The 72089-nt window shown below is 45.3% G+C and overlaps 1 protein-coding gene across 11 annotated transcripts; it reads right to left on the minus strand.

Annotated features, from left to right (window-relative positions):
* Positions 1 to 12301: 12301 nt before the first annotated feature.
* On the minus strand, positions 12302 to 56645 carry LOC140738061 (uncharacterized). Of its 11 annotated transcripts, none has more exons than XR_012101299.1 (5): positions 54944 to 55457; positions 52181 to 52331; positions 22015 to 22204; positions 16990 to 19237; positions 12302 to 14385 (listed from the first exon to the last, which is right to left on the minus strand). XR_012101299.1 is itself a non-coding variant. In XM_073065081.1 (4 exons), exon 4 carries the CDS (start codon positions 43212 to 43214, stop codon positions 42258 to 42260), a length of 957 nt encoding a protein of 318 aa, XP_072921182.1. In that variant the 5' UTR covers positions 43215 to 43578; positions 52181 to 52331; positions 54944 to 55099; positions 56594 to 56636; the 3' UTR covers positions 40230 to 42257. The 11 variants fall into 11 exon arrangements, 8 of the variants coding, with proteins under 8 accessions (XP_072921182.1, XP_072921184.1, XP_072921188.1 ...); XR_012101297.1 differs by having other exon boundaries at positions 16779 to 19237; XR_012101298.1 differs by having other exon boundaries at positions 16779 to 19237; positions 22015 to 22209.
* Between the last annotated feature and the right edge of the window lie 15444 nt (positions 56646 to 72089).

The following is a 72089-nucleotide window of genomic DNA, read 5'->3' on the forward strand; positions in this document are numbered from 1 at the left end:
CGTGCCTTGAATTCGTTAGGTATACCTCTCGGCTGTGCTATACTATCAATCCGGATTGTCGGGTCGGGTTCATATTTTCTCTTCTGCCGTAGCAGAGTCCGCTGCTCAGGGATGTCAGCGTTCGACTGTACTTCAGGGGATAGTATAGCTTCCTGAAGCAGCATGACACGCGTGCATGTTCCCGCCCAATCGAGGGGGAGCGTAGATCTCAGACCTCTCTCCTGTCCACACAGCCACCAGGTGTCTGCTAATGGGATAGTCTGAGTGTCCAATGCACCCTCAGGAGGAGGGGTGCCCGTTATGTGTTTTTTTACCTGGGGTTACATCCCACGTCTGAGTGCAGTTGCCTTGGAAGTGGCCAACCGGGCGAGTGCCCACCCGCATGATGCATTCATAGCTCAGATGGTCCTGCATTATAAGTTGTTCCTTCGTAGGTGTTTGGCTCCTTTTATTTATAGCCCAGGATCTGCTATAATTACAGTGATAGGCAAGCTTGTTTTGGTCAAACTGCGAGGACGCCTGATATAACATACACCAATATGGCACGCTGGTGCATTATTCTGACAGTTTCGATAACAGGGATCCGTGTTAACACAAATTCTCATGTAACAACCCTATAGCCCTGACTGGACCAGGACATCGTAGCTCGCATCGCTCCCGGTACTCCCTTCGCCACCGCGCACAAGTGGAAGAATTATAAGGCATGGGAACTACAGCTGCGCAGGGGTTGCCCTTGAGCACAGGTAGCAATTCTGTCTTTTCATCGTGCTTGCTGTATACATTGCCCATTGGTACCATGTGTTCTCTTGTCGTGGCAAAACAGTGTGTGTGTTACTTCCCTTACTGCGTGCTCCCGAGTTTTCCTGGGTTTCATCATTCCCATGCCATATCTGCCACGTTGATGGTTTCCAAATCTGCGCTAAAGTAGGCGGGTGTGTCATCCTGCGGGGCAGAGCTGGTTGCACCCAAACCGTCCCCACTATCTGAAGAAGTACTACTATCCACAACCTCATTCTCAGAGTCATCAGAATTACCAAATACTTCCCTTACCACCTGGTCAAACTCCTGTACTGCAGTGTCGGCTTCCTGTTCCTCCCAGCTGGCCTCTGCAATCTGCTCCTCCTCACCACTTACCTCAGGTTCTGCCTCCGACTGTACCTGCGGAAATGCCCTAGTGCAGTGGTTGAGATTATACCAAGTGGAGCGTCCTTCCACTTGAACCGCAGTGGGTGATGACTTGATTACAGTGAAAGGCCCTTCCCTTCTTGGCTCGTTCCACTTCCTTCGAAACGCTCGCACGTCGACCTGATCTCCCGGTCGGATTGGTCCTTCCCCTTGGACGGTCTCCGGCTCTTTCTGTTTTTCCTGTGTATAGATAGACTTATGTATCATAGTTAGTTGCCGCATGTATTGTCTTAGCTCAAGTTCCAATTGCTCTAAACTGGGTCCCTTATGTGGTCCTCTCCATTGGGGCACTGGCTTGGGTCTCCCAGTTAGCATTTCATGTGGTGTCAAGCATGTTACTCGATTAGTCTGCATACGGTAACTCGTTAATGCTAACGGTAATGCATCAACCCAATTAAGTCTAGTCTCTGCACAAATTTTATTCAGTTTGGCTTTCAGGGTGCCATTAATTCTTTCCACCATGCCCTGTGACTGTGGGTGGTACACACATCCAAATCTTTGCTTTATTCTTAGTACCTGTAATACCAACTTGACCACCTTTTGGATGAAGGCCGAACCGTTGTCCGAGCTAATCTCCATAAGTATTCCAAATCTTGGGATCACTTCGTTTGTCAGGAACTTTACCACTTTTCCTGCTCCTTGATCCTTCGAGGGGACCGCTTCTACCCACCTGCTGAACCTGTCAATTACCACCAGAATGTATCTTTTCCCTCTTACCGTCTTTATCATGTCTACGTAGTCAATCACCAGATGTCGAAATGGTCCTTCAGGCACTGGTATGTGACCTATTGGGGTTGTAATCCCCTTTCGAACATTGTTCTGTGCGCAAAACTCGCATTGTGCTAAAACATAGTCTACCGAAGCCTGTAAGTAAGATGACCAAAAACCATCCTTTTTTATTTTCCTTATTACTTCCCCCCTTGCATAATGGTCCACTCCATGTGCTTCTGAGATTAAGATGGTCAGCCAAGGTGCTACCCACAAACCATCCTCCGTGCTCCACAGGCCTTCTGGGTTCTGCTTGGCCCCCACGTCGCCTCCACATTGTCTGTTCTGCCAACGTTGCCCTACCTTGCATTTCAACCAGGTCCTCTATCATGGGTTCCGGCTCTAGGCTTACCTGGGGTGCAATAACAGCCGATGTACACCCAGACGCTTTTCTGGCCGCTTCGTCTGCAGCTTGATTTCCTTTTGTTATCACATCATTCCCTTTCTTATGTGCCTGGCAATTCACTATAGCCAGTGCTTGGGGTTTCATAAGCGCTTTTATTAAGTCTGAAACTTGCTGACAATGCTGTATGGTGTCTCCATTACTCTTCCTAAAACCTCTCTGTTTCCACACTGCCCCAAACAGATGACATACCCCATGGGCATATGCCGAATCAGTGTAAATGTCTACCTTCTCACCTTCCATCATCTCACATGCAGCGGTCAAAGCCTTGAGTTCTGCTAGTTGAGCGGAGTACGGTTGTGGACAAGCTTCCACTCTGATGGTCTTGAAGCTTGACTGATCCTGCTTTACTACTGAGAACCCTGCGTGATTCCCATCATAATCCCTACAGCAAGAACCATCTACAAACAAAACCTTTTTATCCGAATCCTCTAGTGGCTCTGACTGTAAATCTGCTCTCAGTTTGGCAAATGTCATTGTTTTCCCTATACAATCATGGGGTTCTCCTTCGCAGCTCAAAGGGACATAATTGGCTATGTTGTTGGTGGTACATCTTTGTATGGTTACATCTGGAAATGTCAGCAGCATCTGGTACGCTGCTGTCCTGGTTGGTGTTAGCACAAATTTCCTTCTATCCAGTAATTCTGCTACCTTGTGGTGCGTGTATAGAATCACAGGATAACCCATAGTTACAGATGATGCCTTCTCATACGCATAGTACAGTGCTGCCAATCCCTGATAACAAGGTGGATACCCCTGGGCCACCTCGTCCAGTTTTGCACTGTAGTACGCTATTGGCTGCTTCGCTTTCCCTGTACCTGTCTCTTGTGTCAGCACTGCTGCGGCATAGCCTTCCCGTCGATTAGATACATACAGATGGAAAGTCTTTTCGTAGTCGGGTAAAGCTAATACCGGGGCTGACTGCAATTCCTGTTTAATAGTGTTGAAGGCTATCTCCGCCTCCTCATTCCACTGCAGGCTAGTACTCAAATTTGTATGGCCTGCTTCCTTCATTATCTTCCTCAGTGGCGCTACAATCTCAGCATATTCTCCAATCCAGTCTGAACTATATCCTGTCTTTCCCAGAAACGTCATCATCTACCCTACTGTCTGGGGCTTTGGAGCCTTTGTTATCGCCTCAATCTGACTCGGTGCTACTGCCTTCACACCTCTAGACACCATCCTCCCTAAGTATTCCACCTGCTGCTTGCAAAATTGCAACTTTTCTTAGATACTTTATGTCCTCCATACACCAGTTTCTCTAAAAGAGTCATAGTATCCTGTTCACACTGTTCCTCACTTTCAGAGCAAATCAACAAATCATCCACATACTGTATCAGTGTACTTTTCAGCGGAATGCCATCCAAATCTGCCTTCAATACTTGGTTAAAAACATGTGGCGAATGCTTAAATCCTTGTGGCATTCTAGTGTAGGTGTACTGGTTGCCTCTGTATGTAAATGCAAACAAATACTGACACTGTTCGGCTAAGGGAATGCTGAAGAAAGCCAAACACAAATCAATCACTGAAAAGTAGCTCGCTTCTGGCGGGATATTAGTCAGCAGCGTGTGTAGATTTGGGACCACTGCTGCCAAATCCTCCACTACCTCATTCACTGCTCGTAAGTCATGCACCAGTCTCCACTTAGACTTGTCCGCTTTTGGGACAGGCAACAGCGGAGCATTGCAGGTGCTGTTTACCCTCTTAACTACTCCTGCCTCTAACAGTCCCTGTATTGTCGGCGCTATACCTTCTTCTGCTTCCGGTCTTAAGGGATATAGTGGTCTCCTAGGCGGTACTGCTCCTCCACCGGACTGGCTGTTTTTATTTTCCCCACGTCCGTGTCATGTTGCGACCACAGAATAGATGGCAACTTGTCCAACCTTTTATCTTTCTGCTGGCCCTCTACCTTCCCCAACAATGGCATGTGTGGCTGAGGAGTTACTTCGACCTCCTTCATAGTTCCGGTCACATCTCTGTTTTCCCCTATCTTAACGAAGTTGTTGTCTCCGGATATCCATACCCCAGGCATAACTTTTCTCCAAACCGTTACGGTGCTTACCTGCTTTACTAGGGGTCCTAGGTCTTTAGACTGGTATCCCTCATTTACCAGCAGGGTTATGTGGGGTACAGCTTCCGGTATCCTGTACCATTTCTCCAAAAAGGTATTCCACCTGACTTGCAGGACCGCCTCCTGCTTCCCAATTACTATAGCTTCTCCTTTCAGGTGTTGTCGGATATCTGTCCTCAGGTTCCATCTCTCCTCTACCTCCTTACTCTGAGTCTCATCGAAAATTACAGTACAATGTAACTCAAATTTGGGCGCTACACCCTCAGGTAATATGGCCTGCACGCCCTGTTTCCACTTTTCCCAGGTTTCCCAGATCTGATCTTCTATGTCCCCTATCCAAAAAACATTGGCTCTCTTAGTCTCCCTAACTACTAGCTGAGCGTCTGTTCTTTCCACGCTCAGCCCGTTTCTAGTACATTCTAATTTTAATTCCAGTTTCAATAAAGCATCTCTGCCTAACGAATTAATCGGAGTTCCTTTAGATACCAGTACTGGTAAAACAATTCCTTTATTTCCCATTCTCAAATGCACTGGAGCCGTGCACTGTGTCAATTGTGTTTTCCCCGAGAACCCTACCGTCTTAATAAACTTTCCTGACATGGGAAGGTGAAGGGCATACTGTGGCTGTACACAAGTGTACGTGGCTCCAGTATCTATCATCATTGGTGTCAGTTGCCCTTCTAACATAACCTGAACCATAGGTTCCTCCTCTGCCTCCCTCGTTATCATTGGGTAATGTTCCATCCCACTCGAGTTCTCGGGGCACCCCTAATACCTTGCATAGGGATTCACAGGTCCGCTTGGGCCCCCAGGAGCCGGCATGTGGCCAAACTGTGGCTCCTTTGCCATCGGCTCCTGCTGATACGAGACGGGCCATGGTTTAAATGGGCAGTCTCTCCTCATGTGTCCAGGCTGGCTGCATCCCCAGCATAATCTTTCTATCTCTATTTCCCCCGTCTCTTCACTAATCCTCTCTGCCCATAACTCCTCTGCCCTCCTCCTTGGGAGTTCCAGTCCTGTCTGGGCTGTTGCTTTAATCTACTCTGTCCCTGATAGGGCATCTGTGGAAATGTTCCTCCGAAGACATTCATTATTGGTATGGGGTTTTCTGGCCCTTGACTGACAGAATGACCGGTTCCTTCATCTAACGGTGCTTCATTCACTTTAATGGCTGTACTCACACTGGTGGTGGCTGGCAGCATCTTTTTGCTTTTCTCTTTTTCCTTTTTCAGTTCTTCGAGCTGCGTTTGCAATAGCTTTCGCTGCACCTCTTTTTGCTGCTGAGCCAACTTTCGTTTGTCTCTCCGATATTTCTCCACCGCGTGGACTACGTGATCGCTGAATGCTTGTGGGGTCAGCAACGACAGCCCAACCAGTTCCTCCAATTTAGATTTGACTTGCAGAGGCATTGCGTCCAGAATGCTTTGTCGGAACAGAGAGTTCAGAAAAAAGTTATTTTCCACCTCTTGCTCAGTCTCCAGTCTCCACCTTTTCAACTGGTTTTCTACATAGGCTGCTGGGTTTTCAGTGTCTCCCAGTTGTTTCCCCTTTAAGGCTTTGGGGTCCACTCTAGGTGGATAAAGCTTCCTGAGGGCCTGCCATACCCTCTGCCTCACTGGATCAAAACTGACTCCGTTAGTCTTTGGGTTGTCCACATTCTGTAAGCCAGCCATTTCCATCAGCTCCTTTAGCTTGGAAGTTCCCATCAATCTTATCAGCAGTGCCTTCAAATCTCCCATAGCCAACAATCGTCCCGTTGTTTCCTCTTCGAAGGCCCTAATCCACTTTCCTGCCCCCTCGTGCAGACTAGGCAGAGTATTTTTCAGCCCTTCCATCCCCAAGGTATATACTGTACTTGTCCCGATCCTTTTATTAGCAGTGGCAGCATTTCCTTCTCCCCGTTCCATGTAATCAAGCTTCCTTCCTCACCTGATTCTTCATCTATTGCTGGCCCTATTTCTACTGGCTGCCACTCATACCTCCCTGAGGTATACCTTCTCCCTTGCTCCTTCTCTCCTCTAGTCCCCTCTTCCATCTCCTGTATCTGCCTCTCCGTTCTCTCTCGAGCTTCTTCCAAACTCTCGTCTCCTACCTTCCTCCAACTTCCTCTCAACTCACTCTGTTCTTGCCTTCTAGATGATTCCCGTTCCCTTCTATTCGGTCCGTCTCTATAGTATAACCAATACTCCTAATAAAACCTCTTCTCTCTCAGCTGCTGTAGCCTTTCAATTTCTCTTTCCATCTCCCTTCTTTCCTGTTCCATCCTTATCTTTTCTTCCTCTATCTCGTTCCTCAGCACCTCTCTCACCCTCTCATATTTCCTTCTTTCCTCCTCAGGATCCCAGACCTCTACTTCCCCCTGCAGGCTTACTGTTCCTGATATCATGGGGCACTGCTTGGGTGTTTCCTGCTCATAATAGTGAGGGGGTCTTTCTACTTCTTTTAAATCCGGGTATGGAGCTGAAGCTGGGTTTCTGTTATGCTTTTTCTCTCCCTCACCCGACTATTTTCCTGTTCCCTTGCGTCTTTTTCGTTTATTATCAATATCCTGCCTGTCTTTCTCAATCTCTCTCCCTCCATCCTAAAAAATTTCAATACTTCCAACTCCTGCTCTCTCCTTTCCTCCCTTTTCTTGGATTTATCGTTTGGTTTATGATTTTTAATTAGTGCTTCCATCTCTTCACACAAGCTTACATTGAATGTTCCTTCTTTTGGCCATTTTGTGCGCAGGTTTTTGGTTCTTTTTTTTCCATTTCTCTGAAATTGCAGTGATCTCACCTCTACTTACCGGGAATTTCTTGCGCAGTATGTCTACTGCTGTTCCTTTTTCTTCCGCCATGTTATTTTCTTCTTTTCTTAGGTATTATTTTTTAAAAAGTCTCACAGCTCAGATACTTCCCTTATCCTATCTCTGCGTCTAACCCTACAGTCTATTCTACCAGTGTTCAAGCAATTTATCAAACTCTTCTTACCTTCTATTTCATTCTGCCTGAGCAGTCCCCAACCTAGGGCGGTATCCGCAAAACTTTCTCTTCACTGTCCCTGCCCATTCAGCCCTTCGTTTTGTGTGAAGCGGTATCCACAGGGACTTAGCAACACCATGTGGAATTTTTCTTTACTCAACTTTTTATTACCTTATTCGTACTTACCCCCACTGCAGTGTTCTCGATCAATCCTCTGAGTCTCCTGTCAACCCCCAATTCTGCCAGATTCTTTGGATCGGAGAGACCCTTCGGCAAGTTGCTACACACGTCTGAGTCCCCGAGACCCCCAAAACCGACAGGATTTAAGTCCAAATTTTCACAAAAAGCGCTTACATTTTTTCTGGGTGCACCCGTAATTCTGTTAGCTCTGTGAGGGCTCCCGAGGGACCGGGAAGCGGCCTCAACCAGCCGAATCCATTTTGCGGGTCTCTTTCCGATCCTGTTCGCCAATTTTGTCGTGGTTACTTAAAATGACCAAGAGACGCAGACGATCCTTCGAGAAGTTTAAACCTTTATTTGCAAACAAAGGCTGAGGCAATCAATGAACTTGTCACCGAAAGCTCCGGTGTACAGCATTCTTTATAGTAATTTCTTATCTTGATTACATTTCGGTTTTATCAGCATATCCAATCATTCTTTAGTTGCATATCATCTATACATTAACTAACCAATCACTCTTGACTAACTCTCGATGCGCCACCATTATTTCTTTCCAGTTCACATCTTGGGCTTCATTCTTGGCCACGGGTTGTTTCTCAGTCAGCTTCCCTTAACCTCCCTCACATTTCATTGCCTGTTCGTAGCATCCTGTCTGCCACTGTTATCTCTTCATAAGCCATTCTACTGTATAATATATGGAGTACATTTCAGCTAATTAGTGCTGCTAAGGACAAACAGATGATCTTTAACTGCCATTGTTACGTTCTCGCTCGGGTGTAACGAACCCGAATTAAACGTCGAGTTAAACCGTAGTCAATGAAAACAAGGCCGCAGTAAGATTAACCATTTACTGTTCACTCTTCACATTAACGTATGTTGAAAACTGTTGATAAAACAATACAAGATTGGTACAGTGTTTGTTTCCATCTAAATATCACATTTACATCGTGAATACTTGCAAAGGTAAAACTACAATAACTACATTACATTAAAGTGCAGCATACAGTCAGAATCTACCTGCTCCATTGACTGCTTTAAATACACTTCAACACAAACTATTCCGACTCTTTAACTAACGAAAACATAAACCTTATCGACCGTCGTTACTTTTAACAGAATCAGCGTTAACATTTTAATTCAACATATCGATTATCTCATGACTTACAGCGTTGCTTTCACTGTGTCTTTGGTGCGTAGAGAACAACCTTAACTCGCGCTGAACTGCCACATGTGAGCGCCCCCCGCCCTTGCGTTTATCCCAAACCGGTATTTTCCCACAAGACGCGGCGAAACCGGATGTGACGTCATCGCAGCCGCGATATATTACAGATAACTGAATTTACTTAAACAATCCTAACTTTAACTAAAAATGCTAACAAACGAATTACTGAGCGAAAATATTATAAACTAAATAACTGCCATAAAGGCAGTACAGCCATAGTATGCAGCTAAGAGAATACAAGGTACCTAGTAAAACAATACATAGTAAAATGTGTCTAGTAAAATAATACATAGTAATATTCAGTACATAGGAGTGATTACATAGTATAGTAAATAGCTAGTACATAGTGATTACATTTCAGGTACATATTTCTCAATAATCCCCGCTGTGCCCAGAGTTGTCCGAAATCATGGGCCACCCCAAATGCGTAGCGAGAGTCTATATAAACATTGGCCCTTTTGTCCTTGGCTAAAATACAAGCGCAAGTGAGAGCAAAAAGTTCTGCATTTTGGGCAGAGGCTGGGGGCTGGAGAGCGCCATTTTCGAGCGTGTGATCATCGTCGACAATGCTGTAACCGCACAGGCGTTCCCCGGTCTCAGAGACTGTGGAACTGCCATCTACGTAAAAGGTAAGTTTTGCCCCTGCAATAGCCATATCTGAGAGGTCGGGGCGTGGGGAAGTGAGAAAATTGTTCCGTAGCAGACAGTCATGAGGAGGCTCAGTCAACTCAACGGGGTCATCTCTAAAAACGTAGCGGGGTTGATGGCATTACAATATGCAAAGGCGAGGAGTGGGTTATTCAGCAATGCTATTTCATAGCGACTCAGTCTGGCTTGAGTAAGATGTTGGGCTTGGTGGGTAGTCAGCAAGGCTACAATAGCATGAGACGAATACATTGTAACCGGCTGCTGGAGAGTTATGTTGGAAGCAGCCGTAACTGGGGAGTAAATGGCCGGGAGCATCTGCGAGCAGGGGGTAATCCCTGCGCTATAGGGTCTAACTTTGTGGAATAATAAGCAACAGGCCTACGCCTGTCCCATGAGCCTGAGTGAGAACTGCAGTGGGGCAGCCATCTAAAAGATTCACAAAAAGCTTAAAGGGGCAGTCATAGAGTGGGCGACCAAGAGCAGGCTCCCTTGAGAGCGATTTCTTCAATTCGTCAAAGGCCTCTTTCTGTGCTCAGTCAGTTCTATGGGCCCTTTAAGCGCGCTAGACGCCACTGGAGCTCAAATGCCGCGTATATAGGGCGACATTCGGAATCCACTGCTGACAAAAGTTTACCAGACCAAGGAAAGCACGCATGGCTTAAGGCGTTGTGGGCGGTGGGAGGTGGGGGGTGGGTGGGTGGTCGCAAGAATCGGGATTACCCTTTCAGGAGTGAGCTGCCTTTCGGTTGTATTCAAAAGGGTTCCCAGAAATTTCACTTGCCGTTGGGCTCTCTGTACCTCTTGGGAAGGGAATACGTAACTCCATGAGTGCAGGGCATTCAGAAGTGTATTGGTATTGCAATGAACGCCTTCGACGGGCTCGCCAGTAGGAGGTCGTCTACGTACTGAACTACCGTAGAGCCCCCGGGAAATTGTAAATCTCTAAACTGCTGATGCAAAATCTGCGAGAAAAGGGTGGGAGAGTGCACGAACCCTTGGCGTAACCTAGTCCAAGTGTACGGCTGATCTTGAAAGGTAAATGCAAAAAGGTATTGCGACTCAGGTGCCAGGGGATCGCAAAAACGTCTGCTGCAGATCTACTGTGGTAAAAATTCGGGAGTCCGGTGGAATGCTGCTTAAAATCGTAGTGGGATTAGGGACTACCGGATGTATCGGCTGCACAATTTCATTAATCTTACTAATTAATGTACTAACCGCCACTCTGGCCTTCCTGGCTTTGGAACCGGCAAGATAGGAGTATTGCAAGGGGACTGGCAAGCGACTAGAATGCCCTGCTTACAGAAGGATTCTATGAGATGGGTGATGCCGTCAACCGCCTCCTACCAGAAAATTCAGCCTATGCCGTGGTTTCCCGGTTCCCGGCTGGTTATTACCCTTCCGCTGCCTCAACTGTCCCCTCGTGCGGGTGACCCTGGGCTTGGTGGGGGTGAGTTGGGATTACCCTGGGGCGGTGGAGCATACGGGGGTAGCGGTGCCGTGGGCTGGGGTCGCCAGGCTTCCTCCCCCTCCTCCTCAGTCTCATTATCATCAAACAGCATGGGCAGTCCAGACAGGTCAAGAGGTACCTCAGTTTTACCTTTGTCGGCTTCACCTTGTCGCCTGTCCCTAGCCCACCTATTTTTCTTTTCCCTATTCTGTTTTCCCTTATTCGCATCATAATCCTCACACAGTCCTTTTAGTGTCTCCCACGATTTCAAATTTCCTTCATTATCACATACACTAATCCATCTTCGACGTGTTTTATACTCCCAATTATTTTGCTCAGATCTATTATTTAATTCTTCGGCCGTTTTTCTCCAATTGGACATTAAAACCTTCCATTTTTGTCCGGCACTGCGTTTCCAAATTGCTTCCTCTGCCTTCAGACATTTGTCTAATTCCCAGGTCCCACCCGAAGGCTAAATTTCACCACCCAATTTCTTATTCGGGCATGCCGATAACCTTCGATAATCATTTTCTCTGTCAGGGTCATCTCTGCATATTTTAAATAATGGCATGTTATTCCCAGACTTATCCAATGTTTGCCCCATGCTTCCCAATCGAGTGGGTCAGCCGCCTCCTTTTCTCACATCCACTTCAGGGTCCTGACCTTCGCGTGGAGATTTTCCCTCTTAACAACCGGTCTAAGGCTGGATGCTGAGACAGGCAAATTATCATAAGCGTACCCCCAAAGCGTATTTACAACATCCGGATAGACTGCAGGAGAGAACCACTTCCCATGTGTTTGGCCAAACTTCAGTTCTGTCCCGTGCTAGACAATTTACCCCGCCAATTAAGGTGCTCACCAGCTTCAAATGTAATAGGTTACTGCTATTAACCCACTGCCCAATTCGTGGCGACGCACCCAAAGAAAAATGTAATAGATCACTGTTGATGATCCGCTGCCCAATTCTTCAGCACGCACAGACTTTAATTCACACAATACCTCACAACCTTAAACACTCACAATATCTCGTCGGGTCCTCTGTTACCCTGATACCTCATGAACTTTAATATTCACAATACCTCGCCGGGTCCTCTGTTACCCCGAATCTACTGACCTGTGGTACTCGGGCGATCCTCAACTCAGGTTTCGGAAGCAGTCTGTCAGAGGTTACCCGCCAGACGAATGGGTCGTCAAGGTGGACAGTTAATGAGAGAGATCAAGGTAAGTTTTACCTTGTCGGTCCATCCACCTTAGGTCACGGCCACCGAGGCGACCACTAACGCCGTCTCTCGGGAATACCTCGTCTTGGACTCCTGGCTGGCTCGCCAAATTGTCAAAGGCGGATTGACCCGATGCAATAGCGCAAAGTACCACGAATTCAATAAAACCATAAAACAAGCGATACTTCGTCAAACTTCACTTTTTATTCATAGCATCTTATGGGGGAAGTTACAGACTGATCTCCCAAAGAGACAGTCCGAACACTGCCCTGCCCCCGAACACAATTCCACACAATTTATAACATTGATCATTACAGGAAATATTATAATTATGCGAGTCAATACAGTTTTAGAATAGTTTCGATCACATGCTAAGATACAATTAGATGTAAAATCATTATTGGTCAGTTATAATTATTTCTGCCAAGACTAGCATGGATAAAACCCAAGTTCCTCATATTGGCACCTCCCCCTGACACTTCCCCCTTCTCTCGAACGTTCTCTCCCATATTTAGTTATGCCTTGAGATGCCCCTTCAATCATACTATACCCATATTTAGTTATGCTCAGCACTTTTAGAAAACAATGCCTAGTGTGTCACCTGTTGCCGGGTAGAGTTTCTTTCTGACTGTTCAATAACGTAAGGTACCTATAAGACAATTGATCATAAGCTAATCATACTCCTTTGTTCATTCTCCCATTTACCTATCCCTCTACCTGAGTTTACCTTTCCCTTCATCAGTGGAAGAAGCTGTCCCGGAGCCTGTTGGTCCCGGCTTTTATGCTGCAGTACTCTTTGCTGAATGTTCCAAGCTGGAACAGTTTGTGGTTGGAGTGAATCGGGTCCCCAATGATCCTTCGGACCCTTTTTACACTCCTTTGTAAATGTCCTGAATCATGGGAAGTTCACAACTACAGATGTGCTGAGCTGTCTGTACCACTCTCTGCAAAGTCTGTGATTGAGGAAAGCACAGATCCCATACCAGGCAGTGATGCAGGCAGTCAGGATGTTCTCAATTGTGACCCTGTAGAAAGTTCTTAGGGTTTGGGGCCCCATTTCAAACTTCTTCAACCGTCTGAAGTGAGAGAGGCACTGTTGTGCTTTTTTCATAACACAGCCAGTACGTACAGACCATGTGAGATCCTTGGTGATGTGTATGTCGATTAACATAAAGCTGTTCACCCTCTCAACCCCAGATCCAATGGTCTAAATAGGGGTTAGACTGTCTCCATTCCTCCTGTAGTCCATAATCAGCTCGTTTGTTTTTGTGACAATGAGGAAGAGTTTGTTTTCTTGACACCAAACAATTTTTTTTAAGACCTCAGGGCACGAAATTGTGATATTGTAGCCATTACTTGGACTTGTTTGCACCCAACAATCTGAGGAATTTGGAGGAACAAATTAGTACAGAGATCACAGACTACGCCAATGCTTGATATAGTAAGTAATTTTAAATTTCAATAGATTGACTGTGACTCCCATATGTAAAAGGACTAGATGGGGTAGAGTTTGTCAAATGTGTCCTTAACAAGCACGTAGAATTCCCAATGTAGAAGTGTGCAATAAGCTATTAGAAAATAATCCAGGGCTAGTGACAGAATATTAGTGTATGGGAACACTAATATTGGAATTGGAATGGGAATCTAGTGATCATAATGCCATGAGATTCCAAGTTAACATGGAAAAAGAGAGGACTGAACCATGGGTTGAGATTCTAAATTGGAGAGAAAGGTTAATTTTGAAAGGATCTGACAAGTGTGGTTTGCGACAGGCTGTTTTCTGGCAAAGGAGTACTTGATAAGTGGGAGACCTTCAGAAGCGAAATTTTGAGGGTGTCTAGTTTGTATGTTCCTGCCAAAATAAAAGTTGAAAGGTAACTAGTAGAGGGAACATTGGTTTTCAAGAGATATCAAGGCCCCGGATATTTTGTTCCTCTCAATGCCTTAGACTGCTGGGTGGTACAAAGACACATTAATGACTACAATATCATTCTTCCACACCCTGAGCTCATCTGACAGTTTTTTCGTTATCTTCCGTTGCTTTCTAAAAGCTTCCTAATAGTTTTTGCTCTTTTATTTGCCCTCTCTTTGTTTTTTTTTATGCTGGCTTAAGCTTCTCTTTTCAGCCATGGTTGTGTCTTCCTGTCTTTCCAATGCTTCCACTTCTTTGGGATGTATCGATCATTCAGCTCCTGAATTGCTCCAAGAAACTCCAGTCATTGCTGCTCCATTGTCACTCCTACCAGTTTCCCTTTCCAATCCAGTTTGGCCAGCTTCTCTGTCATAGAAACATGGAGAAGGTCAGTACAGAAACATGCCCACTCTGGATGATCAGAATGGCTATCTATACGAGGAGATAACATAGATGAGGGAGATATTATTATTATTATTATTATTATTATCTGCATATACTCAGAAGATGGACACAGAGTCTATAGAAGCAAAGCAAAGCAGCATCGACTTCATGGACCCTGTATAGATTACAGAGGTGGAGGTGTTTGCTGTCTTAAGACAAATTAGCGTGGATAAATCCCCAGGGCCTGACAAGTTGTTCCCTGGGATCCTGTGGAAGACAAGTGCAGAAATTGTCGGGGGCCTAAGCACAGATGTTTAAATCACCCTCAGTGACAGGTGAGGTACTGAATGATAGGAGGACAGCCAATGTTGTTCCGCTGTTTAAGAAAGTCTCTAAACATAAACTGGGAAATTATACATCAGTAGTGGGAAAGTTACTGGAATATGTGTGCGGGAATCGGGTATATAAGTATTTGGATAGCTGTGGACTGATCAAGGATAGGCAGCATGGCTTTGTGCATCGTAGGTCATGTCTAACCAATTTCTTGAGGAAGTTATCAGGAAAATGGATAAAGGCAAGTCAGTGGATGTTGTCTACATGTACCATAGCAAGACACCTGACAAAGTCTCAAGAAGTTTCAAGAAGGTTGGTCAAGAAGGTTCAGTCATTCAGTATTCAAGATCAATTGTAAATTGGATGAGACACTGTCTTTGGGAGAAGCCAGAGTGTGGTAGCAGATGGTTGCCTCTCCAACCGGAGGCCTGTGGCTAGTGGTGGGCCATAGGGATCAGTACTGAATCTGTAGTTGTTTGTCATCTATATCAGTAATCTGGTTGATAACATGGTTTGCTGGATCAGCAAATTTGTGGATGACACCAAGACTGGGGGTATAGTGGAAAGCGAGGAAGATTATCATGGATTGCAGTGAGATCTGGACCAGCTGGAGAAATAGAAAATGGAACTTAATGCAGACAAGTGCAAGGTATTGCACTTTGGTAGGACCCAGGTCTTACACAGTGAATGGTAGGACACTGAGGAGTGCTGTAGAAGAAAGGTCTATAATTCACTGAAAGTGGTGTCACAGGTAGATAGGGACAGAAAGATTTTGGCACATTGGCCTTCATGAACCAATGTACTGAGTACAGTAAATGGATGTTATGTTGACTTTGTACAAGACTTTGTGAGGCCTAATTTGGAGTATTGTGTGCAGTTTTGGTTACCAACCTACAGGAAGATGTAAAAGAGGTTGAAAGAGTTCAGGGAAAATTTGCAAGTATGTTGCCAGGTCTGGAGGACTTGGGTTATAAAGAAAGATTGAACAGGTCTGGGCTTTATTCCTTGGAATGTAAAAAATTGAGGGGAGATTTGATGGAAATGTAACAAAATTATGAGGGGTATGGATGAGTAAATGCAAGCTGGCTTTTTCCACTGAGATTGGGTGGCACTACAACCAGAGGACATGGGTTAAGGGTAAAAGATGAAATGTTAAGTGGAAAATGAGGGGAAACGTCTTCACAGAGATGATCATCCAGGTTTGGAATGAGCAACCAGCGCAAGTGGTGCATGCGAGCTCGATTGCAACATGTTGGAGTTTTGTATAGGTACCTGGATTGTAGGGGTACGGGAGTATAAAATTTAAATAGTTCAGCACAAACTAGATGGGCCAAAGGATCTGTTTCTGTGTTGTACTTTTCTATGACTCTCTGACAAGAAAATGAACTAATTTCATTCCTTTTAACAGCTGTGTGGACTAACCATTCATCTGGGCAGGAAATGTGTACATGGCTTTAAAACTGTGGAACTTTAAATTAACAGTATATAAAAGAAAATCCCAGCTGCACATCAACAAAGGCTATTTGCATGAGAGTGTTTCAGTTACTGTGGAGCCAGACACCCATCCAGCTCAGTGGAATCAGGGAATAATGCCAATGGAGAGAATCAGACTGAGCCAGGACACAGATTGAAGATGGCAGAAATGCCCCATTCGTATAGAGAGCATCAGAGAGTTTGATGGTCATTCCAGATACCAGCACTGTGCCCAGTTAGAAGATGATTTCTCTCTCCATCTTCAGTTGAACCTCTTAACAGTGTGATGTCAGATCACACCTTGACAACTAAAGTGATCTCATCTGAAATGTTGTCCTTCATCCATTGATGGATCTTATAAATCTTTTTTTCAGGTTAAAATGACAAGGAATTTATCTACAGGAATCTTGAACACAACACGCCAGTTTTGCTGTCTCTGTCCATGTATGTAAGAAATGGAGCAAGGGATTCATTCAACCATCCTTCCTGCTCAGAAGGTGGGGAAGGATTTACTCGATCATCTGACTGACTGGCATGCCTGTCAGTTTACACAGGGGAGAGCCATTCACCTTTTCAGACTGTGGGGATTCAAGGTCATCTCATGAAGGTACATCAGCAAGTTCACGCTGGGACAATGCCATTCACTGTTCTATGGGTGAGAGGGGATTCAGTCGGTCTTCCCACCGGTGGACACACCAGTCAGTTCACACTGGGCAGAGGCTGGTCATCTGCTGAATTTGTGGGGAAAGATTCACTAAGTCATCTGACCGAATGGCTCACCAGCGAGTCCATACCAGGGAACGGCCACTCAGACTGTGGGAAGGGATTCACTCAGTCATCCCAACTGAAGTAACATCAGCGAGTTCACACTGGGGAGATGCCATGCCATTCTTCTGCTCGGACTGTGGGAAGGGATTCAGATTCAGATTCAGTTCATTGTCATTTATAAACCACAAATACAATGCAGGTAAAAAATGAGACAACATTCTCCGGAATGATATCATGAAAAAGCACAAAACAGACCACACAAGAAAAACCACATAACGTTTGGTAATCCCCAATCCAGATTCCGGAGAGGCTGCTGCGTATTGATATCGCACTACCGTCTTAGCAAGGAACTACAAACCCATCAGACAAAACTAAAGCTACAAGACCACATAGTTACATATAGTTATAGTTAACATATAGTTTCAACAGTGCAAAGCAATACCGTAATCTGATAAAGAGCAGTGCATGGCACGGTTGCTCACTTGCTCATCTCATCTACAAAGACACCAGCGAGTTCACACTGGGGTGAAGGCATTCACCTGCTCAGATTGTGGGAAGGGATTCACTCGGTCATCTGACCTAATAGCACACCAGCGAGTTCACACCAGGGAGCGGCCATTCATCTGCTTGGACTGTGGGAAGGGATTCACTTGCTTATGTAATCTGAAGGTACACCAGAAAGTTCACACTGGGGAGAGGCCATTCACCTGTTCAGTCTGTGGGAAGGGATTCACTCAGGTATCAACCCTTCAAGGACACCAGCGAGTTCACACTGGGGAGAGGCCATTCACCTGCTCGGACTGTGGGAAGGGATTCACTTTGCCATCATACCTACGGAGACACCAGTCAGTTCACACTGGGTAGTGGCGGTTCACCTGCTCAGACTGTGGGAAGGGATTCACTCGATCATCTGACCTGCAAATGTACTTGCACACCAGTCAATTCACCCTGGGGAGAAGTCGTTCACCTGCTCAGACTCTGGGAAGGGATTTAATCAGTCATCCCGACTGAAGGTACATCAGCGAGTTTACACTGGAAAGAGACTGTTCACCTGCTCGGACTGTGGGAAGGGATTCACACAGTCAGCTAGCCTACAAGCACACCAGTCAGTTCACACTGGGGAGAGGCCATTTACCTGCTCGGACTGTGGGAAGACATTCTCTCAGCCAAATCAAGCAAATGTGCATCATTGAGTTCAGACTGGGGAGAGGCTGTTCACCTGCTCTGAATGTGGGAAGCAATTCACTCAGTCATCTAAACTTATATAACTCTCACTTCGGCTAGCAGCTTAATCTAGGGGGTGATTGCCCCCCCCCAGCCTGGCCAAACTTAAGAAATCTCATTTTGGTGGATACTGCGCAATGTTTCACCTGTTAAAAATCAATACCCCGAAATAACAGATGGTACACAATATGTGATTAAACGATTGAGCTTCATAATTTTTACTTTAACTGCAGAGTGATTAAAGAAAAAAAAAGAAAAAGGGCCCACTCTCTCCATTCATGCCTTCTCATCTCTCCCCAGCAAACGACCACAAAAATCTCTCTTCCAGACTCGCAAAATTCTCTTCCATTTCTCTCATTGGATAGCCCCGCACTCCAAAACCTCGTTGTCTCTGTTTGTAACCTAAACATTGCTGCTACAGAGAAACCATTACCTCAGCAGTGAAACATTACAGAGAGGCCATTACATTAGCAGTGAAACCTTACAGCGTGTTACACTTATGACACACTACCGGGTTCACACTGGGGAGAAAGTTTCCATAAGCTGCATGCTGGATATTTGTCCATCACTGTTGCTGAATGCAATTTCGAGACTGACTGTCAGTGCTGCACTCTGCAATTATTGCTGCTGCTCATCACACCCAGTTCTGCAGCCTGTTCACTGGGCATGGAAGGAGTTTCTGCTGCTGCATATTTACCATTTATGGGACTGGAGTTTAATCTTCTGGTTTTGAGACAAATAAATCATTGCTATCTTAAACTCTGTCTCCGGTACTTAGTGAATTTGTAACACAACTAGTATACAGTAGACTGAGTAGAGACTCAACTTTGGCCGGCTGGACCCTGCCAGTGATTCTGTTCCACAACAGTCCTTTTAAATCCTCCCCTGTTTTTCATCTTTTGCTCTCCCTGTGGTGATGGGTTCCAAACAGTCACCACTCTGTGGGTGGAGGTTTCCCTTGAATTTTCTGCAGACTGAAGAAGTAGAGCTGACTGCAGTTCTGTTTGAGATGTTCTTTATCCCTCTAATCTCTGGGCTGAGGAAGAATGACATTGGTAGTTAACCTCCTTAATCACGACTAATTTCCACATTATGAGTTATTTTCCCGGCTTCTAACAGGTTGTTAGAAAACACCACTGTCTTCTAAGGACTGAAGGCAGAATGGGAAGCTATCAGTTGGATGTTCAATGAAGCAGAGTCAGAAACCAGAGACAGGTCTGCACAGGACAGTGTTTGGGGCTCCGGATGATGGTCAGGGTAAGAACGTATGATGAAGAGAAGGGAGTCAGCAGCAGGGTGTGACAACGAATGACAGAGTAGTAACATTTGGAAGCTGATTGACAGTGAAAATAATTCGGTTGTCTGACTGATGTCACAAACAATAACTGTGGTGAGGTGCTCCACTGGTCGAGGAATGTGTGTGCTGGGAATGGTTTTATCGATCAAGGGAGTTGTTACTGCTTGTTTATGCTGTAATATTATATCCGGATGGTTATTATGGATTGTCCTATCTGAAATAATGTATTGATTATCATATAATTTGTAAGATTTTGACTCTAAAACTGGATCAGGCTTGAATTTATGGTGCCTTTATGAAGTAATAGGGGACATTCATGAGGTTTTATTTTAAAGCAAGATTTTGGTGAATGATATTTGCCACTTGATTGTACTTGCATAAGTAATCAGATTGAGTTAAACTGCTGCAGGATCCTGAAATGTGTTGGATTGTGTCTGGTTTCTCTTGGCATTTTCTGCATTTACTGCCTTGTTTGTTTGTATTTCTTTTTTTTTTCTTATGTCAACCACATTATCTTGTATTTCTGCAAGGAACCCCACTGTTTCTGGGAAGATGCTTCCCTGTCACCATCTCGTCTGCTCAGATCATTGAGAGTCTCCCATGGAGGGTCATACTCATTCCACTGGTTAATGTTTTTTTTTCCCATTGTGATGATACATATACACACATGGAGTGCTGAATCCTGTTCATTTTTGATTGAACTATATACTTAGAAGTTTTATCTGACTGTTGTGTGATTTTTTTTCATGTGTGTTATTTCTCTTCGTCATTCTGTCCAAGGCACTGTTAATCTAAGTGGGATTGAGTATAAATAGTATTTTCTAAAGTTTTCTAAATCTCTTATTTATCTTTGTAAATTTTACTGATTGAAATTGGACCAACATATTGTTATATAAAAAAGGTCAATGTCGGTATTGATGAAAGTTTTTATTGCCTTTGTTGTATTTGTTAACTATTGAGCTCTGTTTGGCAGGTTTATTTTTAAGCCTTGAACTAAATTTTGTCAAAGGGTTTTTCTACTTCGCACTACATTCTAATTTGTTTGCTTGTTGATATTCCAGATACATGGGTATCCAGAGTCCCAATGAAGGATCTTGGCCTGAAATGTTGATTCCCATCCATAGATGCTGCCTGACATGCTGAGCTCCTCCAGCACTCTGTGTGTAGTTCTCTAGATTTCTAGCATCTGCAGGTCCTCTTGTTTCCCAGATACTTATATGTTTCTTGAAAGAATAAGCCAAGAACATGCTGGTAGTGGGGTAGTGTGGCTCTGGTGCTAAAATATTAAATAAAATCATTAGAAAGAGGTGGCATAGTGTTGGAAGCTGTGGAATTTGTGGGTGGAATTAAGGAACAGCAAATGTAAAAAAAAATCCCTTATGGGAATTGTATAGAGACGTAAAAACAGTAATAAGTACAGTATGTGGTCCACAAATTACAATGGGAGTTAGAAAATGCGTGCCAAGAGGGCAATGTTACAATAGTCATGAGGGATTGTCATGCAGGTGATTAGGAAAATTAGGATGGTGTTGGTCTGAAGAGGAAAAATTCCTAGAATGCCTACAAGATGCTTTTATAGAGCAGCTCGTGATTGAGCCCACTTGGGGATCAGCTATTCTGGATTGGGTGTTGTAATGAATTAATTAGGTCACTTAAGTGCAAGGAACCCTTAGTGGTGTATAATATGATCAAATTCACCCTGACATTAGAGAAAGAGAAGCTGAAGACAGATGTGGAATAAAGAGAATCAGAGATGCATGAGAGAAAAATTAGTCAGAATTGATTTGAAAAGAACACATGCAAGGATGAACACAGAGCAGCAATTCTGGAATTTCTGGAAGCAATTCAGAAGGCACAGGACATATACATCACAAAGAGCAAGTAGTATTCTAAAGGTAAGGTGACAAAACCGTGGCTGATAAGAGAAATCAAAGACAACATAAAAACCAAAGTCAGGGCACAGAGCAAAAATTACTAGGAAGTTAAAGGATTGGGAAGCTTTTAAAAACCAATAGAATGCAACTAAGATAATTAAGAAGGAAAAGATGGAATACATAGGTGATCTAGCCAGTAACTTTAAAGAGGATACCAAATTTTTCTTCAGGTACGTAAATATGGTGTAAAAGAGAGGTGAAAGTACATATCAGACCACTGAGAAATGGCACTGGAGAGGTAGTAATGAGGTGGGGGTGCAAGGTGATGGCACATGAACTGAATAAGTATTGTATATCACTCTTATCTGTGGAAGACACTGGCAGGAATATGGAATTCCCAGATGTCAGTGGTCAGAATGTGTAAAGTTACGTTACTTGGGAGAGGGTTCTTGGGATGCAGATATGGTCTGAAGGTAAATAGGTCATCTGGACCAGATGGTGTACACCCCGGAGATCTGAAAGGGGTGGCTGATGAGATGTGAAGGCATTAGCAATGATCTTTCAAGAATTGTTAAGGAAATTATATCCTAAGAAATTTTTTCCTTCACTACTCCCCCTCTCCCAGTTTCACCCATCACTTACCACTTCTTCCACCACTTTCACCCCCACAGTTCTTCCCCTGACATCTCATTTTTTCTCGCAGTCTTGATGAAGGGTCTCGGCCTGAAACGTCGACTGTTTACTATTTTCCATATATGCTGCCTGGCCTCCTAGATTCCTCGAGCATTTTGTGTATGTGTTGCCTGGATTTCCAGCATCTACAGATTTTCTCCTGTTCTTGATAAACACAAAAATGGGGTCATATAATATAGCAAGAAAATGGGATGGGATGTTAGAGGATTGGAAAGATTTTACATAACCAACAGGAGACAACTAAAAAAGAAACACACACACAGGAGACACAAGATGAAAAATTAAGGTAAGTGAGCCAATAATATAAAGTATCAAAAGTTGTTCAGATATATAAAGAGTAAAAGAGAGGCAAGAGTTGATATTGTACCACTGGAAGATGATGCTGGTGAGTTAGTAACAGAGGAAAGAGGAAATAGTGGCCAAACGTAATAGGTATTTTGTGTCAATCTTCACTGTGTAAGACACTAGCAGTATAAGACCATAAGACATAAGAGCAGAATTAGGCCATTCAGCCCCATCGAGTCTGCTCCACCGTTCTATCATGGCTAATCCCGGTTCTCACTCAACCCCATGCACCTGCCTCCTCGGCATATCCTGACTGATCAGCAAACTATTTCCTTCTGCCTTAAATGTACCTACAGACATGGACCCCACCACCATCTGTGTCAGAGAATTCCACAGATTTACTGCTCTCTGACTAAATAACATCCTCCTTAACTACACTGAAAGGTTGCTCCTCAGTTTTGAGGCTGTGCCCTCTGTTATGGCTATCCCCACCATACGAAAAGTCCTCTCCTTATCCAACCTATCTAGACCTTTCCACATTCGGTGGTTTTCATTGAGATTTAACATCACCCACCTGCATTTATTAAACATAGGTCAGTGCAAGAGTACAGGCCCAAGGCTGGGAAATGCTCCTCATATGTTAACCCCTTTATTCCTGGAATAGTCTTCTTGAACATCCTCTGGACTCTCTCCAATGACAACACACCTTTCCTGAGATATGCGTCCAAAATATTCTAAGTGCGGCCTAAGTAGTGTCTTATAAAGTATCAGCATTATCTCCTTGTTTATATATTTTACTTCATTTTAAATAAATGCCAGCATTGCATTTGTCTTCTTTACCACAGACTCAACCTGTAAATTAACCTTCTGGGAGTCTTGCCCGAGGACTCATATTTCCTTCTGCAGTTCTGTTATTGGAACTTTCTCCCCAATCAGATAATAGTTCACTATTGTTCCTTTTACCAAAATGCATTATCGCACATTTCCCAGTATTGTATTCCACCCGCCACTTTTTTGCCCGTTCTTCAAATTTGTCTGTGTCCTGCTGCACTCGCATTTCTTCCTCAGTACTAGCAACGCCTCCACCTATCTTTGAATCATCCGCAAACCTTGCCACAAAGCCACAAATTCGATTGTCAAAATCGTTGACAAATAATGTGAGAAGTAGCGGACTGAATACTGACCCCTGAAGACCACTAGTCCTGCTAGCCAACCAGAAAAGGTCCCTTTTATTCCCACTCACTGCCTCTTGACCATCATAGACTTCTTCTATCCATGCCAGTATTTCTTCTGATTTTTATCCTGTTAAGCAGTCTCATGTGTGACACCTTATCAGATGCTTCCTGAAAGTCGAAGTAAATGATATCCACTGCCTCTTGTTTGTCCATCCTGCTTATTACTTCCTCGAAGAACTCTAACAGATTTGTCAGGCAAGATTTCCCTGTACAGAAGGTATGCTGGCTTTGACTTATTTTATAATTAGTCTCCTAGTACCCCAAAATAGACTGTTCTAATAGATTCCAAAGCTTTCCCATCCACTGAGGTTAGGTTAACTGGACTATAATTTGCTTTCTTTTGCCTTCCTCCCTTCTCAAAGAGTGGATTAAAATTTGCAATTTTCCTGTCCTCCGGGACCATACCAGAATCAAGTGATTCTTGACAGGTCATGACCAATGCATCTGTTATCTCTTCAGCAACTTCTCTCAGGACTCTGGGATGTAGTCAATTTTGTCCAGGTGACTTATCCACTTTAAGAACCTGAGTTTGCCTCAAACGTTTTCCTTAGTAATTTTTAACTAAAAAGACAATACGGGGAGAAAAAATGAGGTACGAACACAAGCTAGCCAGGAATATAAAGGAAGATAGCAAAAGCTTTTTTAGGTATGTGAAGAGAAAGAAGATAGTTAAGAACAATGTTGGGCCCTTGAAGAATGAATTGGGTGAAATTGTTATGGGAAACAGAGAAATGGCAGAAGAATTTAATGAGTACTTTAGATCTGTTTTCACTAAGGAAGACACAAGCAATCTCCCAGATGTATGGATGGGCCAAGGACATAGGGTAACAGAGGAAATGAAACAGATTGACATTCGGAAGGAAACGGTGATGAGAAGACTGATGGGATTGAAGGCTGACAAATCCCCAGGTCCAGATGGTCTGCACCCTAGGGTACTAAAGGAGGTGGCCCTGGAAATAGCGGATGCATTGGTAATCATTTTCCAATGTTCCTTAGATTCAGGATCAGTTCCTGAGGATTGGAGAATGGCTAATGTTATCCCACTTTTTAAGAAAGGAGGGAGGGAGAAAACAGAGAATTATCGACCTGTCAGCCTGACATCGGTGGTGGGAAAGATGCTAGAGTCCATTATTAAGGATGAAATAGTGGCATATCTAGATAGCATATCTAGGATTGGGCCGAGCCAGCATGGATTTACCAAGGGTAAATCATGCTTGACTAATCTGTTGGGAGTTTTTCGAGGATGTAACCAGGAAGTTAGATGGGAGAGATCCAGTGGATGTAGTGTACCTCGATTTTCAGAAGGCATTTGATAAGGTCCCACATAGAAGATTGGTGGCTAAAATCAAAGCTCAGGGAATCAGGGGGAAGGCATTGACATGGATAGAAAACTGGTTGGCAGATAGAAAGCAAAGGGTAGCGGTGAATGGGTGTTTCTCGGAATGGCAGGTGGTGACTAGTGGGGTGCCACAGGGCTCGGTATTGGGACCACAGCTGTTTACCATTTACATTAACGATTTGGATGAAGGCATAGAAGATAACATCAGATTTGCTGATGATACTAAGCTGGGTGGCAGTGTGACATGTGATGAGGATGTTAGGAGAATTCAGGGTGACTTGGATAGGCTGAGTGAATGAGCAGATACTTGGCAGATGATGTTTAATGTGAATAAGTGTGAGGTTATCCACTTTGGGAGTAAGAACAGGAAGGCAGATTATTATCTGAACGGTGTAGAGTTGGGTAAGGGAGAAATACAAAGAGATCTCAGAGTCCTTGTTCATCAGTCACTGAAGGTGAATGAGCAAGTGCAGCAGGCAGTGAAGAAGGCTAATGGAATATTGGCCTTCATTACAAAGGGAATTGAGTACAAGAGCAAGGAAATCCTCTTGCATTTGTACAGAGCCCTTGTGAGACCACACCTGGAGTATTGTGTACAGTTTTGGTCTCCAGGGTTAAGGAAGGACATCCTGGCTGCAGAGGAAGTGCAGCGTAGATTCACGAGGTTAATTCCTGGGATGTCTGGACTGTCTTACGCAGAGAGGTTAGAGAGACTGGGCTTGTACACGCTAGAATTAAGGAGATTGAGAGGGGATCTGATTGAAACATATAAGATTATTAAGGGATTGGACAAGATAGAAGCAGGAAATATGTTCCAGATGCTGGGAGAGTCCAGTACCAGAGGGCATGGTTTGAGAATAAGGGGTAGGTCATTTAGGACAGAGTTAAGGAAAAACTTCTTCTCCCAGACAGTTGTGGGGGTCTGGAATGCACTGCCTCGGAAAGCAGTGGAGGCCAATTCTCTGGATGCTTTCAAGAAGGAGCTAGATAGGTATCTTATGGATAGGGGAATCAAGGGATATGGGGACAAGGCAGGAACTGGGTATTGATAGGAATTGATCAGCCATGATCTCAAAATGGCGGTGCAGGCTCGACGGGCCGAGTGGTCTACTTCTGCACCTATTGTCTATTGTCTATTGTCAATGGCACTCACTCCTGCTCCCTGACACTCACGGATCTCTAGCACACTGTTGGTGTCTTCCACACAGAATACGGATGCAAAGTACCTATCAAGTTCATCTACCATCTCTTCCCCATTTCTACCCCATAAGCATAATTTTCCAGTGGTCTATTATCAACTCTCACTTCTCTTTCACATTTTTATAATGGTTCATATTATTGTCTAGTTTGCTCTCATATTTCAGCTTTCCACTTCATATAGCTTTTTTTTAGTTGTCTGTTTCGGATTTTAAAAGCTACCCAATTATCTAACTTCCTACACACTTTTGCTACCTTATACGCACTTTCTTTGGCTTTTATATAGTCCTTAACTTCCTTTGTCAGCCACGGTACATAGCCCCGCTGTTTGAGAACTACTTCTGCGGGACATATCTATCCTGTACATTATGAACTATTGTCAGAAACGTCAGCCATTTATGCTCTGGTGTCATGCCCACCAGAATCCTTCTCCAGTCCACCTGGGGAAATTCCTCTCTCATGCCTCTGTAATTCTCTTTATTCCATTGTGACACTACCCATGTGACCTATGCTTCTCCCTCACAAATTGCAGAAGGAATTCAATCGTATTATGGTCACTGCCTTCTAACGATTCTTTTGCATTAACGTCCCTAATAAGATCTGGGTTATTACACAACACCCAATCTAAGATAGCAGTTCCCCGAGTAGGTTCAACCATCAGCTGCTCTAAAAAGGTATTTCGTAAGCATTCAATACATTCCCTCTCTTGCCATCTGATGCAAATCTGACTTTCCCAATTCTCCTGCAGATTGGAGTCACCCACTACAATTGTGTCATTAAATTTATTAACAACACACACAAAATGCTGATGGAATACAGCAGGCCAGACAGCATCTTATGAGGCTATCAGACAGGAAATTGGAAGCTTAAATTGGAAACAGGTGTTCTCAATGAAAAGTACCGAAGAAATCTGGCAAATGTTCAGGGGACATTTGTGTAGAGTTCTGCATAGGTACATTCCAATGAGACAGGGAAGTTATGGTAGGGTACAGGAACCGTGGTGTACAAAGGCTGTAATAAATCTTGTCCAGAAGCAAAGAAAACCTTACAAAGGGTTCGGAGAGCTAGGTAAAGTTAGAGATCTAGAAGATTATAAGGCTAATAGAAGCATAAGAAGGAAATTAGGAGAGCTAGAAGGGGCCATGAGAAGGCCTTGGTGGGCAGCATTAAAGAAACCCCCAAGGCATTCTATAAATATGTGAAGAGCAAGAGGATAAGATGTGTAAGAATAGGGCCTATCAAGGGTGACTGTGGGAAAGTGTGTATGGAACTGGAGGAAATAGCAGAGGTACTTAATGAATGCTTTACTTCAGTATTCACTGTGGAAAAGGATCTTGGTGATTGTAGTGATAGCTTGCAGCAGACTGAAAAGTTTGAGCATGTAGATATTAAGAAAGGGGACGTGTTGGAGCTTTTGGAAAGCATGAAGTTGGATAGGTCACTGGGACCAGATTACATGTATCCCAGGCTACTGTGGGAGGCAAGGGAGGAGATTGCTGAGCCTCTGGCAATGATTTTTGCATCATCAATGGGGACAGGAGAAGTTTGGAAGGATTGTACGGTTGTGGATATTGTTCCTTTATTCAAGAAAGGAAGTAGAGATAACCCAGGAAATTATAGACCAGTGAGTCTTACCTCAGTGTGTCAGGAATGGGGGCAGGATTGGACCCAAATGCAGGACGCAGACACTGAAGTATTAGGGGTAGGACAGGATGGGGATGCCATGGCATGCAAGGGGTAAGGCAGGTGGGGCTTGATCCCGGAGTTCGGACGAGGCAGGAGGATCCCAGAGTTCGTGGCAGGCAGGAGGATCCTAGTGTTCAGGCAGGGCAGAAGGATCCCCATTGTTCAGGCAGGACAGGAGGATTCCTCATGATTCCAGAGTTCATGGCAAACAGGAGGATCCCAGAGTTCGTGGCAGACAGGAGGATTCCTCATGGCAGGGCCGCCACCCAGGTGGAAACATGGAGGCCTGGACAAGGCGCGGACACCTGGGCAGCTGCGGGGCACAACCCATGGGAAACGAGGGGAGGAAAGGGTAGGAGTCCTTAGGGCCCCGGGCAGGGCTGCCTCCCAGGCAGAGAAACAGAGGCCTGGGCAAGAAGCGAACACCTGGGCAGGTGCGGGGCACAACCCTTAAGGAGCAATAGGTGGAAAGGGCAGAACCCCCGCTGGGCAGTGGCAGTCCTGCCGGACCTCCCCGACGGAGGCAATGGGTAGGAAAAGGCAGAACCCCCTCTGGGCAGTGGCAGTCCGGCCAGACCTGCCCGACGGAGGCAAGGGATCAAAAGGAAGCTGGGTCCAGGGTGAGCAGCAGGACTACAGTGATACACCGGGTACATTGGTAAAGGCAACCGACAGCGCGGGCAAGGCGAATAACGTGGAACAGCGGGACCAGCGCACAGGAGAGAAGCAGGGGAACAAGACCAACTGGAATAGAGCATATACAGAACAGGCCGGCAACCAGGGCAGAACAGGATACAGAGCAGGGCGGCAACCAGGGTAGAACCAGATCCAGAGCGGGCGAAACAGGTACAGACAGGATTCAGAGCCGGCAGCCCAGGTACAGAGCTGGTTAAACCGGCTTCGGAGCAGGATGACCCCACAACTAGGCTCAGTCCCCGAGCCCCTTATAAACACCTGCCCCCTAATAGGCAACAGGTGTACCTCCTTAAGCCAAGATGATCCAATGGCTCCGTGTGACAAGAGGGATGGCTGCAAGGCCCGGAGTCCGGAGTAAGCAGACCGGAGCAAGACCCAGAAGGCGGGCTCCGGACCGGACCCCAACCCAGTGATTGGTAAATTGATGGAGAAGATCCTGAGAGGCAGGACTTACGAACATTTGGAGAGGTATAGTATGATTAGGAATAGTCAGCATGGCTTTGTTAAGGGCAGTTCATGCCTCACGAGCCTAATTGAGTTTTTTTGAAGAGGTAACAAAAGAAATTGATGAGGGTAGGGCAGTAGACGTGGTCTACATGGATTTTAGCAAGGCATTTGTCAAGGTCCATCACGAGAGATTCATCCAGAAAGTCATGAGGCATATTTAGTGGAACCTTGGCTGTTTGGGTAAAAAATTGGCTTAAAGGAAGAAAGCAGAGGTAGTTGTGGAAGGAATGTATTCTGCCTGGAGATCGGTGACTAGTGGAGTGCCACAAGGATCTGTTCTGGGACCCCTGCTATTTGTGATTTTTATAAAAGACCTGGATGTAGAGGCGGCAGGATGGGTGAGTAAGTTCGCAGATGACATGAAGATTAGAACATAGAACAAAGAATAGTACAGCACATTACAGGTCCTTCGGCCCACAATGTTGTGCTGGCCCTCAAACCCTGCCTCACATATAACCCCCACCGTAAATTCCTCCATATACCTGTCTTAAACTTCACTAGTGTATCTGCCTCCACCACTGACTCAGGCAGTGCATTCCACACACCAACCACTCTCTGAGTGAAAAACCTTTCTCTAATATCCTTCTTGAACTTCCCTCCCCTTACCTTAAAGCCATGTCCTCTTGTACTGAGCAGTGGTGCCCTGGGGAAGAGGCGCTGGCTATCCACTCTATCTATTCCTCTTAATATCTTGTACACCTCTATCATGTCTCCTCTCATCCTCCTTCTCTCCAAAGAGTAAAGCCCTAGCTCCCTTAATCTCTGATCATAATCCATACTCTCTAAATCAGGCAGCATCCTGGTAAATCTCCTCTGTACCCTTTCCAATGCTTCCACATCCTTCCTATAGTGAGGCGACCAGAACTGGACACAGTATTCCAAGTATGGCCTAACCAGAGTTTTATAGAGTTGCATCATTACGTCGAGTCTCTTAAACTCTATACCTTGAAAGCTAACACCCCATAAGCTTTCTTAACTACCCTATCTACCTGTGAGGCAACTTTCAGGGATTTGTGGACATGTACCCCCAGATCCCTCTGCTCCTCCACACTACTAAGTATCCTGCCATTTACTTTGTAATCTGCCTTGGAGTTTGTCCTTCCGAAGTGTAGCACCTCAAACATCTCCGGGTTGAACTCCATCTGCCACTTCTCAGCCCACTTTCTGCATCCTATCAATGTCTCTCTGCAATCTTCGTCAATCCTCTACGCTATCTACAACACCACTAACCTTGGTGTCATTATAGACAATAGACAATAGGTGCAGAAGTAGACCATTTGGCCCTTCGAGCCATTTGGCCATTCTGAGATCATGGCTGATCATCTACTATCAATACCCGGTTCCTGCCTTGTCCCCATATCCCTTGATTCCCCTATCCATAAGATACCTATCTAGTTTCTTCTTGAAAGCATCCAGAGAATTGGCCTCCACTGCCTTCCGAGGCAATGCATTCCAGACCCCCACAACTCTCTGGGAGAAGAAGTTTTTCCTTAACTCTGTCCTAAATGACCTACCCCTTATTCTCAAACCATGCCCTCTGGTACTGGACTCTCCCAGCATCTGGAACGTATTTCCTGCCTTTATCTTGTCCAATCCCTTAATAATCTTATATGTTGCAAACAGATCCCCTCTCAATCTCCTTAATTCCAGTGTGTGCAATCTCTCTAACCTCTCTGCATAAGACAGTCCGGACATCCAAGGAATTAACCTCGTGAATCCACGCTGCACTTCCTCTACAGCCAGGATGTCCTTCCTTAACCCTGGAAACCAAAACTGTATACAGTACTCCAGGTGTGGTCTCACCAGGACCCTGTACAAATGCAAAAGGATTTCCTTGCTCTTGTACTCAATTCCCTTTGTACTAAAGGCCAACATTCCATTAGCCTTCTTCACTGCCTGCTGCACTTGCTCATTCACCTTCAGTGACTGATGAACAAGGACTCATAGATCTCTTTGTATTTCTCCCTTACCTAACTCTACACCATTCAGATAATAATCTGCCTTCATCGGTGGTGTCATCTGCAAACTTGCCAACCCACCCTTCTACCCCCTCATCTAGGTGGTTAATAAAAATCATGAAAAGTAGAGGTCCCAGAACAGATCCTTGTGGGACACCACTAGTCACAACCCTCCAATCTGAATGTACTCCCTCCACCACGACCCTTTGCCTTCTGCAGGCAAGCCAATTCTGAATCCATCTGACCAAACTCCCCTAGATCCCATGCCTTCTGACTTTCTGAATAAGCCTACCTTGTGGAACCTTGTCAAATGCCTTGCTAAAATCCATGTAGATCACATCCACTGCACTACCCTCATCTATATGCCTGGTCAACTCCTCAAAGAACTCTATCAGGCTTGTTAGACATGATCTGCCCTTCAGAAAGCCATATTGACTGTCCCTGATCAGACCATGATTCTCTAAATGTCCATAGATCCTATCTCTAAGAATGTTTTCCAACAGCTTTCCCACCACAGATGTAAGGCTCACTGGTCTATAATTACCCAGACTACCCTACTACCTTTTTTGAACAAGGAGACAACATTCGCCTCCCTTCAATCCTCTGGTACCATTCCCGTGGACAACGAGGACATAAAGATCCTGGCAAGAGGCTCAGCAATCTCTTCCCTCGCCTTATGGAGCAGCCTGGGGAATATTCCGTCAGGCCCCAGAGACATATCCATCCTAATGTATTTTAACAACTCCAACACCTCCTCTCCCTTAATATCAACATGCTCCAGAACATCAACCTCACTCATATTGTCCTCACCATCAAGTTCCCTCTCATTGCTGAATACCGAAGAGAAGTATTCATTGAGGACCTCACTCACTTCCACAGCCTCCAGGCACGTCTTCCCACTTTTATCTCTAATTGGTCCTACCTTCGCTCCTGTCATCCTTTTGTTCTTCACATAATTGAAGAATGCCTTGGGGTTTTCCTTTACCCTACTCACCAAGGCCTTCTCATGCCCCCTTCTTGCTCTTCTCAGCCCCTTCTTAATCTCCTTTCTTGCTACCCTATATTCCTCAATAGACCCATCTGATCCTTGCTTCCTAAACCTCAAGTATGCTGCCTTCTTCCACCTGACTAGATTTTCCACCTCATCTGTCACCCATGGTTCCATCACCCTACCATTCTTATCTTCCTCACCGGGACAAATTTATCCCTAACATCCTGCAAGAGATCCTTAAACATTGACACATGTCCATAGTACATTTCCCTGTAAAAAACATCATCCCAATTCAAGATACCCAACTCCAAGATTGGAGGAGTTGTGGATGGAGCTGCAGGTTGTCGAAGGTTACAAGAGGATATAGACAGGATGCAGAGTTAGGCAGAAAAATGACAAATGGAGTTCAATCCGGATAAGTGTGAGGTGATGCATTTTGGAAGGACAAACCAGAGGGCTGAGTATAAGGTTAATGGTCGGTTACTTAAGTGTGTGGATAAACAAAGGGACTTTGGGGTTCAAATCCATACACCCTTCAAGGTCACTGCACAGGTTGACAAGGAGGTGAAGAAGGCCTATGGGATGCTAGGTTTCATTAGGGGGATTGAGTTCAGGAGTAGAGAAGTCATGTTGCAACTCTACACATCTCTGGTGAGAACACACTTAGAGTATTGTGTTCAATTCCGGTCACCTCATTATAGGAAGGATGTGGAAGCTATGGAGAGAGTGCAGAGAAGATTTACCAGGATGGTGCCTGGATTGGAAAACAAGTCTTATGAGGCAGAGTTGGGACTTTATGGGCAGAGTTGTCTAATCAGCAGAGTTGGGACTTTTCTCTTTAGAGCGTAGAAGAATGAGTGGGAACTTGATAGAGGTCTACAAGATTATGAGAGGCATAGATAGGGTGGATAGCCAGTACCTGTTTCCCAGGGCACGAATAGCAAATACCAGAGGGCATATGTACAAAGTTAAGGGAGGGAAGTTTAGGGGAGACTTTTTACACATTGGGTTGTGGGTGCCTGGAATGACTTGCCAGGGTGGGTGGTGGAGGCTAAAACATTAGGGGTATTTAAGAGCCTTTTGGACAGGCACACGGATGAAAGAAAAATAGAGGGTTACAGGGTAGTGTGGGTTTAGTACTTTTTGTAAAGGATTATATGGGTTGGCACAACATCGAGGGCCGAAGGGCCTGTACTGTGCTGTAGTGTTGTATGGTTCTATAGTTCTATAAATGCCAAACATTCAGGAGTATCTGGGGCAGAAGTGAGGATAAATGCTTTCACCAAGGAGAGAAGCTGTTTTGGAAGCTGAAAGGCCTGAAGGTAGATAAGACTCCTGGACCAGAAGGTGAATACCCCAGGGTTCAGAAAGATATAGCTGAAGAGATTGTGAAGGCATTAGAGTCATGAAACTCTACAAAACATGAAAGTGTCATTCGGCCAATCCAGTCCATGCCAAAGCATTAATCTGCCGATTTCCAACAACTTCCACCTGGACCATAGCCCTCCATGTCCCTCTCATCCATTGACCTTAGCAAACTTCTCTTAATGGTTGAAATCATCCCTGCCACTTGCTCTGGCAGCTCATTGCACACTCTCCCCACCTCTGAATGAAGATATTCCCCCTTAGTTTTCTCTTAAAGTAATGAGTAATCATCTATCAAGAATCACTAGATATTGGAACGGTTCTGGCGGACTAGAAAGTTGCAAATGTCACTGCACTCTTTAAGAAGAGAGGGAGGCAGAAGAAAGAAAATTATATGATATTTAGTCTGATCTAAATGGTCAAGAAGATGTTAGAGTGTATTAAGGGTGAGTTTTTTGGGTACTGTAATTGGGGATGCATGATGAAGTAGGCCAAAGTCAGCAGGATTCCTTTAGAGGAAATCGTGTCTGAGAAATCTCTTGGAATACTTTGAAGAAATAACAGGCAGGATAGAAAATGCAGAGGCAGTGGATGCTGTTTGCTTGGATTTTCAGATGATATTTAACAAGGTACCCCATGCAAGGCTTATTGAGAAAGTAAGGAGGTATGGGATCCAAGGGGACATTAATTTGTGGATCAAGAACTGGCTTGCCCACAGAAGGCAAAGAGTGGTTGTAGACAGGTCATAGTCTGCATGGAGGTCAGTGACCAGTGGTGTGCCTCAGGGATCTGTTCTGGGACCCCTATTCTTCATGATTTTTATAAATGACCTGGATGAGGAAATGAAGGGATGGGTTAGTAAATTTACTGGTGAAACAAAGGTTGGGGGTGTTGTGGATAGTGTGGAGGGCTGTCAGAGGTTACAGCCGGATATTGATAGGATGCAAAACTGGCCTGAGAAGTGGCAAATGGAGTTCAACACAGATAAGTGCGAAGTGGTTCATTTTGTTAGGTCAAATATGATGGCAGAATATAGCATTAATGGTAAGACTCTTGGCAGTGTGGAGAATCAGAGAGATCTTGGGGTCTGAGTCCATAGGACACTCAAACCTGCTACATAAGTTGACTCTGTGGTTAAGAAGGCATTGACCTTCCATGGGACTGAGTTTAAGAGCCGAGAGGTAATATTGCAGCTATATAGGACCCTGGTCAGACCACTCGGAGTAATTTGCTAAATTCTGGTCGCTTCACTGCAGGAAGGATGTGGAAGCCATAGAAAGGGTGCAAAGGGGATATACAAGGCTGCTGCCTGGATTGGGGAGCAAACCTTATGAGAATATGTTGAGTGAACTCGACATTTTCTCCTTGGAGTGACAGAGGATAAGAGGTGACCTGATGGAGGTGTATAAGATGATGAGAGGCATTGATCGTGTGGACAGACAGAGGCTATTTCCGAGGGCTAAAATGGCTAACACGAGAGGGCACAGTTTTAAGGTGCTTGGAAGTAGGTACAGAGAGATATCAAGGGTAAGTTTTTTTTATGCAGAGTAGTGAGTGCATGGAATCGGCTGCCAGCGGCGGTGGTTGAGGCAGAAACTATATGGTCTTTTAAGATTCTTCTGGATAGATACTCGGAACTTAGAAAAATAGAGGACTTATAGGGAAGCCTAGGTAGTTCTAGGGTAAGGACATGCTCGACACAGCTTTGTGTGCCGAAGGGCCTGTATTGTGTTGCAGGTTTTCTATGTTTCTAAGGTGCTCCACATGAGGCTGCTTAACAAGATCACAGCTCATGGAATTACAGGAAAGATACTTGTGTGGATCGAAAATTGGCTGACTGACAAGGGAGAAAGAGTCAAAATAATGTGGGCAATTCTGTTTTGCTGTCAATAACTAATGGTGTTCCGTAGGGGTCAGTATTGAGACTGCATCTTTTCATATAAAATCTCAATGATATAGACAACGGAATTGATACTTTGGTGATGAACTTTGCAGTTGATACAAAGATAGGTACGGGACAAGTAGTTTAGAGCAAAGTGGGAGTCTGCAGAAGGACTTTGATAGGTTTGGAGAACAGGCAACAAAGTACAGATGAAATACAGTGTGTGCAAGTGTACGGTCATGTACAATTGGTAGAAGGATTAAGGGCATAGGAAAAAATAAATGGGAGAAAATTCAAAAATCAGAGGTACTTGGGAGTCCTTGAGCAGGAGTCCCTAAAGGTTGCTTGCTGATTGAGTTGATTAAGGATGGCAACTGTAAAGTTAGCATATGAGAGCGAGGATGTGACACTGTAGCTTTATAACTCATTGGTCAGATCACTCTTGGTGTGGTGTGAGCAGTTTCTAAACTCTTATCTGAGAAAAAGATGTGCTCGTGTTGGAGCGGGTCCGGAGAATGATTCCAGGAATGAAAGGGTTAATGTATGAGGAGCGTTGGATGGTTGGATGGCTTTGACCCTGTACTCGCTGGTCTGGAAGAAAGAGAGGGGATCTCATTGAAACCTATTAAATATTGAAAGGCCTCGACAGAGTGGCTATGAAGAAGATGTTTCCTACACTGTGAGAGTCTGGGACCAAAGGCCACTGCCTCAATATTTATGGCATCCACTGAGAGCAGAGATGAGCAGGAATTTCTTTAGTCAGGGAGTGGTAAATCTTTGGAATTCATTGCCATGGACTGAGTAGAGGCCAAGTCATTGAGTGTATTTTAAATGGATGTTCAAAGATTATGGGGAGAAGGCTGGAGAATGGGGTTGAGAGAGATAATCAATTGGACATGAAGGAATGGCGGAGCAGACTCGATTGGCTAAGCAGCCTCTGTCTCATATCTCATGGCTCATGGTCTGAAGAAGAGGCTAGTCAGGTTGCATTAGGGCTAGGGTATTGTTAGGGTATCCGCGCCTGGATTATTGCATTCAGTTTTGGGCGCTCTGCTATAGGAAAGAGGACGTCAAGCTGCAAAGAGTGCAGAGGAGATTTACGAGAATGGTGCCGGTACTCGAGGGACTGAGTTCTGGAGAGAGGTTGGTCAGGTTGGGACTTCACACCTTGAAGTGCAGGAGATTGAGGCTGACCTTGTGCAGGTGTTCCAAACTATGAGTGTACAGAATAGGGAAAGTGCGCAGTTGAGTGAACTCGGCCTTTTCTCCTTGGGGCGACGGAGGATGAGAAGTGACCTGGTAGAGGTGTATAAGATGATTTTTTTTTAGCGTGTCGCACCAGACAAGTCAGCCATTTTTGTCTGGCGACTGGTGTCAGGATTGGTCTCCTTTTGGATTAACCGGGTCACAATATGAACATTCCTGAGTCAACCCTTGTTTTTTCATGAGGTCGAGTGGCTAGCTCGATGCTCAACCCGGCATGGATAGAAAGTGTGCTCTGGGGTAGCCCGACTTGGATTCGAACTTCGCTCCGGAGTCTGGCACTGATGCTATAGCGCCACCAACCGGCCTAAGATGATGAGACGCATTGATCGTGTGGACAGTCAGAGGCTTTTTCCCAGGGCTGAATTGGTTGCCACAAGAGGACACAGGTTTAAGGTTCTGGGGAGTAGGTACAGAGAAGATGTCAGGGGTAAGTTTTTTTACACAGAGAGTGGTGAGCGCGTGGAATGGGCTGCCAGCAACAGTGATGGAGGCGGATACAATAGGGTCTTTTAAGAGACTTTTGGATAGGTACATGGAGCTTAGAAAAATAAAGGGCAATGGGCAACCCTAGTAATTTCTAAAGTAGTGACATGCTCATCACAACTTCGTGGGACGAAAGGCCTGTATTGTGCTGCAGATTTTCTGTCATTTTTCCTTTTCCCCACTTTTGTGGAATCAACAAACAGAGGGCACCACTTTAAGGTGAGAGAGGATTGATATAATAGGCATCCCAGGAAAAAGTTATCAATCCAGTCTCCCTTCTGGTTCATTGTTTAACTAACACGATGAGTGTGCTCTTGGGTTGGACGAGCAACACCTCATATTACATCCAGGTAGTTTACAACCCAATGGCATGAACATCGATACCTTTAACTTCTACCTCCACCTTTTCTTTTCATTAACCCATATGCCCGTCTCCTCCATTCTGTCTCCCCACTTCTCTCTTCTCCACTGTGGATCATTTCCCTCTGGTTCTTCTTTTACTTCCTTTTTTTCCATGGTCCACTCTCCTATCCTATCAGATTCCTTCTATTCAGTCCTTTGCATTTTCCACCTACCACCCCACAGCGTCTCACTTCATCTCCCACCTCCTCCACCCGCTCACCTTCACACTTATCTGGCTTCACCTATCATCTACCAGCTTGGACTCTTTCCACTCCCTGCACCATCTTATTCCAGCTTCTCTCCACTTCCAGTCCTGATGAAGGGTCTCAGCAGGAAATCCATGTTTTGCTTTATCCACCTTTATAGAAGCTACCTGACCTCCTGACTTCCTCCAACATTTTGTGTATGTTACTCTGCATCTCCAGCATCTGCAGAATCTCATCGGGACAGAGGGCAGAATGCAGAGACTACATCGGGTCTCACTTATTTCGAGGAGGCCACACCTGGAAAACTGCAAACAGTATATGACCCCAACAGGCAAGATGTTGAAAAGTTGTCTCATATGGAAGGACAGTTTGCCTGACTTAGGGACAGGTCTGGCACTTCATCGACTTGCAGTTGGTTTCCAGCCTCTACACTCCTTCTTACCGCTGTAAACCTTTCCCTTTTGTGGACAACACTTCCACCTGGTGGTGATTTGCCACAATAACAGGAGTCCCTGGTTTGTGGACCCCATTGTCACCAGGTGGCGCTCTGCCACACTCATGGGTGGAGGTAGATTATGAAAATCAGGTTGATGATCGATCTCAAGAGGGAATTTGGAAAATACCAATGAGATGCCTTTTAGAATAGCTTGTAATTGTGCCCACTAGGAAAAAGTTAATTCTTAATTGGGTATTGTGCAATGAACTAAATTTGATTAGGGAGCTTATGGTAAAGAAACCATGTGGACGCAGTGATCATTACATGTTAGAATTCACCCTGCACTTTGAGAGGGGAAAAGGTACAACAAGATGCATCATTATTAGTGGAGTGAGGGGAACTACAGAGGCACGGGAGAAGAGCTCACCAAAGTTGATTGGAAGGGGACACTAGCAGGGATGATGACAGAACAGCAATGGCTGGAGTTGCTCAACTTGACACCCTCAGGGATGAAGAGAAACACATCATATTCCACCTGCATAGCTCCAATCTGAAGGCATGAATATCGATTTCTCCTTCCAGTAAAAAAAACACTGCTCATCACCTTTCCTTCTACCTTCTCCCAAGTGACACATTCTGACCACTGACATCTGGGACTTCCATACTCCTGCCAGTGTCTTCCACAGATGTGTGATTTACAATATTTATTTAGTTCATCTACCATCACCTTGCACCCCACCCCATTATAACCTCTCCAGCGAAATTTTCCAGTGGTTTGATATCCACTTCTGCCTTTTACACTATATATACCTGAAGAAAAAAATGGTATCCTTACTGGCTAGCTCACCTAAGTATTCCATCTTTTCCTTCTTAATGATTTTAGTTGCAATTTGTTCATTTTTAAAAGCTTCCCAATCCTTTAACTTCCTAGTAATTTTTGTTCTGTGCCCTCTCTTTGGTTTTTATGTTGGCTTTGGTTTCTCTTATCAGCCACAGTTTTGTCACCTTACCTTTAGAATACCACTTCCTCTCTGTGCCTTCTGAATTGTTTCCAGAAATTCCAGCCATTGCTGCTCTGTTTTCATCCCTGCCTGTTCTTTTCAAATTAATTTTGACCAATTTTTCTCTCATACCTCTCTAATTCTCTTTATTCCATTTCTGACTTCAGCTTCTCCTTCCCTAATGTCGGGGTGAACTTGATCATATTAACAGCACTTTTCCCGAAGGGTTCCTTGAACTTAAGTGACCTAATTAATTCCGGATCATTACAACACCCAATCCAAAATAGCTGATCCCCAATCCCCAAGTTGTCTCAACCAGAAGCTTGTAGGCATTCTAGGAATTCCTTCTCTTGAGAACAGCACTATCCTAATTTTTTTAATCATCTGCATGACAATCCCCAATGACTATTGTAACATTGCCTTTTGGCAGAGATTTTCTCTCTCTCTTTGTAGTTTGTGGACCACATACTTACTACTGTTTTGGGATCACTATACAATTCCCATCAGGGATTTTTTCATACATTTGCTGTTCCTTAATACTACCCACAGGTTCTACACCTTCGAAACTGAATGTCACCTATTCCTAATGATTTTATTTAATATTTTACCAACAGAGCCACACAACCCCACTACCAGCTTGTTATTTCACTAAACATATAAATATCTGGGAAACAAAAAGACCTGCAGAAGCAAGTAATTAAGAGAAATGCACACAAAGTGCTGGAGAAGCTCAGCAGGTCAGGCAGCATCTATGGATGGGAATCAACATTTCGGGCCAAGACCCTTCTTTGGGACTCTAGATAACCATGTATCTGGAAAATCAACAAACAAAAACAATAGAAGGTTGTGCAAAATTGGGAAAACCTTTGACAAAATTTAGTTCAGGGCTTAAAAAGCCCTGCCAAACAGAGCTCAATAGTTAACAAATACAACAAAGGCAATAAACACTTCCATCAATATTGACATTTTTATGAAAATATCTTGGTCTCATTTCAATCAGTAACATTTACAAAGATAAATAAGAAATGAAATGACAACTTTAGAAAAGTCTATTTACACTCAGACCCACTTAGATTAGCTCTACCTTGGACAGAAGGAGGAAGAGGAACTGAAATGACAACTTTAGAAAAGTCTATTTACACTCAGACCCACTTAGATCAACACTACCTTGGACATAAGGAGGAACAGGAATAACACACATGAAACAAAAATCACACAACAGTCAGAAAAAACTTCTAAGTATTTATTTTCATCAAAATTGAACATGATTCAGCACTCCATATGTGTATATGCAATTGTGTAAGAAATACAGACCAGAAAACTTAAATGAGAAGCTAACTCAGAAAAATGAATCATCACTATGGAATAAAACATTAACCAGTGGAATGAGTATGACCCTCTATGGGAGACATCCCAATAATCTGAGCAGACAAGATGTTGACAAGGAAACATCGAGCACCTGACTGAGAGTTGGAGACATCTTCCCAGAAACAGAAGGGTTCCTTGCTCCAGGACAAGGTGGTTAACAAAAAGAAAACAAAAAATCAAAAATACATACAATACAAACAAGGCAATCAATGCAGAAAATGCCAAGAGAAACCAGACACAATCCAACACCTTTCAGGATTTTGCAGCAGTTGATTACTTATTACTGATTACTTATGCAGCTGCAATCAATGGCAAATATCATTCACCAAAATCTTGCTTTAACATACAAACTGATGAATGACCATGTTAACTTAATTAAGGCACAATAACTTCAAGCCCAATCCAGTTACAGACAGAATCTCACAATTTCTATGTTAATTGATACATTATTAGATAGGACAATCTAAAATAACCATCTGGATATAATATTACAGGATAAGCAAGCAGGAACAACTCCCTGAATTGATAAAACCATTCCCAACGCACACATGTTCCTTGACCAGTGGAGCACCTCACTACAGGCATCAGTCAGACAACTGAATCAGCTTCCAAATGTTGCTACTCTGTCATTCGTTGTCATGCCCCACTGCTGATTCCCTTCTCCTCATCATATGCTCTTACCCCGACTATCGTCCAGAGCCCCAAACTCTTCCCTGTGCAGAGCTGCCTCTGGTTTCTGACCCTGCTCCGTTGAACATCCAACTGATGGTTTCCCATTCGGCTTTCAGTCTTTAGAGGACAGTGGTGTTTTCTAACAACCCGTTAGAAGCAGGGAAAATGAGCCATAAAGTAGAACTGATCCCCGAATAAGGAGGGTAAATCCAGATGTCATTCTTCCTCAGCCCAGAGATTTCAGAGGCGAAAAAAATCTCAGACAGAACTGCAGTCAGCTCGACTTCTTCAGTCTGCAGAGAATTCAAGGGGAACCTCTTCACCCACAGAGTGGTGACTGTTTGGAACCCATCCCACAGAGACGAACAACAGGGGAGGATTTAAAAGGACTGTCATGGAACAGCATCACTGGCAGGGTCCAGCAGGCCTGAGTTGACTCTCTATTGTACACTAGGTGTGTTATAAATTCACTAAGTACCGGAAACAGAGTTTAAAATAAAACTGATTTATTTGTCTCAAATACAGAATATTAAACTCCAGTCCCATTAAAGGTGAATGTGCAGCAGAAGAAACTCCTCCCATGCCCAGTGACCAGGGTGCAGAACTGGATGCGGTGAGCAGCAGAAATAATTGCAGAGTTCAGCACCGATAGTCACACTCGAAATTGCATTTAGCAACAGTGATGGACAAATATCCAGCATGCAGCTTATTGAAACTTTCTCCCCAGTGTGAACCCAGTAGTGTGTCACAAGGTTAGATTACTGAGTGAATCACTTCCCACATTAACAGCAGGTGAACAGCCTCTCCCCAGTGGATCCCAATAATGTACATTTGGTTGATTTGGCTGAGAGACTCTCTTCCCAAAGTCTGAGCAGGTGATCGGCCTCTAATCGGTGTGAACTCGCTGCTGTTTCAGTAGATGAGATGATCGTGTGAATGCCTTCCCACATTCACAGCAGGTGAACGGTCTCTCCCCAGTGTGAACTCGCTGGTGTGCCAGCAGATCAGATGACTGAGTGAATCCCTTCCCACAGTTTGAGCTGGTGAAATCCCTCTTTGCAGTGTGAACTGACTGATGTCTCAGTAGGTGAGATGGAAGAGTGAATCCCTTCCCAGTCTGAGCAGCTCAATGGCCGCTCCCCAGTGTGAACTCGCCGGTGTGCCAGTAGTTGAGATGACTGAGTGAAACCCTTCCCACGTTCTGAGCAGGTGAACGGTCACTCCGCAGTGTGAACTCGCTGGTGACTCTGCAGGTAGGATGATCGAGTGAATCCTTTTCCACAGTCTGAGCAGCTGAACGGCTTCTCCCCAGTGTGAACTCGCTGGTGTGCCTGTAGGCTGGATGACTGAGTGAATCCCTTTCCACAGTCTGAGCAGGTGAATGGCTTCTCCCCAGTGTGAACTCGCCGGTGTGTATGGAGGTTGGATGACTGAGAGAATCTCCTCCCACAGTCTGGGCAGGTGAAATCCCTCACTGCAGTGTGAACTGACTGATGACTCAGTAGGTGAGATGATGTGGTGAATCCCTTCCCACAGTCCAAGCAGGTGAACGACCTCACCCCAGTGTGAACTGACTGGTGTGCTTGTAGGCTAGCTAACTGTGTGAATCCCTTTCCACAGTCTGAGCAGGTGAACGGCTTCTCCCCAGTATGAACTCGCTGGTGTGTCTGTAGGTTGGATGACTGAGTGAATGTCTTCCCACAGACTGAGCAGGTGAACGGCCTCTCCCCAGTGTGAACTGACTGGTGTCTCCGTAGGTGAGATGACTGAGTGAATCCCTTCCCACAGTCTAAGCAGGTGAACGGCCACTCCCCAGTATGAACTCGCTGGTGACTCTTTAGGTGGGATGAGCGAGTGAATCCCTTTCCACAGTCTGAGCAGGTGAACGGCTTCTCCCCAGTGTGAACTCGCTGGTGTCTCTGTAGGTTGGATGACTGAGTGAATGTCTTCCCACAGACTGAGCAGGTGAAATCCCTCACTGCAGTGTGAACTGACTGGTGAATCAGTAGGTGAGATGATATGGTGAATCCCTTCCCACAATCTGAGCAGGTGAATGGCCTCTCCCCAGTGTGAACTCGCTGATGTAACTTCAGTTCAGATGAGTAAGTGAATCCCTTCCCACAGTCCGTGCAAGTGAACGGTTTCTCCCCAGTGTGAGCTTGCTGGTGAGCCATTAGGTCAGATGACCGAGTGAATCCTTCCCCACAAATTCAGCAGATGACCAGCCTCTGCCCAGTGTGAACTGACCGGTGTGTCCACAGGTGGGAAGACCGACTGAATCCCTTCTCACACAGAGAACAGATGAATGGCCTTGCCCAATGTGAACTTGCTGATGTACCTTCAGTTGAGATGACCGACTGAATCCATTCCCACTGTCTGAGCAGATGAATGGGTTCCCACCTGAGTAAAATGATGAGCGTGCCAGTCCGTTAGATGATCAAGTGAAACCCTTGCTCCACTTAAAAATCTGGACAGATTTAGCAAAACTGGTGTGTTGTGTTCGAGATTCCCGTAGACAAATTCCGTGTTATTTGTAACCTGCAAAAAGATTTACAAAATCCATCAATGGGTGTAGGACAACATTTCAGATGAGATCACTTGAGTTGCCAAGGTGTGATCTGGCATCACACTGTTACAGTGAAGTTCAACACAATTTGGAGGGAGAAATTGGGCACAGTGCTGGTAGCTGGAATGACCATCAAACTCTGATGCTCTTCCTGTCTCTATACGAATGAGGCATTCCTGCCATCTCCAATCTGTGACCTGGCTCAGTTTGACTCTCTCCATTGGTATTATTCCCTGTTCCCACTGAGCAGCATGGGTTCCTGGCCCCACTGTAACTGAAACGCTCTCGTGCGAATTGCCGGCAGTCCATTCCACCCACCCACCACTCTCTGTAAAAAACTTACCCCTGACATCCCCTCGGTATCTATTTCCAAGTACCTTAAAACTATGTCCTCTCCTGTTAGCTATTCAGCCCTGGGAAAAAACTCTTGACTATCCACACGATCAATGTCCCTCATCAACTTATACATCTAAAAAAGGCTCTAAACGTGAACAAGGAAATCATACATTTGAGGATTTGTCAGAAGTATACAAAATTATGAGGGTATAGATAGAATAAATGCAAGCAGCTTTTTCCACTGAGCTTGGGTGGGATGACAACCAGAGGTCATGGGTAAGTGGGGAAGGTGAAAATTTATTGGGAACACGTTGAAAAGCTCTTTAATGAAATGGTCATGAGAGTGTGGAATGAGATGCCAGCACAAGTGATGAATATGAGCTCAGTTTCACCATTTAAAGGAAGTTTGGATGGGAGCCTGGAGCCCTAGTTCATTTTCTCACAGCTTATTGCACACTTCTACATTGGGAATTCTACGTAATGATTAAGGGCACATTTGACAAACTCTACCCCATCTATTCCTTTTACGGTATGGGAGTCCCAGTCAATATATGGAAAGTTAAAATCAGTTACTATATCAACCTTTGTTTCTTGGCATGGTCTGCGATCTCTCTACAAATTTGTTCCTCTGAATCCCTCAGACTGTTGGGTGCAGCCAAGTCCCAATACTGGCTACAATATCATAATTCTCTGTTCTGAGCTCATCGAGCTTTCCTACGATGCTTCTTGCATTGTGATATACACAGGTCAGCACATTCATCGCACCATGCTCAACCATTTGATTGTTGACTCTATCTGAGGTCTGAACAACATCTGACTGGTGTCAAGAAAACAAACTCTCCCTCATTTTCACAAAAACAAAGCCCTACCACAAGGATATTCGTCCCCTCTTGTTTTGTACCCCTAACAAATCCCCAATCACCACTTTGACATTCCTCTGCCAGGTAATCCACCCCAACAGTTTCTAAAGCGGTCCACCTGTTGTTGAGCGAGATGGCCACAAGAGTACTCTGCGATAGGTATTTAAACTCATTCCCCTTCCTGATTCTCACCCAGTTTCCTGTGTCCTGCACCTTGGGAGTAACTCACCTCTCTTCATATCTATCATTCCCTCCAACTCCTGGATGATCCGGAATTCATCCATTTCAAGTTCCAACTCCTTAAAGTGCAGGGTTACAAGCTGCAGCTGGATGCACATCTTGTAGGTGAGGGCAACAAGGACATTGGAGGTCTCCCCACCTTCCCACCAATGTCCCCTCTAATTCGTAATGACCAGTGTGCACATAAATCTTGTACTGTGCATTTTTTCCCAGTGACAACATGTGCAAAATGAATTTTATATAGAGAGGTATTCATTTTAACAGCTAGCGAACCACTGTCGATAAGAACTTTGATCTCCTCTGGGTTCGATCGAGCTCATCTGCACTCTCACACAACCTATGTAGCAGGCTTGTAAAGGGTAATGAAGAATTTTCTCACCAGAGCTTTTGCACATTGTCCATATGTGGTTTGCTTGCTAAATTACGCTTTAAAAATATCACTCTAAATATCACTCCACTTGTTCCTACGTGTAAATTCTCCAGAAACTTTTGTATCGCCACAATACACACAGGTAACACCAGTTTCTATATTGGACATAAATATTTCCCCTGAACCCTGCTGAGGAATTGAGGATATAGAAAAAAATCATTTTGAACCTATGTAACCTAAAAGAATAATTGGGATTGAATAGGAATTTTTGAACTGAAGTAAACTCTGTCTTCAGCGGTTAGCTAAGACAGGCTCATTGCTAGTTCTCTGCGGCTTGCAGAGAGACACACCGAAAGCTGATAACATTATACATTGTACTCTCACTTGAGTAAAGGGAGGACTTGCCGATAAGGACAGGAATGAACATCGTCTGTAATTAAGTCAGGGCCTTGCAAAGGGAATAACTGATAAGGACTGTACAGTACATCATCTGTAATTAAAACTTTGATTTAGTGAACTCTCTTAACTAAATAATTAAGTTTTGTACCAACAGACTTGGTGGGCGTACCAGTTCAAATAACATCTCGCAATAGTAATGTATGGGGCTTACTATGTATAAATATACGGCTGTAACCTGACTAAGTCAGTCCACTTGTCAGATGGTGGCAGTGCTTAAGTGCCTTCCCTTTGACAACTGGGTCTCAAACTCCTGCAGGAAAATGCGCAATAAACTGTGGTGACGATAAGAAGCTAGTCTCCCGAGTTTTATTCAGATTCAACTTTAGCATTTGGTGTCACAAACAGGATCCCAATATAGGGAAAGCCAAGCAGACGGGCTGAGTAAGTGGCTGGACCACTCTGGGGACTGCGGAGACCAACCGGGCGCCCAATAGGTATTTTACCTTTTGTCGCTCTGTTAGTTCCTTTGGAGGTACGGTGCCTCGCCTAAGGCTGATCGCATATTTGACAGGATCGGGAAAGAATCGGTCAGGAGACTTGTATAAGGTAGGCAAAATTTTACTAAGTGTGCAGGAGGCAGACATGCCAGGTAAATTTATCAATTGAGCAGGAGGTGCCAGCTAGGTAAATTTATTAAGTGGGCAGGAGTGCCAGCCAGGTAAATATATCTGATTGTTAATTGAGAAGGAGGCTTTGTGCCGGGTAAATTACTTAGAGAACATGGGTCAATTGCAGTCGATTGATACGAGTAGGCCAGGAGCAGCCCTACACAATATGTGTGAGTGTTTCCCAGACAAGGAAAAAGATTTGCGAATGTTGAATGCAGCGCTGAATAAGAAATTGGGGAACAAAATGTGGCCACTGAGGGGAACTAAGGATATTACCTCATGAGAACAAGCAGTAAATTTGATATGGAAAAAGAACTGTGGAAAGAAGTGGAAATTGTTGAAAAGGGAATGGAACGAAAAGGCAGATGTAAACTGGAACAGTATATTATAAGCAAGTTGGAGGAATAATACATGTGACAAAGAGATAGAGGTATGTACTGCAGAAGGAACACCAAAGGTTGGGAGACACTAAAAGCGGAGCGTGAATGGGTGGATGGACGCTGAAAAGGAGAGCAGGATAAACAACATAAGCAAACCAAGGCCGGCCTAGACAGGAGAGAAGGGTAACAACATCTGTCTAAAGTTTGAACTGAAAGGGAAACAAGGGTTCCTGAACCCATGTCTGGCATACCAACCCTGTTTGAGGACAGTGACCGTGATGAGGAGTAGGCACCCACCGTACCTCTCCTACCTTACCAGGGGCCAAGTGCACCCAGTGCTCTCGAACCCCAATTCTCCCAGTACTCAGATACGGTGGACGCTCGGGTAAAACAGTGGCACAGGGAAGGGGAGGTCCCTATACCGAGATCTAGAAAGGGAATACCAAGGATTATTCCCAGACAGGCAGGGAAGAATCTAATAAAACCCCAGAGTTAATGGCTCCACAAGGACAATTGCCCACCCGAATGCTGCCCAATCCACAAGCAAGAGGAAGGACAGCACTCAGTGATTCCTGGGTCTGCAGCCTGGAAGCCTCAAGAAATGATAATGATCATGAATCAGGCTCCAGATAGAAAGGAAAAACCAGCACAGTTTGCTCATTATGTCTGCAGTACTATACAAATGTTTAATGTGAGTCCACAATATTTATTCAGTCTCTGCTGCATGATTCTCTCAGCTGATGAGGGGCGGAAATGGAAGGCAGAATTGAGATACCAAACCTATCAGGGGTTACGGCGGGAAACCATAATGGGAATGAACAGACAGACCAGATTATTCAAGCCTTGGAAAGTGCTCTCCAGCAACCTGCAAATATCACTAAAGTACTTGAATGCAAACCTAAGCCTGGAGAATCAGGACTGCTCCAATGCTTAACAACTAAGTTAGCCAACATGATGAAAACAAATAATATGGATTGACCTGACAACGACCGAAATTGAATGCAACGAGCTTTGCCATATTATCGGCTTTCAAATCCCGATCAACCCCGATGGGAACTAATATTAAAGGTGAATATGTTCATTGGGAAGGAGGACACGAGCAGGCTATACCTGGGGATCAGAACTGGGAACAAAAATCTACCACGGGACAGGTGGGGACAACAACCCGTTTAGAAATTGACAAAGAAGGATGCTTCCTACCATGACTACCACCCCGCAAGAAGAGCCCAATGTAATACTGCAAGTTGCTGGAATTCCAATTCTGTTTATGATTGATATGGGGGCAACCACATCCACTGTCGATCAGGAAATAGTATTGGAAAAGGGAATCCAGCTATCAGACACTACAAACACTCTGTCTAGGTTCGAAGGCACGGAACATACGTATTCACGTACCCAGCCACTGCATGTGGAATTCCAAGGGGACCCAGTGTGAGGTTTCATGTACAGTCACCACCGGTCGGTGGTGTAATCTAGGAGGGAGAGACTTGCTCTGTCCATTGGAAGTCGAGCTTCTATGCACGGACAAAGTTATCGCCCTGGGAGTAGCGAACAACCGAAAGCTTCCCCAGTTTCGACGCACCCCCCCCCCCCCCCCCACTGGTGGGCACTTAATCTGGACTCCACTGCATTTGAACCCCTTCAGCCAGCTGCTGACCCTCATGTGACTCTGTGCTATGACCCTACAGGGAGCTCAACTGAGGAAAGCCAATATTATGCACCCCTCGAGAGACAGGAGTTCTCAGTCACGGTGATTGGAGAGGTTAAAGGAAGAGAGGGCAGTGCATTACTGGCCGAAGTTCCGGATTTCTCTTGGTGACAGACAGGACTGGTGGTTTCCAATATTACCGTTAGGGTTTGTCCTGGGTTCAAGCCAAAGAGCCTAAGGTTCCTTGCTTACACCTTGATGAAACAAGCCTCCAGCACTGAGGGAGACTGGCAAGACTTGGCTGCGGGCCAACTCTGATACCAGAAGGCGTCTGAGGTGATGATAGGACATCTGGTAAGACACTCTTTAATATTGACCAAACTCAAGACATTGTACCACATCTCTGGGCAACTTCAGTCACAAAGTCGGCCGCACCAACTGCCCCCTGTCCGGATCACTGTGAAAGAAGGACAGACTCTCCCATCCATTCCGCAAAACCCCCTCAAGCCCGAGTCAACGTTTTATGAGGATGGAAGCTCTTTTGTGGATCCACCAGGAAAACGATATTCTGGCTATGCGATAGTGACAGACAGTAAAGTAATTGAGCAGGCCTCTTTTGAAGCAGCTGTCTCCGCCCAGAAGGCTGAGCAGTCTGCTCTGACTTGTGCCTGTATCCTAGTAACAGACTAAAGTGCAAACACTTACAGAGACTCCAATTATGCATTTGGAGTTGTACATGACTACGGGGCTCTCTGGGAACATGGGGATTCCTGACTTTCTCTAGCCACCCCATTAATAACGCCACCTTTGTAAACAACTTACTCACTGCTCTACAGCTTCCTTGAGTTTTGGCTATTATTAAATGTGCAGCCCACACCCACATGTCCCATTGGGTCACTAAAGGCAATGTTTTAGCAGATAAGACAGTGAAAAGAGCAGCATGATCCTCGGTAGTTGTAGTCCCCTCAGATTCCTGTCGAGCAACCTTCAGTGACTTAAGCAGAACGGGTTTGCCAGACATGCAGGAGGTCCGTACTTTTCAGGTGGATGCCTCTGAGGAGGAGCGCAAACTGTCGTCCCAGATGGGGTGCCAGAAAGACTCAACCTAGGTTTTTGGATCACCCCAGCGGGATAGGTTTGTGTTCCTACACAGTTCTACCAATATTGGTCGATTATTTACATGATTGTACACACCTGGGAAAGGAGGGAATGGTTGGTAGCCTGTACCCTGAACACCTGGTACAACTTCCTTGACAGGTGGACCTTTCTCATGTCTACAAGTTGATCTTATTGAATTGCCGAGAGGACATTGCTATATATACTGTTTAGTTCTTACAGATGTGTTTAGTAGATGGATTGAAGCTATTCCAACAACCAATAATACTGCTATGACTGTTATGAAGGTATCATTACGGGAAATTATTCCCAGGTACAGCCTGCCAGAGATACTGAGCTCTGACAATGGCTCACATTTTGTGGCGAAAGTAAACAAAGAGGTATGTAACAAACTAGCTATCGAGCAACAATTCCACTGTGTACACTACCCATGGGCCGCTGGCAAAGTGGAAAGAGCCAATGGCACTCTGAAGAGTAAATTGGCCAAACTAACAGTGGAGACTGAACTCACATGGTTGAAGGTCCTACTGTTAGCCCTATTCCACCTGAGGGTTACCCCACAGGGGAAAACAGGGTTGTCACCAGCTGAAATCATTTATGGACGGTCCATGAGGACACCCTGGGGTCCAAGACCTTGTGTACCATTGCTCCCAGAAAGTCTACCAGAAAAATTGGATATGCATACCCTAGGGGAAGAGATGGGGAAATATTTATGCCAACTAATCAAAATTTTCCAAGTATTACATTCACAGGTATGACATGCTTACAAGGAAGAGAACTACCCCGCAGAGAGAAGTGACTACCCCACCAAAGGACCTGGGAATTTTGTCCTGATCAAGAACTGGGATCGAGGAAAACTCTGACCACAGTGGAGAGGACCATATCAGATGTTACTGACCACTCCCACGACTGTGAAACTGAAGGAACTGAGCAGAAGGACTCCCTTGGACTAAAGGAATTGTATTGGCTGATTGTGGTGTTCGTGTTTATATCTTTGAGAGGGCTCACCCCAGCATCCGGGGCCCCCATGTTAACACCTTTCTGTCTCTCTGTCACACCTATGCTAAACAGGTAGAACTAGGGGCCTCCTGGGCTTGGGCCGAAATTCTGCAGCATGGTAAAACTATGATCCCAATGTCAGTAATCCCGCTCAACCAGAGTGAGGAACTCTCTGCCTGGGCTTTCTCAAATTACACTCGAGGAACTGAGGTGAGGACTGTAGCTGTCAGTGTTTTGAGGGAAGGTATCTCAGGCCCCCACCAAACAGAACTTCCTATACTGGGAAACATGCATCCTGGCCATACTTGCAGGTGCCCAGCAGCAGAGAGGAATAACTGAGACTGAGCGATTTTGGATGACCACTTTTCTCTCCTATGGAGCAGCCAGGAATTCACAAGAGATAATCAATTGGGCTACAGCGCTTGAGGAGCTGGCCACAATACTGCAGGGGCCCTGACAGAAACACAGGCCCAAGCAACAGAAATATCCACTGAAGTAATTGCAATCCGGTAAACAGTTCTACGGAATCATATGGCTTTAGATTTTATCCTAGCTGAGAAAGGGGGAACCTGTGCTATTATTGACACAGAATGCTGCACCTATATCCCTGATGAGTCGACTAACATTACATCCCTCTCCGAGCACACTGCCAAAGAGATTGACAGCATCAAGAAAGTAGGGCAGGATTTACACGGGTTCACCGAAGGGTCAAAATGGTGGCCTTCAAAGCCTGTTTGGTAATATGTGGGGCATGATATTGGATTATGGCCTAATAGTTGTACATTTTATAGTAATAATTACCGTTGTACGCTGTTTCTACCTACTGATAAGTCAATGCTGTACTTGGTTGCTTTCCCTGTAAAAAATTACTGCTTTGTTGATCATGTAATGATCAAAAGGAGGGAATGATAAATTATGAAAAAGGGTTCACGCTTTGTTAAACAGCCTGTTTTGCTGAAAGAAAAGTGCTGATGATCAACAGATATGACAAGCCATGCTGAGCCATATTTCTTCTTGAGGGAAGCTAGTTAGGGTTTCAGGATGCTTATCTCCTTGTGTACTCATGCGTAGAGATAGGACAGCTTCAGTCTGTTCTGTGCGTGTAAGCCATTAGGACTATTTTGCAATTTGTCTTTAGCGGTTGTCATTTAGTAAATAACTTTGGCTCCAGCCTGTCTTGTGTAGGGGGTATCAGGATGGATATATCTGTGGTGTAAGGGGAATTATTAGTCAATTAGTGGATTGGGTGGGAACAGTTGTAGATTGTTCTGGTTTGAGCGACTAACTAAGTAAGCCCCGGGTGCTTGGAATAAGGAGTTTGTACTTATACGGTTCTCTGAGGGACTCTATCCAGATTCAACTTCCACAGAATGGGAGTGGTTTTAAAGGGCTGGGCTGCTGGAAGCACATTACCAGACCTGGAGTGATTGCAACTGGGTCTGACCGAGGCATAATTGGTTCTTCTAGGCACATTCAGTCTCACTCCAACTATTTCCTACCTTCCTCTGTACAGGAATGAAATGTCTAAAGGACCAGTGTTTGAGTAAATGAGACTCACCAAACTTTGGATTCTCTGGGTCAGATGGGTTCTCTCCAGTTGATGCTCTCAATCCTCGGGCTGGTTCAATTGTTGCTGTTCCCTTGTCTTCAGTCGTGGTTTGCTTCCATTTGGGGTTTTTCTTCCAATAAGTCTCTCACCGCAGGTCTAACTTTAACATGAAAGATAATGAAGCACATTAACAATAAAAAGGACAACCAAACATTTCTGCTTCATGTTACTAAGAACAAAACTCACTGAAATTTAAACGTTGAAGGAAAATATAATGATCTCAGTGAACAATCTTTTATTGTCCCTCACACGTCACAAAACGATATGGGATAAGAAGGAGCCATCATTCAGTCTTGGTAAGACATAAGAACAGAATTAGGTGATACGACCCATCTAGTCTGCCCTACCATTCAACCATCGCTGAGTTTTATTCCAACACCATATTCCTGCCTTCCTCCTATAACCGTGAAGCTACTTAGCAATCATGAATATACTAACCTCGGTCATAAATGTACCCAAATGGCAGCCTCAACCAACTTCTACGGCAACAAATTCCACAGATCAGTCATATTTTGGCCAAAAATTTTTTCTCACCTTATTTTTGAAGGGAAGCATCTTTATTCTGAGACTGTGCTGTCAGATCACAGACTCTCTGTCTCATGTGAACGTCCTCTCCATGTCCACTGTATCCAGCTTTTTCAGCATTCAGTAGGTTTTCTTAACCATACATCCCTCCACCACCCCCATTGTCCCTCTGAACTCCATTGAGCACAGGTCCAGAACCATCAAATGCTCCTCATACATAAAGCCGATCATTCTTGAGATTATTCTTGTAAACCTCGTTAGCAACAGATGTACTGAACACATTTCCAGGAATAACAGACAAATTGGTACCAGGATAATTTACAGGGAAAAGTTGTGGTTTCTTTACTGTTCTACTATCACTGAACGAGCCATTTCCATTTCCAGGTTAAAACAGGTACATTTCAGGAAATATAAACCAGTCCAGGATGAATGTAATAAAAAGAAACTAATAAACAGATACACTTAGCAGGTAAGGAACAGCTGTGGGGAGAGGAACAAACTTTACAATTCAGGTTAATAACATTTCATCAGAATTACTTCAAACATTTTCAATTTTTAGTGCAGATCTCCAGCAACTTGAGATCCTGCTTGATTTCCACCGAGTGACAGACAGGTGACAGTGAGGAGGGGATTTCCAAACACAGTTTGAACACCAAACTCACGTGTCTATTTCTACTGTTGTAAATACAGAACAGCCCATTTACTCATAGCCTCTCCCTGTGTAGATGGAATGGCAATTCATCCTCTCCTCAGATTAACAGTCATTGCTTCCTAAGGAACTCCAGAGACAAACATCTGATCCCAGACCAGAAATACTCTACACCTCATTAGCCCAAGCAGCTCGATCCCCAGGTTCATTTTACCTGGATCAAAAACTGTGATATCCCAGGACCCAACCTCACAGAGTCACACAGCTGAATCTGCCACTCACCAACCCTGAAAGTCTCACACATCATCCCCGCATCTTACACTGGGTAGTGCAATCTGGGATTTCCCCACAACCAATGTCCAGCTGCTCAAAATTTCTGCTTCATTTCAGAAGGACGACCATCCAGCCCCATCTGTAGAAGCACTAACCAAAGTCAAAGCCAAAACTAGCACTCCCACACCAATGCACAACAGAATTGGTACCTGATGACCCTCTGGCATTCCAGCTAACAAAAACCGATTCTGGAAATGACTCAGTTCAAAAGAACATTTCACAATGAAGACAAAGGTGAGAAGAACAATTGTTGATATATAACATTGAGGTGGTGGGATACAGGGTAGACCGAGGTTGACCCAGATGGTTGATGCATATCACTGAAGTGGGGGGGGGGGGGGGAAGGTGGGGTTAGGAGACTGGACAGAGGTTAAACAAGATGGGCAAGGATGAGCAGATGGAACCAGGTGGGAGAAGGGAACAAGGACAATCACTGATGGTCCTCCAGCAATACGCAGATACTGAATTAAAAGTACATACTACTGCATAAAAGATTCTAAAATGACAAAGTTAGATAAACAATAAGAACTTTGCCATATATACTTTGACCCTCACCAAATTTTTATCAACAAGTTTCCCATCTGGACACTTCACGCCTTGCATGGTAACTACTCTGCCCATGACTGTGAGGAACGGCAGAGACCTTTGGATACAGATCAGCACATCACAGAAACTATTCTCCACCCCCCCACCCCCCAGACTTCCCAGTTCCTCGGTAAAGCAGTCAGTGAAATCAAAGATCCCAACAACCTGAGTCGTTCTCCTTTCTTGCCCTCCCCAATCGGGGAGAAGACACAACAGCCGTAAAGCTCAAGGACAAATTTGAGGAGCCTCAGGAAGCGAGGCGAGTTGGGACAAGTTAACGGGACTCAGTGCCCAACATCCGATTGCCTCACAACATGGAGGAAGCATCACCACCCATCCGGGGATGTGCGCACACACCACGTGATCTTGCGTCACAAAGCAGAGGGCAGGGCAGATCTGCGGTAAACAGCCTTACGTGACCTGTTGGTGGGACTTCCATCTCAATTCCGCAGAAATAGACAGCCCGGGCTCCTGGTTTGGATCGTTCAATGCAAATTCAGTGAAGTCGACACATTTTTGACAAGCCCAGGTAACTGGAAAATAAATGAGTAATTGGCCCTCATTCCCTGGCTCATGGCCAGCATCAGATATCCCCTCTCGGGATTGGTCTCAATACTCACCGAGGGGAAAGAGATATCTTCGTCTTGCAATGATACCGACCCCCGACTCCCCAACCCAGGAGGCGAAAACCCTTTCCCGATCCCACTTCAGCACTGAGCGAAAAGGAAAACACCATCCACCGGAGACAGTGAGCATGCGTGAAGAGATTGTTACATCTGCAGTTAAATGGGATCATGTCATCAGGAAAAATACATAGTCTGTCCACTCTCTCTGTTCCTTTCGTAATCTTATAAATGTCCATCCAATCTCACCCCAGCCTGCGCCGCTCAGGAGAAAGCAACCCAAGTTTGTCCAGCCTCTCGTTTTAGCTCATGCCCTCTAATCCAGGCAGTATCCTGGCAAACCTCTTCTGCACCCTCTGCAAAGCCCCAACATCCTTCCGAGGATGAGGGCGACCAGAACTGTATGAAACACTCCAGATGTGGCCTAACTAGTTTTATAAAGCTGCAACACAACTTTCCGACTTTTGAACTCAATGCTTCAACTAATAAAGAGAACCATGCCATTTGCCTTCTTAACTGATCAATCTGTGCAGTCTCTTTCGGGGAGCGAAGAACTTGGAGTCTAAGATCCCTCTGGTCATTGACACTGTTAAAGGTTTTGCATTTAACAGTGTACTGCCTCATACATTCAGGGGTGCAGTGCTGCCAGAGCGCCACTCTAACACCTCTGTAAAAAAAAAAGTCAAAATAAACAAGCAGAGAATTTAACAGCAGCCACATATTAAATAGAGGGAATTTTACGGTAAGTGGGGTTGGGGAGAGGGGGTGTTGGTCGCTCGACCCGTTGTCCTAGGAAGCTGGGGAATACCTGTACACAAGTGTGAGCATTTTTCCACTCTTTCCAATGGGTACCATTGGATTCCAGTTAGGAGCTATATTAAGCAAGGAATGAACATCGAAACCTAAGTTTAAAAGTTGAAAATAATGAAAGAAAAATTCACTGCTCGCATATCTTGGGCCTGATTTTGATGAAATATTCAAGGTAACCATCCAAAATCCTCTTCTACACCTGGATAAATTTAGTTTTATTTACAAGCCAAATGGAAAATAAAATTCTAGGCTATAAGCTAGTTTTACGTCATTTCTACTATCATTATTATCTATTATTATTGGCCTCGCTCCACCAACTGCAGTTGATTGGAAAGATCTCTTTGTGTTGATAGGAAAAAGAGTAATTTAGTGAGGCAATGAACAAGACAAAAATGCATTTCCAAACCTCCCAAATCGTTGTTCTTCTCCCGTTAACATTTGTCACCCCCAAAATACGATTTTTTATTCGTATAGATACAATAATAATGTATGTAAACAGTCAAACTTCTTTAACTTTTTATATATTTAAAGACTAAACAGAATCTGTATAGGTCTAACCCTACGTGTGAGGATATTGTGAGTGTCGACACTGACAGAAACACTTCCTGTCCAACTATTTCTGCGAGAGAAACGGTACGAGGCAGAGTACCGAGAACTGTGAAACTTTAGGCCTTTTAACTCAGGCCACAAACTTATCAATCATCCCTCGTACAGCTCCGGCACCTAAAAAATTGCCACTGCACCCCTGCTCCAGTCGTCTGGAAGTGCTCGGGCTTGGCCCTTTCCCAATGCAACCAGCCCCCAATTTACACAACCTCGAGATCATTCCCGACTCACCCCCACTCGAATTGGACAACCGTCAACAGCAGCTACAGTCGGTACTGCGCATGCGTTTACCAGGAGGGTCTCCGCAGCGCCACCAGTGCGCGGAGGCGGGACGGACAACAGAGACAAAGTCTGCAGATACCCTACTGGAAATTCAGAGCAACACACACAAAATGCGGGCAGAACTCGGCAGGCCGGGCAGCATCTATCGAAAAGAGTCAACAATTGAAGTTTGCAGTTGAACCCTCCTTCAGGACTGAGATGGAATGGAAGAAATATCTGAATAAAATCGGGGCGGGCGATGAAATGGCTAGCTGGAAGGTGACAGGTGAAGCCAGGTAGGTGGGAAAGCTCAAGAGCAGAAGAAAATAGAATCTAATAGGAGAGAAGAGTGAAGAAAGGGATGGAGCAGTGGAAAGTCAGAGAGGAAAAGAGGGAGTGGGAGGGAGGGGTGTGAGGGGAAAATTTGTTCACCGGAAGGAGAAATCGATATTTATGCCATCAGGTTGGGGCGGGGGTCCCAACCGGAATATGAGGTGCTGATCCTGGACCCTGACGGTGGCCTCATCTTGGCACAAGATGGGTTGACACGTCGGAACGGGAATGGGAATCGGAAAGAAAATGTTTGGACACCGGGAAGTCCCGCTCGGAGCGGATAGTTCAAAAGTTAATTTATTATCAAAGCAGGTATCCATAAATAACGCTCAGAGAGAAAAAAATGAGACTCCCACCCCACCTCACGCATAAAAAAGAACGGCATCCCAAACATCAACCCCCAAAACCCAACCCTCCGCACAAAAGGGAACAATAATATCGACCCCCAATATAAAAAACAACCCTACCCCGCACAACTGCGGAGGAGCTGGTGTCACCAGTGTAGAGGCGGCCGTATCTGGAGCAGCGGACACAATGGGCGACCCCGGAAGATTCACAGGTGAAGTGTCGCCGCACCTGGAAGGATGTTTGGACAACGGAGAGAGTTCGGCCGTCCGGCCCTTTCACTGTGACACCACGAACTCCACATCAAATCCGTCCAAACGAATCTGGGTGAACTTTAATGACCAATCAATATAATTCCTCTCAGCGATCAACTGTCTGAATGATCCCCCGACTTTGAGAGGAAGGGGTACCTATGGTCCACATTGTCAGAGTGTTGAGTTTACCAGGAGACAAAGACTGCAGGGACGAGAGGCTTTCGGTTGACTTTCTGTGGCTTTCTGTGTGTGGACCCCGCAGGCAATTCTGATGTTTTGACCGGAATCGGGACAAACACCACAAACATTGGTTTCAGTGATGAAACCCGTGATTAATACTGCTGTCCCACTGAATTCTTAAGAAATGTCTATTAAAGTGCTTTTAAATACGAGCGCTCTCCCACAGGTGAGGTCAGACACACACCCCTCGAGCCTGATGTCACACATGGGTTCCAAACACCGGGATCTACCCTCACGTGCGCGGTGTCTTACGTCACCCACGCGCAGGTGAGCTCGAGCTTTACCGGTTTAACGGCTGGGCTAATAATCACGTGACCAACCCATTCCCCCTCCGCTGTCAACAGAGGATTAAGCAGCTGCTCTATTCCCATTGGTGCGAAGAGATGTCAATCACTGGTTACAATCAGTCGCAGAGGCGGACAAGCCGAGTGGGCGTTACCCCCGCGGCATGTTGTCTCCCGCTCGAGTGTCGATCTCCAGCCCGACAAATCCCAAAGTAAATGTCCCCATGTTTTGATTTATTTCCATTTCCCTCCGAGGGATGTTGGGGGCGTTTGTGAAGCGTCTCCTGCGGTCGGAGTCTGATGTATCACTGAGAGGTAGGAGGAGACCTCTCGGCCCATCGGTTTGATGCCGGTTCCCCGGAAGGGGGGATTTTATTGAAAGGATGAAGATGGTGCAAGAGGGATGCTTGTCCTGGTGGGTACAGGAGGGGCTCATCTGTAGAAATGTCTGAGCCCACGGTGGTGACGAGCAGAGGGATTCACCATATTGGGGGCAAACACCGGCAGACTGTTGACCAGCAAGCAAAGTGGTCAAAGTGGTCCAGGCAAAGTGACAATTATTTGGGCTATGTTGAGATTGTACCTGGAATATGGTGTAAAATCCAGCTCCCCACACTAACACGGGTTATACAGACCAAAGAGCAAACTGCCAGAGGAACTCAGTGGGTTGGGCGGCATCTGTGGAGGGAAATGGACCGTCAACGTTTCGGACCGAGACCCTCCCTCTGGACTGACAGTGGACGGGAAATAGTCAGAGAAAAGAGGTGAGGGGTGGGGATGGGGCAAGAGCTGGGGCAGTGAGAGGTGGATCCAGGAGAGGGGGAGATGAGTGGTTGGGGCAACACGGGGCTGCAGAAGATGGAAATTAATTCCATGGAGGATTAACAAAGAGGTTAGAGAGTATTTGTTGCAGAGAATGTAATGAAGATTCACCAGGCTGATCCCTGGAGTGGTGGGGTCATCATATGAAGAAAGATCAAATGTAATCACCCTTTCAATTGGAGAATCGAGGACTGAGAGGTGAACACATTGAAATGCACAACATTATTACTGGTTGAACCAGGGATCCCAGTCTCTGAAAAAGGGGAGTGGATTGTACGGGACTGAGATGAGTGGATATGTCTCCACTCCAAGGGTGGTGAATGGTTGTAAATCCCCATCACAGAGGGTGGTGAAGACTCCGTGATCGCTGTCACATAAAACAGAGGCCAGCAGATGTGTGGAGACCAAAGGGATCAAGGAAATGAAGATCAGGCAGAAACATGTGGCTGAGATGGGAGTGCAGCTGCCATCTTGTTGATGGTTAGAGGGGCTGAATGGTCACAGATAGAAAAGAGCAGAGAGATCGAATGGACCTGCCAGGTAATCTCAATACACAGAGGTAGTGAGTACCTGTTATGAGCTGTTCAGTGTTTGCATTGTTGGTTCAGTATCCTCACCGTGTTTGGAAATACTCACTCACTGTCATCTGTCTGTGAGAAACTGGAAATTAAAGAAACACTGAAGATGCTGACGACCTGAAATCAGATCAGAAATTGTTTGAAGCCATTCCGACACAGGGTGTTGGAGCTGACGCATTAACTTTGTTCCTCTCCACAGATGTTCTTTATCTGTTGACACACACAAAATGCTGGTGGAACACAGCAGGCCTGGCAGCATCTATAGAAAGAAGCACTGTCGATGTTTCAGGCTGAGACTCTTCGGCAGGACTAATTGAAAGGAGAGATACTAAGAGATTTGAAAGTAGTGGGAGGAGAGGGAATGTGAAATGATAGGAGAAGACCAGAGGGGGTGGGATGAAGCTAAGAGCTGGAAAGGTGATTAGCGAAAGTGATACAGAGCTGGAGAAGGGAAAGGATCATGGGACGGGAGGCCTCAGGAGAAAGAAAGGGGGGGGGTAGCACCAGAGGGAGATAGAGAACAGGCAGGGTGATGGGCAGAGAGACAGAAAAAAAAAACACAACTAAATATGTCAGGGATGGGATAGGAAGGGGAGGAGGGGCATTAACGGAAGTTAGAGAAGTCAATGTTCATGCCATCAGGTTGGAGGCTACCCAGCCAGTATATAAGGTGTTGTTCCTCCAACCTGAGTGTGGATTCATCTTGACAGTAGAGGAGGCCATGGATAGACATATCAGAATGGGAATGGGACGTGGAATTAAAATGTGTGGCCACTGGGAGATCCTGCTTTCTCTGGCAGACAGAGTGAAGGTGTTCAGCAAAACAGTCCCCAGTCTGCGTCGGGTCTCACCAACGTATAAAAGGCCACACCGGGAGCACCGGACGCAGTATACCACACCAGCCGACTCACAGGTGAAGTGTCGCCTCACCTGGAAGGACTGTCTGGGGCCCTGAATGGTGGTGAGGGAGGAAGTGTAAGAGCAGGTATAGCACTTGTTCCGCTTACAAGGATAAGTGCCAGGAGGGAAATCGGTGGGAAGGCATGGGGGGGGGGACGAGTGGACAAGGGAGTCAAGTAGGGAGCGATCCCTGCAGAAAGCAGAAAGGGTGGGGAGGGATAGATGTAAAGATGTGCTTGGTAGTGGGATCCCGTTGGAGGTGGCGGAAGTTATGGAGAATTATACGTTGGACCTGGAGGCTGGTGGGATGGTACGTGAGGACAAGGGGAATCTTATCCTGAGTGGGGTGGTGGGCGGATGGGGTGAGGGCAGATGTGCGGGAAATGGGAGAGATGTGTTTGAGAAATTGAGATGCATTTAATTCTCTGAAACTTCCGCCACCTCCAATGGGATCCCACTACCAAGCACATCTTTCCCTCACCACCATTCAGGGCCACAGACAGTCCTTCCAGGTGAGGCGACACTTCACCTGTGAGTCGGCTGGTGTGGTATACTGTGTCCGGTGCTCCCAGTGTGGTCTTTTATGTATTAGTGAGACCCGACGCAGACTGGGAGACCGTTTCGCTGAACACCTACGCTCGGTCTGCCAAAGAAAGCAGGATCTCCCAGTGGCCACACATTTAATTCCACGTCTCATTCCCATTCTGATATGTCTATCCATGGCCTCCTCAAGGTGAATCCACACTCAGGTTGGAGGAACAACACCTTATATACTGGCTGGGTAGCCTCCAACCTGATGGCATGAACATTGACTTCTCTAACTTCCGTTAATGCCCCTCCTCCCCTTCCTATCCCATCCCTGACATATTTAGTTGTGTTTTTTTTCTGTCTCTCTGCCCATCACCCTGCCTGTTCTCTATCTCCCTCTGGTGCTCCCCCCTCGCCCTTTCTTTCCCCCAAGGCCTCCCGTTCCATGATCCTTTCCTTTCTCCAGCTCTGTATCACTTTCACCAATCACCTTTCCAGCTCTTAGCTTCATCCCACCCCCTCCGGTCTTCTCCTATCATTCCGCATTTCCCCCTCCCCCCACTACTTTCAAATCTCTTAGTATCTCTCCTTTCAGTTAGTCCTGACGAAGGGTCTTGGCCTGAAATGTTGACAGTGCTTCTTCCTATAGATGCTGCCTGGCCTGATGTGTTCCACCAGCATTTTGTGTGTGTTGTTTGAATTTCCAGCATCTGCAGATTTCCTCATGTTTGTTCTTTATCCGTTGAGTGTTTCTTGTATTTGCAGTTTTTCAGAACATTTCGTTGCAGTGATTTAAGTCTCCTGAGAAATGGACTTGTGTAGGATGCACAATGTAATTCATTCTCTTACAGCACAGAAACAGGGCTTTTAGCCCATCTAGTCTGTGCCATTTTCTGCCTGGATCCATCCACGTGCACCCAGACTATAGATGTCTATATCTCCCTCATCCATGTACCCACACAAATGCTTCAATGCTCCAATTGAACCTGCATCAGCTTTCGCACCACCTTCTGAGTGAAGTAAAAATCACAACAAACAAGGTTGTCTGAACAGATCGGTTCAGAACACTCCTGGGTACTTGCTTCCAGAGAGAATACGCTCACTTGACCACCACCCTCTGCCGTCTGTGGTCAAGTCATTTCAGTATCCGCAAAGCCAAGATCTATGCTTCCTGCCACCCTGACGTGGCCTAATTTGAGGAATGTTATCAAAATTCTTACTCAAATCCAGTTGATGCTTCTGCATGAATAGGATCCTTTAATTTTCACTCTTTTGTTTTCTGCCAACCAGCCAATGCTCCACCCCTGCTGGTAACTTCACTGTAATTCCATGGGCTCTTATCTTGCTAAGCAGCCTCATGTGCAGCACCTTGTCAAAGGCCTTCTGAAAATCCAGGTACACCATATTTACTGCATCTCCTTTGTGTACCCTGCTTATTTCCTCAAAAATTTGCTGTAGGTTATTCAGGCTGGATTTTGCTTTCAGGAAACCATGCTGGCTTTGGCATATCTTGTCATGTGTCTCAGGTATTCCGTAATCTGATCCCTAACAATCGATTCCAACAATTTCCCAACCACTGATGTTAGGCTAAGAGGATTATAGTTTCCTTTCTGCTGCCTCCCACCCTTCTTAAATAGCTTTTTCAATTTTCCAGTCATCCAGTACAATGTCAGAATCTATCGATTCTTGAAAGTTCATCGTTAATCCCTTCACAATCTCTCCAGCTACATCCTTCAGAACCCCAGGGTGCATTCCATCAGGTGCAGGAGATTTATCCACCCTCAAGCACCATCTCTTTTACTTTTACTTTGGCTCTGACTTCACTTGTCAGCTATGGTTGTATCCTTCTTCCCTTTGAAAATTTCTTCTTATTTGGAAAAAAATCTGTCTTGCACTTCCCTCATTTTTCGCAGAAGCTCCAGCCATTGCTACACTGTTGTTCCTCCTGCAAATGTCCCTTTCCAGTCAACTTCAGCCAGTTCCCCTCTTTTACCATTGTAATTTCCTTTATTCCACTGAAATAATGACACTGCATTTTATTTTTCCCTCTCAGGTTTCAATGTGAACTGGATCCTGTTGTGATAATGGTTCCCTAAGGATTCCTTAACCTTAAGCTCTCTTATCACCTCTGGATTATTGCACAACACCCAAATCAGCACAGCTGATCCCCGAGTGGGCTCAACAATGAGCTGCTCAAAAAAGCCATCCTTTAGATATTCTACAATTTCTCTCTCTTGAGGTCCAGTCCTGACCTAGTTTTCCCAATCCACTTTCTTGTTAAAATCCCCAACGATTATCATGACATTGCCTTTCCAACGTGTCTTTTCTATCTCCTGCTGTAATTTGTAATCCACAGCCCGGCTGCTGTTTGTAGGTCTGTATACAACTGTCATTCAGGACCTTTTACACTTGCTATTTCTTACTTCAACCCATAAAGGCTCTACACCTTCCAAACCGATGTCATATCTTTCCAATGATTTAATATTATTTCTTGTACACAGGGCCACATTACTTCATTTGCCTACTAACCTATTTTTTCTGATACACCTTATATCCTTGGACATTCAGCTCCCAATGGCAGCCATCCTTTAGCCAAGTTTCACAGATGGCCACACCGTCACATTTGCCAATTTGTAGCTGAATTTTAAGATAGTCCATTTTATTTGTTATGCTGTGTGCATTCAAATACAACACTCTCAGTCCAGTATTTCTTAGCTTTCTGTTTTAATTGCACCACGACTCTATTGCCCTGTAACTCATGCCACTGGCTTTGATTAAGCTTCATATCCTGCCTGTTCTTTCTTTAATGCCTGTTGCATGCTACCTTTCTGTTTTCCCCTTCCTCAGCCCAATGACTCCAGTTCCCATCCCCCTGCCAAATTCATTTAAACCCTCACTAACAGCTTTATTAAATGTGCCCACTAGGATATTGGACCCCTTTGGGGTCAGGTTAACCGGTCCTTTTTGTACCAATCGTACCTCCTCTGGAAGAGGCCTCAATGATCCAGGAATCTGAAACCCTGCCCCCTACTCAAGTCTCTCAGCCAAACATTAATACGCCTGATCATGCTACTCTTTCATCACTAGCACGGGGCACAGGCAGCAATCCTGAGATTACTACCCCAGAGGTCCACAGGGGTCTGTGTTGGCAATGTTTCTTTTTACGTTCTATGTCAATGCATCGGATGACTATTGATGGCCGTGTTGTCAAATTTATGAATGAAATCGAATATTGAAAGGACTGGATAGAGAGGTTGTGTAGGGCTATAGTATCTGGTTATCACAATGCCATAAATACAACTTAAATATACAAACGATAGGCTTGCTCTGCGGCTTGAGGTTCATAATTGGAGAATGTCGCTTTATTCACAAAATCCTCAGAGCCCACAGTAACTGTGTAATGGAAGCTGCCACTGCAGCCCAACAGTGCACTATGTACTGATTACAAAGCTACGAAATTGCATGTGAATAGCCTCCCCTCTTCCAACTCCACTCTATCTGCCACCTCCTTCCAGTCTGAAGTCGACCCACTCATCCAGCCACACACTACCGGCAGTTTATTGATCTCCAACGATAAAACCTAATCACCTACTCATGAGGTTCACTGACTCTGAGTTTACCACCATCAAATGCCAGGAGGGACATAATAATCAGAAAGTCTCCGTGTAAATAAAATATGATCTTAGTGGGTGTGTGGCGCATGCTCAGAATGCAAAGGAGACAGACAAACTGAGCCAAGTGACAAACTGATGAAGGGGAGGAATTATCCATTTTGAAACAGAGAGGGAAGCAGAGTTTGATATTGTGCCTGATGCTGGAACTGTGGCCAGTTAGAAGATGAAGTCTTGTTCCTCCAAATTGTTTTGAGCTGTGACAGTATTTTTTATCAGAAGTCACCATGGAGACTAAAATTATCTGGTTTGAAATGCTGTCCTTCACCCACTGACGGACTTTGTAAGCTTTTAACAGTGTAGAAAAGTCAAATGATATGTGTATGGGAATCTCATACACAACTGTACTTTAGTTCTGCTATATCTGTCAATTCACCAGCACCTGAATGCCGCCAATCCTTGAATGTGGAGGCGGAGATGCTGGAGAAGACAGCGCCCCACTTGCTACAAGGAGAGCCTGAACACGTGTCCATGTCCGTAATCTGATTGGATACATTGCCATGACATTGGTAGCAGTGAGATGTCATTTACTGGCTCTCATTTTGGAAGGGTTTCAGTCGGACATCGCAGATACACCAGCAGCTTCACACTGGGAAATAGCCATTCACCTGCTCCGTGTGTGTGAATAGACTGATTCAGTTAACCCACGTTGTGATGCTCCAGTGAGATCACAATAAATAGAGGCCACATTTCTGTCTGGTGGAAGCAAAGAGTTTTAGTCAATCATCCCAGCTGCTGCAACACCACAACTTCACATCAGGGAGGAAGTTCAAATCAGCTCTGTGTTAAATGTTTAACCATCACGGTGACTGAAAGCAGCTGCAGATTCATGAGGGACTGTTACTGTCAGATTCTGCAGTTCTTGCTGCTGCTCATCGCACCCAGGACTGAACCCTGGTCACTGAGCATCGGAGGAGTCTGTTCTGCTGATGTTAGCCTTAAACTAGACTGGTGTTTAATATTGTGGAGTTGTGAAAGATAAATCCATTTGTATCAAATCCCATGTCTCAGGTACTTACTGTTTCTACCACACTCACAATATACACTAGAAAGGCCACTTGGCCCATCTGGTCCCAGCCCATGTTTCTGTTCTGTTTCTGTTCCATATCAGTGTATCAATATCTATCCCTGCCATTCCACTCTCACTCTCCCTGTGATGACAGGTTGCAATTAGTCACCACTCTGTGGGAGAAGAGATTTCCCTTGAATTTCATAGAATCATAGAAATCTACAGCATATTACACACCCTTTGGCCCACAATATTGTGCTGACCATGTATCGTACTCTAGAAACTGCCTAGAATTACCCTACCTTGTAGCCCTCTATTTTCCTATGTTCCTATCTAAGAGTCCCTTAAAATACCCTATTGTATCTGCCTCTAGCACTGATGCTGGCAGTGCAATCCACACACCTAGCACTCTCTGTGTAAAATATTTAGCTCTGACATCTCCTCTGTACCTACTTCAAAGCAGCTTGAACCTTTGCACCCTTGTGTTAGCCGTTTCAGCCCTGGGAAAAAGCCTCTGACTTTCCACACGATCAATAACTCCCATCATCTTATACACCATGAATTTCCTGCATGATTTTCTCAAAGCTGAATAAGATGATGAGCTCACTGTGGCTTTGATGTTCTTCAGGGCTCTGGACGAATTTGGTTAAACTTTTCAATGTTTTGGGACATTTTCACCAATTTCAAAGGACTGTTCTTCAGACATCTGGGTTGTTACAATGCACCTCTAAAGTCTAACAGCAGACTACCGAGTGAATCTTCAATGGAGCAGAGTCAGAAACCAAAGAGTTGTCAGCCTGAGTCAGGGCTTCTGGGCTCCAGAAAGTAATGGGGCCTAGAGTTTATGAGGAGGAGGTGGAGGAAGAGGAATCAAACTAGCAGGATGTGGCTACAAATGAAAGGTCAGAAACATTTGGAAGCTGATTGAATGAAATAATGTGGTTAATTTCTCCAGCATTTTGTGTGAGTGTGTCTCTGTATTTCCAGCAACTTCAGAATCTCTCGTGTTTTATATCTGCATTTGTAAGTGGATTATACTTTGGCATTAGATAAATGGAATGCCTGTTGGTATTGAGTATATTGTTTATGGGATCCGTTTTATGCGTTAAAACAGCGGCTGTTTTCTACAGAAAAAAAACTGAGGTATGGACATGAAACCGGTACTGGCAGAATCTTTTAATGGCACCCTGATTACCCAGAAAGCCCTGCGTATAAAGTTTCGCTGCCTCTGAAGCACCGATCAAATGCGCAGGCGTCAAGGTTGTTAACGTCTGCGAATATCACTCATGCGCACGGTACACAAAGGGCCTCAGAAGGATCTCTTTGCGAATTTATTTCACACCGACTGAGGGACAAATGCTGTGAGGTTTGAACATTCTGGCCCGCCATCCCGGGACAGTCCTGCTCTCCTCCCTCTATCTCAGCCCCACGATCCGTACACGGGCCTTGGGGAGCTTCCGGCTGATGAGGGAATGAGAACCGATGGATCTCTCAGACAGAGCTGAGCTCCAGCTATCTAAGTGCAAGGATTAGGAACTCGGAGAAAGGGAACAAAATCTTTTACATCACCAGTTAAGAAAATCACCTGCTCTAATCACGAACAAGAAAAAATCTGCAGATGCTGGAAATCCTAGTGGTAAGGCTTGCTAGTGCTAGTGTGTGGCAGGGGAGGGTGTGTGGTTAAAGTTGTAGGGGGGATTAGAGTCAGAATGCTAGAACAGATAGTGAAGTGGGTGAATTGAATTAACTTATCTCATTCATATAGATGAGGAGTAGAAATCTTTATATTACTTCTCCATCTAACTGTGCAATGTGTAATTTATAGTAATTTATAATAAATGGTTTGTTCATAGGACAGTCATTATAACAGAAATACAATTGTATCAGAATGAATTAATCAGTCTGTTGGCCAGGTGGAAGGAGCTGTCCAGGAGCTTGTTGGTCCTGGCTTTTACTGCGGTGCTGTTTCCCGGATAGTTGTAGCTGGAAAACTTTGTGGTTGGGATGACTAAGGTCCCCAATGATCCTTTGGGACATTTTACGCACCTGGCTTTGTAGATGTCCTGAACAGTGGGAAGTTCACATCTACAGATGCGCTGGGCTGCCTGAACCACTCTCTGCAGAGTCCTGCGATTAAGGGAAGTACAGTTTCCGTACCAGGCAGTGATGCAGCCAGTCAGGATGCTGTCAATTCTGCCCCTGTAGGAATTTCTTAGGATTTGGGACCCATACCAAACTTTTTTAACAATCTGAGCTGAAAGAGGTGCACAGCCACATACCACACAGCCAGTATGTACAGACCATATGAGATCCTCGGTGATATTTATGCCGAGGAACTTAAAACTGTTCACTCTCTCAACCCCAGACCCATTGATGTCAATAGGGCTTAGCTTGACTCCATTCCTTCTGTAGTCCACAACCAGTTCCCTTGTTCTTGTGACATTGAGGGAGAGGTCACTAGACAGATGTTGTTCAGACAAAGTCAGCAATCAAAAGGTTGAGCATGGTGTGATGAATGTGTTGAGCTGTATATATCACAATGCAAGAAGCATCGTAGGAAAGCCAGATGAGCTCAGGACAGGGAATTATGATATTGTAGCTATTGCTGGGACTTGGTTGCACCCAATTCTCTGAGAGATTCAGAGGAACAACTTTGTAGAGATTGCAGACTATGCCAAGAAAAAAAGGTTGATATAGTATGCGATTTTAACTTTGCATATATTGAGTGGGGCTCCCATACTGTAAGAGAACTAGATGGGGTAGAGTTTGTCAAATGTGCCCTTAATCAGGATGTAGAAGTGTACAATAAACTATTAGGAAATGATCCAGCATTAGTGACTGAAATTAGTGATTGGGAACACTTTGTATCTAGTGATCATAATGACATAAGATTCCAAGTAAATATAGAAAAAGAGAGGGCTGGACCTCTAAATTGAGATTCTAAATTGGAGAAAAGTCAATTTTGATGGTATCAGAAAGGATCTGACAAGTGTGGATTGGGACAGGCTGTTTTCTGTCAGAGGAGTACTTGTAAGTGGGAGGCCTTCAGAAATGAAATTTGGAGTGTGGAGATTTTGTATGTGCTTGCCAAAATAAAAGTTGAAAGGTAACTGGTTCAGGGAACCTGGGTTTTCAAGAGATATTGAGGCCCCGGATATTTTGTTGTTCAAAATCCCTCAGGCTGTTGGGTGCTACCAAGACTCATTAATGACTGCAATATCATAATTCCATGTCCTGAGCTCATTTGAGACAGGAAGGGCATCAGAGAATTTGATGGTCATTCCGGGTACCAGCACTAAGATGATTTCTCTCTCCAACTTGGGGTGAACTTCACTGTAGTAGTGTGATGTCAGATCACAACTTGACAACTCAAGTGATCTCATCTGAAATGTTGTCCTTCACCCATTGATGGATTTTGTAAATCTTTTTACAGGTTAAAAATGACAAGGAATTTGTCTGCGGGAATCTCAAACACAACACAGCATTTTTGCTGTCTCTGTCCAGATATTTAAGAAGTGGAGCAAGGGATTAACTTGATCATCTGCCCGTCATTTTACACAGGGAGCGGGGGGAACCCATTCATCTGCTCAGACAATGCGAATGGATTCATTCGGTCATCTCAACTGAAGGTACATCAGGAAATTCACTCTGGGACAAGGCCATTCACCTGTTCTGTGGGTGAGAAAGGATTTAATCAGTCTTCCCACCTGTAGACACACCAGTTACTTCATGCTGGGCAGAGGCTGGTCATCTGCTGAATTTGTGGGGAAGGATTCAGTCGGTCATCTGACCTAATGACTCAGCAGCGAGTTCACACTGGGGAGAGGTTGTTCACCTGCTCGAACTGTGGGAAGGGATTCACTTGCTCATCTCATCTGAAGGTACATCAGCGAGTTCACACTGAGGAGAGGCCATTCACCTGCTCAGACTGTGGGAAGGGATTCACTCAGTCAGTGAGTTCACACTTTTTTTTATTTAACAAAATATACTTTATTCAAAAATAAAATTATGTACAATAAACCATTCAATGAGTCTCAATCCTTTACAGATGTTTCCATTACGGTCTTTACATTTCCACACTTTTTGTCACTCAGGTGGCACTCTGTTATTTCATATTTGCATACCTTTGTTGAGGGGTATACACCTGCCCCCTACCCCTCAACTCCCACGGGACAAGAACCCTAAACTGTGGTCCTTCCTCACTGGGCTCTTGCAGTGGCTACACCAAGTTTCAGTGCATCCCTCAGCATGTACTCCTGCAGCTGAGAATGTGCCAGTCGGCAGCATTCTCCCACGGACATCTCCATGTGCTGGTAGACCATCAAGCTTCAGGCCAACCAAAGAGCATCTTTCAACGAGTTGATGATCTGCCAGCAGCACTGGATGTTGGTTTCCGTGTGCGTCCCCAGGAACAGCCCATAGATCAGAGAATCCTCTGTTACGCAGCTGTTGGGGATGAATCTTGACACTGTCCCTTTCATCCTCCTCCACACCTTCTCCACAAACCCACAGTGTGCAAAGAGGTGGGTCACTGACTCCTCCTCACTGCAGTCCTCCTGTGGGCAGCGGGATGAGGAGATGATGTCCCAGGGGTACAGGAGGGACCTGACTGGGAGGACCCCTCTCACCGCCAGCCAGGCGAGGTCTTGGTGCTTGTTGGTGAGGTCTGGCGATGAGGCATTTTGCCAGATGAACTGAACGGTCTGCTTGGGGAACCACCCCACTGTGTCCATCACGTCCTTCTCCTGCAGTGCCTGCAGGACATTACATGCCGACCACTGCCTGATGGCCCTGTGGTCAAAGGCGTTGACCTGGAAGAAATTTTCTAAGGTAGACAGGTATGGTGGCAATGACCAGCTGACTGGGGCATTCCGTGGGAAAGGGGCAAGACCCATCCCTCGTAGCCAGGGCGACAGGTAGAACCTGGGCACATAGTGGTACTTGGTGCCCACGTACCTTGGTGCCACACACGAAGCTGGCCATCAGGGTGAGGGCAACATTGGGAACGTTCTTGCCCCCATTGTCCAGGGATTTGTGCATAGCAGCCTGTCTAACCCGCTCCATCTTGGATCCCCAGACGAATCTGAAGACGGCTTGGTTGATTTCCGAGCTGCAGGAGTGGAGAACGGGCCACACCTGCGCCAGGTACAGCAGCCCTGAGAGCACCTCACACCTGATGACCAGGTTCTTGCCCGTTATCGAAAGGGAGCGCTCTCCCCACAGTCCCAGTCTTTGTTTCGCCTTGGCAGTCCGCTCCTGCCCGTTCTTCCTGCACGCCTCAGCCCCTCCGAACCAGATCCCCAATACCTTCATGTGATCAGACCTGATAGTGAAGGGGACACTGGATCGATCGGGCCAGTTGCCGAAGAGCATGGCTTCACTCTTCGTGTGGTTGACCCCGACACCAGCTCAAACTGTTCACAGATGTCCATAAGTCTGCAAGCTGACCTCAGATCAGAGCAGAAGACGGTGACGTCATCCATGTACAGGGAGGTTTTGACTTGGGTCCCTCCACTGCCTGGCAGCGTCACCCCTCTTATGCCCCCATCCCTCCTGATGGCTTTGGCAAAGGGTTCTATGCAGCACACAAACAAGACGGGAGAGACGGCAGCCCTGCATGACTCCAGACCTGATGGGGAAGCTGTCTGTTTCCCACCAGCTGACCTGGACTGCACTACAGATGTCTGTGTAGAGCAGTTTGATCCAATTCCGGATTCCCTCCCCAAATCTAACTTTGGAGTGTACGTCTGCCGTGTATGTGTGCGATATCCTGTCGAAGGCTTTCTCCTGATCCAAGCTGACCAGGCGGGTGTCCAACCCCCTGTCCTGCACATAGGCGATGGTGTCCCTCAGCAGCGCGAGGCTGTCCGAGATCTTCCTGCCCAGTACAGCACAGGTTTGGTCCGGGTTGGTCACCTGTTCCAGAGCAGACTTGACCCTGTTGGCGATAGCCTTGGACAGGATCTTGTAGTTCACATTCAGGAGTGAGATGGGCCTCCAATTCCTAATGTCCTCACTTTCCCTCTTCTGCTTGTAGATGAGGGTGATAATGTCCTTACTCATGGATTCTGGCATACTGCCCGCCAGAAGCATAGCGTTGTACACTTCCAGCAGGTCAGGGCCCATCCAGTTCCACAGAACCGAATACAATTCAACCGGTAAGCCGTCGCTTCCGGGAGTCCTATTTGACCAAAAGGAACGGACGGAGCCTGTCAGTTCATTCAGGGTCAGTGGCTGCTCCAGACTCTCCCGCTTGCCGTCGTCTAAGACCTGTGTGAAAGACGACATGAGGTTGCAGGAGGCTGTGGAGTCTATGGCCTTTTCACCGTACAGACCGGCATAGAAGGACTTGCAGATCCTCAGTATGTCTGTCTGCGAGGACGCGACTAAGCCGTCCTCTTCGATAAGGCTGTGGATCACGGAGCTCCCCCTGTGCACTTTTTGGAAGAAGAAGCGTGAGCACGTCTCGTCCTGTTCCACGGTTTGGACCCTGGATCGGAAG

This window comes from Hemitrygon akajei, chromosome 13, assembly GCF_048418815.1.
Source record: "Hemitrygon akajei chromosome 13, sHemAka1.3, whole genome shotgun sequence".
NCBI classification, from domain to species: Eukaryota; Metazoa; Chordata; class Chondrichthyes; order Myliobatiformes; family Dasyatidae; genus Hemitrygon; species Hemitrygon akajei.

Excerpts from the sequence above, each read along its gene's own strand:
- LOC140738061 (XM_073065083.1), bottom strand. The coding sequence starts at position 43,214 with ATGGCTCACCAGCAAGCTCACACTGGGGAGAAACCGTTCACTTGCACG.